This window comes from Galleria mellonella, unplaced genomic scaffold, assembly GCF_026898425.1.
Source record: "Galleria mellonella isolate WM207_F2 unplaced genomic scaffold, CSIRO_AGI_GalMel_v1 utg570, whole genome shotgun sequence".
Classification (NCBI taxonomy): domain Eukaryota; kingdom Metazoa; phylum Arthropoda; class Insecta; order Lepidoptera; family Pyralidae; genus Galleria; species Galleria mellonella.
The window spans coordinates 15,398-87,486 of NW_026442120.1; the positions used below are offsets into that span (position 1 = coordinate 15,398).

At 38.2% G+C, this 72,089-nt stretch overlaps 3 protein-coding genes across 3 annotated transcripts; 1 reads left to right on the forward strand and 2 right to left on the reverse strand.

The window, feature by feature from the left end:
- The first annotated feature begins 3,988 nt into the window (after positions 1 to 3,988).
- On the forward strand, positions 3,989 to 33,381 carry LOC113515897 (hemicentin-1-like). Its single transcript, XM_052899429.1, has 7 exons — positions 3,989 to 4,350; positions 11,636 to 11,772; positions 25,688 to 25,845; positions 28,599 to 28,815; positions 29,381 to 29,556; positions 31,500 to 31,662; positions 33,140 to 33,381. Exons 2-7 carry the CDS (start codon positions 11,721 to 11,723, stop codon positions 33,247 to 33,249), a joined length of 876 nt encoding a protein of 291 aa, XP_052755389.1. The 5' UTR covers positions 3,989 to 4,350; positions 11,636 to 11,720; the 3' UTR covers positions 33,250 to 33,381.
- LOC128201722 (uncharacterized) lies at positions 22,938 to 24,264 on the reverse strand. The gene has a single exon (XM_052899428.1). The coding sequence runs from the start codon at positions 24,247 to 24,249 to the stop codon at positions 22,984 to 22,986; it is 1,266 nt and encodes a 421-aa protein (XP_052755388.1). The 5' UTR covers positions 24,250 to 24,264; the 3' UTR covers positions 22,938 to 22,983.
- Positions 33,382 to 65,124: 31,743 nt separating the features above from the next.
- Positions 65,125 to 67,447, reverse strand: LOC113515896 (cytochrome P450 6B2-like). Its single transcript, XM_026900189.3, has 2 exons — positions 66,029 to 67,447; positions 65,125 to 65,716 (listed from the first exon to the last, which is right to left on the reverse strand). The coding sequence occupies exons 1-2, from the start codon at positions 67,389 to 67,391 to the stop codon at positions 65,541 to 65,543; spliced, it is 1,539 nt and encodes a 512-aa protein (XP_026755990.1). The 5' UTR covers positions 67,392 to 67,447; the 3' UTR covers positions 65,125 to 65,540.
- Between the last annotated feature and the right edge of the window lie 4,642 nt (positions 67,448 to 72,089).

Sequence of the window (72,089 nt, forward strand, 5' to 3'; positions counted from 1 at the left end):
CCAAATGGTGTGGTGATAGCAGTTTTCGGAATATCGGCTTTGTGAACGGGAATTTGATTGTAGGCCTTGATTAAATCAATTTTTGACAGTATTTTTGAACCTGATATCTGATAGCTGAAGTCCTGGAGGTGTCTGATGGGATATCTGTCTGGAATCGTTCTTGCGTTGAGTGCTCGGTAGTCTCCGCATGGACGCCAGCCATCATCCTTTTTACGGGCGAGATGAAGTGGTGAAGACCAGGAACTCTCCGATCGACGAGCGGTCCCATTCTGTAACATGTCCTCAAATTCCTTTTTAGCAATGAGTAATCGGTCAGGTGCTAGTCGGCGAGGCTGAGATGCGACTGGAGGTCCGGGTGTGGTTCGGATGTGATGACGCGTGTTATGCTTCGGTTCGACTGGTGCACCAGCTGGTCTGGTGATTTCTGGATACCTACGCAGCAAGTCGTGAAATGGCGAGTCTCCCACAACTGCTTTAATGGCGACTGTCTCTAGTGAGGTATCGTGACAGTGAGGAACTGACACAGAGAGAGTGGTGAGTCCGTCTATAAGTCGATGGTTACGGCAGTCGATTAATAAATTATAATGACTTATAAAATCAACCCCTATTATCGGCTTGGTAACGTCGGCCACGATGAATCTCCAGCTGAAGTTCCTTCTTAGGCCAAAATCGAGGTAAAGTTGGGTGTAGCCATATGTAGCTATAACGGAATTATTAGCTGCGTATAACTCGTACCTGGTTTTAGGTCGCTGTCCTCTGGTTGCTGATTTTGGGAATACACATAAATCAGATCCTGTGTCTACCAGGAACTGTATCTTCGTTTTTCTATCAGTGACAAAGAGGCGGCCATTACACACTAGGCAGTCATTTGCCGCCACTATTGGCTGCCTATGCAGTTTTCCGACTTGAACGTGCATGGAGTCGTACACCGTTTGGCTGAAGCCCCGAACTTCCGATGATACCAGCAGACACTGTTGTTACGTGTTGTAGATCGCAAGCGGGATCCTGAATTAGTACGTCGATAGTTCGGTCGGTCTCTCGATCTTGACCGAGACTCCTCCTGTTGTTTAAGAATCAGCGTCTCTACTTGGCTTGTTAACTCCTCTACTCTACGGCACATAGTATTGAAGGCAGATTCCGGCACTGTTGATGTTGCCTGAGCAATGGTGGGTGGTGCAATGTCGTGCACGTGATCCACGAGGTCTGCAATGGTTTCGAGCGGGCTGTCCTTTTGCATGGCGACAATAGCTTGAAGGTTGGCTGGCAGACGACTCGACCAAATAGTACGCATCAGATCTTCACTTACAGCTTGACCGGCGAGACTCTGCAGGTGACGCAAGAATTGTGAAGGCTTCCGATCACCGAGCTCTTCATGCATCAGCAACTGCTTAATTCTACGTTCCTTAGATGTGGTAAGGCGCTTAATAAGTTCCGATTTCAATTTATCATATTTGTCCGAAGATGGTGGCGATACGATAATGTCTTTCACCTCGGCTGCGTACTGATGATCGAGTTGACTTATCACGTAATAAAATTTTGTATTGTCGGCCGTAATGTTTGACAAAATAAATTGACCTTCAATTTGCGCAAACCATACCTCCGGTTCTTCAGGCCAGAATGGTGGAATCTTGACGCCTACTCGGTATGTGTCGGTTCCGTTAGTCTGTTGTTCCATTTTTTATGATCCGTGTTGCGGTCGGTAGGTCACCAATGTAGTTGTTTGGACGAAATAAGTAACAACCAACTTGATTATATTATTGATTTTTATATAATAAGAGAATGACAGCAGAAATGAATGTGAGAAGTAAACGTAGCTGTCATGTCTGTATGTCCAGTGCGAAAGATAGAAAGAGGTGAAACATCTATGTACAATTAAATTAACCTACTTGATGGAGAAGAAAGTAATGATGTTGATAAATGGCTATGAGATGAATATTTACAATATTAATTTACAGACGCCACAAGATGATGGCTAAATGTAAAAATTATTGAAGCGTTTTGAAGTCGTAAGTTTAAATTCTTAATGCTATTTTATTAATCCTTATCTACATTTTTATCTAGATAATATAGAGTTGTAACAATGTTCTTATGATGAGTAAGTATATGAAACCCTGTTTGGGTGCAGCAAAGTTATATTGATAGCTAGTTAATATACATGCATTAATTACAATTTAAATGTCAGATTATATTTAATTAATTTACATATAATTGTTTGTTTTTAAATAGATTTGTCACGCAATAATTTCGATTTACATTAAACAAAATAAACAACAATTGAAAATATCATAAAAATATTTGAAGTCAGTCTAGTTATTTAGGTATATAATATTTATGTCAATCTGATTAATTATTTACAAGTCATGTGCGATTTGAACCGTGGCATGGCGCATTTTTTTATTTCAACTAGCTAAAAAGTCGTCAAATGAATAAAAACAATTTGCTATTAAATATTTTTTAGTTTAGTATGAAATAATTTATGTCTTTTCATTCTTACTGTCTTCTTGAATTTTATTATGAATTTGTATCGATTTATACAGTGGGCTATTCTTAAAAAAAAAAATGTTATTTTTGGTTCTGGTAATTCTATTTAATTATTGCGACGGGGGTTTTTTATATGATTTAATATTTTGTCTAACGTACGTAATTATCTAAATCAATACTTATATCATTTAAAAAAAAAGAATGTTGAATTTTGGTCAAATCTGATATCGGATCCATATTTAAATTGTATACGGATCTTCAAATATTGATTCTGAAAGCAATCGACCAAGTTACAAAGAAAATAAAAATGGCGGTCGTTTTGAATAATTCTGACATTGGACTTATATTTGAAATGTATACATATCGTTGGACATTGATTTTAAACACAATCTGTCAAATAACAATTGATCCATTAGATAATGTATATATAGTTGAATTTAAAATCCTCATTTTGAAATTATTTGAGAATGGTGGCTGTTTAATTAATAGTTCAAGTAATTGTGTCATAATGTAATTTAATTTAATAAGAATAACATGAAATAGTCTACATAATACTCAATAATATCTATGTGTAAATATTATATATATGTCGGTAGTTATTGCAATACTATATTTACATTGTTCTGCATAAAATGAGTAGCAGGATTGCCTGTATAAAATGAGTGACCTAATTATAATAACGAAATTAACTAAAGAGCATTTTAGCGAGGTTACCTCTCTATATAGTCGCAGCTGGTCGCGAGCGTAGCACCAGACAATAGGGGCCACGCTAGTTTAAAGTAGATCTCAAATCAAACAAATAAATCAAATAATTTTATCCGCAGGGGGTGACTAACGTTTCATCGTTCAATTTATAACCATAACCAGATTAGCCCCTAACTTATTTTTTAAATTTGATATATAATTTAAAATTACAGTGTAAAAAATGAATTTTTATGATGTTTTTTGTTTTGCTTATTCAAATTCCATATTTGAAAGGCAATATCGGGTATTGTGTTTGTAAATGAAATTTTTTTATTATGAAAGGTCAACAAAACAGATGTACAATGTGAAAGTGGATGACCTAGGTGAGACCTAGGATACGATCAGGGCATTAAGGGCGTTATGTTATATAAAGCAATGGTCATTGCTATACTTGTAATGCGGTCTTTTTAATCCCCTTAATAGATTATGTATTGTCTAAGGGAACAGGCAATAGTCTTCGGAATCGGTAGCGTGAGACTAATTATGAAATTGCAGGAAGTAAGAGATGATGCAAGGACTTGATGTCAAAATAGATTAATTGCATTATCAGAAACTTTTATTGTTGCGTTTGATATGAGATCTACGTTCAGCAGTAGTCCATAAATGGCTAAAATGATGGTTAGGAAGATACCTACGCAGAAAAGCTTACATCGCTCTTTGAAATCCAATTTAAAAATAGTGAGTACCTATCTAGCTAGCTATTTTACGTTTGTTTATTTGCACGAACTTGAAATGCAGAGTAGGTAGCTATTTAGATGTAGCCGTGATTGCATACCATGCGTGCTGCATCCCGCCGCGCGCCAGCGGCACAGCGATCGGCGCACGTGCACGCGCCGCGTACGTTCTATATTGGCATGTAATCCACGCGCTTGTGAGGTGTATCCCGGCCTCCGGGCGGGATCGCCCGCGCAACACATTTTGGATTTTGAACTCAATTCACTCAGTTGTGGCAACTCGAGCTGCTCGTACGCATGCGATAGTGTCGTGCGGTGCGTGTGTACTGCTTACGAACGTGAGATCGAAACTTTTGACGTTCAACGTTAAACAATTTATCGTTGTTGAAGAATTTTGTGAGTGAAATTGCTCGGGATAGGAGACACCTTTCTGAAAATAAATGTGTAGCAGGTGAGTTATATTCTGAAATATAATTTTAAGCGCCTAGTTATTTAAATTGCACAATTTTCTTTCTGCCTGTCAGCGTCAGTTTATTTGGAGCGTGTGGGTGCTTTGATGATCTGAATGTCCCAATTCCATTAGTGGCACGTCTTTCTAAGTAATTAAAAATCAATTGGCATAAAACACGTGACACGCAGGTCGCGGCTGCATTGTCGTATATTTTGGAAAATAAATTAATAAAAATAGCATTTAAATATATGTCAAAAATAGTTTTGTATTAATTTAGGCAAAATAAATCATTAGGGTCGTACACATTAACAGTTATACACAGTTATACCTTTTACGCACAGTAACGAGCTACACTACACTATATTAAGTTGATCGACGAGATAAATTGATCATGGCCAGGCCGTCCCAAGGGAAATAATCAGAGACGTTAATCGTTAAGCAAGTACTCACTCGTGATTACTTCAACTTATTCACTGTTCACTGGCTGCTGAGCACAGGTCGCCTTTCATATGGTAGCGACATCAGTCTGAGTTCGCTATCAGAGTACAAACATGTTACAAGTGTAGAAACAAAGGAGTGGGAAATGATGACAATATAGCTCCCAAAATTTATTACAATTCATATAATATAATAATTATTATTTTATTTCGATGGCGGTTAGGGGCACTATGCACAAAGTATTTTAATAATGAAGATTGGAGACGTCTAACATCGACTAAGAGCTCACTCTTAGTATTACGAGGACTTGAAGACACGACATGTCGCGGAGAGCTATGGTAAGGATTATGCACGTACTGTCGTTGCGGGATAGAATTTAAAACGAAAATGTTCATATAAGAACCAAGGGTAGTCTGAAGGATCAGCAAGCTGAAGTTGCAATGTCCTGTTGGACATGTAGTTCAAACAACAAATTTAATCGATTGCGATAAAAAGTTTTAGATAGGCCGGCAAGAGCAATATGGAGTGTACCCCATAAGACAGAGTGATATATGTTTTTGAGATAGAGTGATAGACGGGCTGTTCAGGACCACACTCTTTATGAAAATATGAGGGAAACTCACGACACGCATAGGTTGTAATGGAAATGATGGTGAGTGCGTGCGTCCGTGTCTGCGTGCGCGTTGTACGAGTGTGACACGAGTTCGTCAATACACCGATGCGGAAAGCGGGAGTTTATTGGGCGCGCGCAGCTGCGTTAAGATGTCGTTGTGACAACATGCGACGATATTTAGCTAACCTTTGGGCGGTATTCTGAGCGTGCTATTTGCGTGCTATACGATAGCGCAGAAATAGCCACTTGCAAATCTTGAACGACAAATCGGCATCCCCATCTAAAGCGAAGATAAGCGTTTAATTATTGCCTCGTTTTAAAACTCCAAAAGTAGTAGAATATATAAAACAATCGGTAGTTGTTATTTATGCAATCGCTAAAACGGTAATTGGTAGTGAATTTTAACTTCAAAGTTCGATATTGATAATGTGGAAAAGCTATAAATTTGATGTGGACAGCGCAGCATCAACACGACGTATCCAAAATAGAGTTATGTTCGCGTAGCAGCGGTGCGGGGCAACGACACTTGTTTAGAAGGGTACACCTGGCGCCGCCGTCGAGGCGCTGACTGTGTATGTGCTGTATTATAAATCATTAGAACAAAAGCGATCGGTGGCGCTACCACACTACAAGCGTGGAACCTGATTATGTTCCGAGATCACAGGCTTTCAGGAAACCTCTTTTGAAACATGTTCGTGAAATAAAAGTATTAGAATATCAAATCATCAAAACTAAGATTCGAAATAATCGTTAACCAAGAGTGGTTGGATTTCATTTTCTTATGGCTGTAATTTATATTTCTTTGCAAGTGTTAATCTCAAATATACAGAAACATTTTGTTGTTTATATTTATTAAACGCGTGTTTTGCGCAGGAATCATTATATCCTTAATTACTTACATTGTAATATATACCACATAAATGGCGGTGAACGGTTACTGAGTAAGCTACATGGATTGACGACGGAGTAAAGTAACATCTGGGGCACATTGGTATAATGTAATGACTATTGCAATTATAGTAGGCATTTGTAGTGCCTAAGAGCAAGATTGAGACATAGACACGATGTTCGCTTAATGCGAATAGTTTGCGACTATAAATAACTTGCAGATGGAAATTATAATGTGTCAGCTCATTTTCATTTCCGAGGAAATCGTAAGTGATGACTGAGGGATCCATTTCCTCAGATCACATCGAACTTGTGTAAGAGAAAGAAAATTTAAAAATTGTACCAAGCCACTTAGCAAGTATCGAAGTAGAAGGACGGAGCAATGGCTAGCAGTAACACTTTAATGAATTGCTTTTCGCATTGCCCACGCACACATGTCTAGGTACATATATTTATAAGCTATGTTTTATGTCCCAAAATTATTTGTTCTATTTATTGTTGACTGTCTTTAAATTGTAATTTGATGTTTGTATTTCAGATGCAAATAATTTTTTATCTATCTAACAGATTGTAATACACTGTGGGTCATCATTATCATATCAGCCTTTAATTGTCCACTGCTGAACATAGCCTTCTTCTTGGGGAGTTTTGCCAGTAGTTGCCACGCTTGGCAGGCGTCTTGGCAACCGCAGGTAGGCTATGGAGATGTTTTAAGAGGAACGCTGCTGTCCATCCCTCACCCTTCCTTAGTCGCCTCTTACGACACCCACGGGAATGGATGGGTTGGTCTATCCTATGCCGGGATCAAACGGCGAATCGTATGTGTTTAGAAATGTAATATGAATTGTATTTGTTGTTTACCAGAGTTAGTTCGTATGTACTTTCAATGTTCATTGTCGTTTTTACGTTGCACTCGCAAATGAACCATGATAATAATGTAGTTAATTTTAACCGTTTGTAATAAGACACGGGTTGTTTGTAAGGAGTGGGAGGTTTCGAGGAAAGCGATTCAATGTTAATGTGTTCCATCCAAACGTACCTATATTATTGATAAAATAAAATTAACACAAGTATTAGCAGGATGGATTTACGATTTATTTAATCGTAACCAGTCGTTTGCAGCCGCACCTGCAAGGGACCAGTTAAATGACGTTTTAGTATGAAATACTCTAAATATTTTTATAGACATCTCAACAGTGTCCTGTCGTCTTCGTTGGTAGACAAATTGTGATTGAATGATCAGTCGGCGATGTGTTGTGGTGTTGTGTGTACTTCAACATGTTATTGGCCGCAGCCTCCTGTATTTACGTGAACCAATTAATTTCAACGATAAAATATGAAAAACAGTGCACATGGGCGACATTAGAGTATAATAAGAGGGTGCGACATAAGTGGGATGTGTATGACGCGTGTGCCAGTTTCCCACGCCTGCTGATCACCCACCGCCGGCCGCCGGCGCTCACTCGACAGCTAAGATTTTTTTATAACAATAGTTTATGGTTCTTTACTATAAAAGTTGGTCAGTGCATAGTGCGTGAAATTGATATAGTACTTCTTTACTTCTACGTATACATTATTTTAATAGTATTGCTAATTTTATATTATCCTTATTAATAGGCGGGCAAAAATTATTTATTGGTCAGTAGTGGTAGTGGTGTCAGATGTGTGTTTAGCTCGTATTTTGCTTTGTATAATTATCAACCATAAGCCGCTTATTATCTATATTTTTCATTATACAAAATCTTTTCATATATAATCAACTTCAAAAAAGGAGATTCTCACTTCAGTTGTATTTTTTTAATGTTTATTACCTCACAACTTCATTATTTCTAAACCGATTTGGAAAACTCTTTTTTTATCGAACAAGAATAAATTGCAGATTAGTCCTAAAGAAATTTTATAAAAATCAGTTCAGTAATTTAGTTTTAGATAAAAACAATTGATTTTGTTACCATTGAAGTCGATTAAAAGTAACTGAGATCGAATAAAAGTGGAATGTGTGAACTCTATGTCTCAACACGTTTCAAAGGTGGTGAGGGATCGTTAGTAATGCGGACTACCAGTCTCATTGCTAGCGATATACGCTGTCAGGTCGACCTCCAAGTGGTCCCCCTGGAAACCATCGCCAGGGATATTCATAATAGATGACTATTTTCGGCATAACTAGTTTTAATTTTATTAAATTGAAGTTTTTTTTTTTTGTGGAAGAATAATCCTACATCAGTTTCGTGCATTTGAATGCTGTCAGACCTTAACGACGATCGTTAAAGGACGAACACACGCGGTCGAGATGTGAATCTTAAGACTTATAACGGCTGGTAAAGGCCAGTGGAAGAGAAAATGTTTTACTACGTAGTAATAGGAAGGCGAATCAATGATGAGGATGCAGCTAAAGTTTGTTACAGATTATGGACACATACGCATACATATATACATATGTGTGCTGCGCGCTGCGCCGGCCGGTGCGGGGCCGGGGTCGTGGTCGCGTGATACGCGCGCGCTGCACGCGGTCACCACAAACGATATTATCTCATAATCTCCGAACTCGGCGAGTCAACTTAATTAATTTACGCCCTCCGCCGTTATACTTGCGTTCTGCATTAATTGATATACGGATATGAGTTTTCAATTTACAAATAACTTTAATGCAGTAACTGACAGATGTTACATTTTTAATTAGTTCTTTTGATTGGATCTTGTCGGTAATTATAATTGTATATAATTAACAGTAATTTAATAAAATTAAGTATATCGTTGTTAAAAAAATACTACTGGATGTATTCCAATGATTATTATTATGATATTATTAAGTATAAACTAGCCAGGCTAATGTGTTAAGTGAATAGTGGTTGGTGTTTGTTATTACAAACACCAACATCGCTCGGCTCGACCACAGTTTGTAAGGAATTTGCTGATTAAAACGAGGTGTTATATTGACGAGTGTATTGCGACGACTAAATAAAAACTACAAAATATAGATAATAAATAAAAACTATAAAATATACGGGTGGTTGAGATAGGTACAGGCAAGAGTTGCCATTCATAATGTGAAGTAAGTAACAAACGATTTATGGATTCAACAGCGGTATTCTTATTCTTCTTCTTGCAGTGCCTCTCTAACTAGTGAAGGTAGGCTATCAGTTTACGGAATCTGTCCATGTCTCTTGTGAGGTGGGATAATCCGGCTGCACGTACAATCCCCGTCCACTCCAGGATGTTGTGGATCCAAGACTTTTCCCGTGATCTTGCCAGCAGTAACTTTGCCCATCATAATCACGTGTAAAAGGTGATATCTGTCGTGTCTGAGTACATGTCCAAGATACAAAGTTTTCTGAATTTTTTATGATGGGCAATAACTTGTGCTGTTGCTTAGTTTGTCATAGAAGCTCTGTATTGATCATTTTGTGTATCCAACTTATCCTCAATATCCATCTGTACGAGTATATCCTCCCATCTTATACGTCGGTCTCCTCCTTTCAAAACTAAAGCGATCCAAAACAGTATTGGAACGTTAATGGATTTGGTTTAGACATTGAATGAAGAATTGGAGTTTACTTGGTGTATTTCATCATATTTGTTAGTACATCATCCGCATTATTATCATTATTGTGTAATAAATACTTACATACGTTATCATATTAATAATTGAATAGTAGGTACTGGTTAAAAATATTAGTAGACTGTACGCAAACGTTGATGTCTTTTGCATGAAATACTTGTCGATAATACCCGCAAGGTCGATATGGCGTTGCGCGTTTACTATACCGCATTTTATATAACGTTTTAAATTCGGAGATTAGTTTCAAAACTCAATAGGAGCCGTTGATTCATATGCGCTGTTCGCGGTTGTGTCGCGAGCGGCACTTTAATTGAAAACTTGAGTAAGAGCCATATAAATAATTACAATATACTCGTATGTATGTATGTATGTATGAGTCACGATAGTTATTATTGAAAAATTTGATTTTATTATTTTTTACCTACTGGAAGTACAACAAATGTGGCCGAGCTGCAATGAACAAATTGTAAAATAAGTTTATGACAGTTCACGACCGTTTTATTTATTGTGTACTATAGCCTATGATACCTGCACAATGAAGACATAAAAAAGACATTTTGTTTATAAAAGTTCATTAAGCCGATTGATGATTCGTCAAAAAAAAAACTAACAAGAAATACATAGAAATAAAAATATTACCTTCTCTCACCTTTGGCAGATGGGTTAAAGAATAAAAAAGGTCAAATCTGTGATAGGATTCATTAATTGGAAGTTGACTGGGTTATGTTCTACCCCGTCAGTTCTACTGCCCGCTGTTCCACTGGAATTTATCGAAGTATTTTTCATTCCGTTGGAATGATTAATTTCTTAGAAATCCACATACAATAGCTACGAACAATATTTTGAACTATCATAAATTATAAATGAAAGAGTGCAGTCCATTTTTATTTTGAATAATTTATTTAATAATTAATTGGTTGTTTGTGCGGTTTGCGTCGCCTGCGAGAGCCGCGGCGATGGCGACGGGGCGCGCGCCGCGGGCGGCGACGGCCGCTCTCGGACTCTCTTTGAAACTCACTAATATTATTTGAATCAAGACAAGGGCAAGTAAAACACAATGCGTTTAAAATATATTTTCATTTAAAAGCTTTTCTAGTAGGAAGAGGAGAAATAAAAAGAGAGTTAATAAAATCATATATGATATTGGTAATATATGTATACTTATTGGTAGACTCATTAAAAATATCACAATATAAATATTATTTAAAATAATTGAATCACGATACAGGTTGCCACTGTTGCTGTGTGTTGACAGTAGCATTTAGAACAATGATTGCTTATTAGACTGCTTTGTATGCGAGAAGTAGGAAAACTAATGAAATAGGTAATTTTTAGGTGACATGACGATGAAACGTATACTAGATTTTAAGTTAGACCTTAAATACAACTGTGAAAATTGCATTTAATTTAGTGTAGTAGTGTTTGTGTGATGTCGGAACAAACACAAAGACGGTAAGATTTAATTAAAAAAAAAAAATCATGTGCGATCAGCGCGCGCTCCGGCAACGGCGGGGGTAGTGGTGGTGGGGCCGATTGTATAGTGGTATACAGTCATGTCGCCGGATGACGGGTTTTCTTCCCGAGTCGATATATCGGGAAAAGTTATCGCATACTATGATGATTGATATATAATAAATAATCACAATACAGTATGATTCACGATGGTTAGGTACCGTTCAATAAGTAGAGTATGCCTCCATATCCTGTAATATGTTAGCCATATCTCACTGTTTAAGTCGGTGTATTTGAAAATAGTATGAATATGAACGAGCCAGTGATTGTTGCAGGGCCCGCTCGGTCCTCGCGGCCGCTGCAGCTGGTTGACTGACTGGCTCCGAGCCCGCGCACCAGCCCGCCGCACCAGCTCTCGTCATGGGCGTATACGACGCCCTGCTGCTCATAGCGGCTCTACCCGCACTCGCTGGTAAATAGAAAACATATTCCCATTTTATCTGAGCGACGAACAAAGAAATCTATAATGTTATTTTATTTCTATAAAATATTAGTTTTTACCCATGGCCTCGTCCACCATATTGAGATAAGTTGATTGATTAGCTGAAAAAGTAGTTTATGTCCTTCCGTATCATAAATAGTAACGCCAAGGAAACTATTAATTTCTTGTTTATTATTTAAGGACTTCACAGTTGCGTATTGTATTCGTATGAATCATCTGTCAATTGTAATAGAACTCATTAAAATATATTTAATCAGCACCCGCCGACAACATATTGCCACTTGACAAATAGTTGCGGAATGAGACTGGGATGGGCGTTGATTGGTAATGAGAAAAAAACAGTGACATTGTATTGCGCCAGATGTGCATGGCGGCCTGTGAGCGGCGAGCGGGCCGCCGCGGTCGCCGCTCACAGGCCGCCGCTCACGCTGCACAGAATTCCTGTAAAAGCTTTTATTAGAAACAGGCGTGCTTTCGTAAAAGTTACTAATACGGTTCACACGAATCAATTACATTTCAGTCCTGCAGTTTACAAAGTTTATATATTAACCTACATCAATGTTTAGTAAATTACGAGCTGTTTCCAATTGTGAAAGTATAAGAAAAGATTGATGATAAAAGTGTAGTGCGATAGACTCGTATCTAAATTAAAACTAAGCTGCGTGCTCTATTGAATAAGTATGAAGTTATTTTTGTACGGCGATCATGTTCCGTGACATTTTTTAAGCGAATTGAAAAAGAGGACGTTTTTTTTCGCCTGTATTTCTTCATTTGTCTATATCCACCGATTCTGAACCGATTAGTTTTGCGTTTTGAAGTAAATAAGAAATATTTTCGTGTTACATTAACTTTGATAACATTGAAGTAGATGTTTTTGTAGGGAAAAGTGTTCAACTATCAGTTTCATGAGTAGGTGTTGTATATACCTACATATAGGAAGTTTAAACAAGTATTACAAAAAAATACTCGTTATGGTATGGTATGGTATGGTATGGTGTGGTATGATATGGCAGGCGACGGGCAGGCGTGCTGGGCGGCGTGTTCAGAAGGATAATAAATTCGTGCGTTAGGAGCGCTGCCTGCCCGCTGCTGATTCACGCGCCAGTTTTAACGTTATTGATAAAGACTGACATCTGACAAACATTCGGTTTGAAAAACCAAAGTTATTTCTGGACGTGACGACGTCTTCGAACCCAAGATTTCAATACTCATTTATTATTCAGCTCTATTAATTGCGCGGTAATGTATTCCTAATTGATCTCTGTGTGTAAAATATTTAGTCAGGGTGCGCAACTGCGCGCGCGGATTATCTATGTGGCGCGTGGGCCGAGGTCGTGCGTTACAGGAATGCCCGCACTTCCTACAACTTGTCCCGTGTCAGCGCGGCCGCCTGGCCGCTTACAAACTGTGCCACAGTGCCACTACGAACGGAACAAATAGGACGTAGTGTAAACAAATTTAATTGCGCCCTTTCATCTTTGCTGTGTCGTTATCCTATATTGCTCAGTAATTATCTTATATACAATGAGCCTATAATTTCTGAGTGACGTTTGGGAGAATCTGTTGACCTACTTAAGAAACTAAGGCCGGAAATCTTTTATTGAATCTATTTGTTACTAGCTTTTATCCGCGACTTCTTTCGCGTGGCCGGGACATATTTAAAAAGTAGCCTCCATCCCATACAGTACCGATTGTGGTCACCCATCCTAGTAGGGACCACGGGGGGGAAAGGATTGCTAGCAATGGAGTTTGACAGACCCATTGCTAGCAATATGCTATTAGGTCGACCTCCACGTGATTCCTCCTGGAAACCATCGTGAACAATTCTTGTTGGATTCGTCATGATGGGCCAACTGTCCTGTTTCATCCTCACCCATGATCCTTCATTGGTGTCCCACCGGTGTACGAGTATACCGATAGCGCCGGTGGGGTTATCATTCCATTATTATCCATTAAAAAAAGTAGGAACCACGGTCGAGGTTGCTTTACTTGCAGTAGCGCTACGACCTCTAAGCAATTACTCACTCCTCACTGTATTATATACTTAAATAATAATTACGTACCTAATATCTTTTTAAATTTTGAACCAAATCAATTGATCCGTTATTTTATAACATTTTATACGTAATTCTTTAGATTGATATTACTTTTTTTGTTTATAAACTGATTGAAATAAAACAAACACTAAATGTTAAATGAACGTGCCCGATATCCAATTACACGGAGCAAATATAAAAAGAGTGCATAAATTTAAATACCTAGGGCACTATGTTACTGATGACCTTAAAGATCAAACTGATGTCGAAAGGGAGCGTAGGGCATTGGCTGTTAGATGTAACATGTTGGCTCGCAGGTTTGCCCGTTGTAGTGAAGAAGTAAAAATCACTCTCTTCAAAGCATACTGTCAAACATTCTACACGAGCAGTCTGTGGGTTAACTGCACACAGGCCTCACTCAGTGCCCTACGAATCCAGTACAATAATAGTTTTAGAGTGCTGTTGGGGCTACCTCGCTTTTGTAGCGCTTCTAGCATGTTTGCTCAATCTCGTGTAGATGAGTACTACGCTGTAAGGAGAAAGAGAACCGCATCATTGCTAAACAGGGTTAGGACAAGCACCAACAGCATTCTAAAAGTAATAGGCGAGAAATATAACTCGCCTATAATTGGGCATTTCATTCAGATGCTGATCTAGTCGGCTGGGTCACATCTGGGTGAACTGCTTAATTAAATTAATTTGTTTTTCTTTTTTTTTACTAACATAGTTTGTAAGAAAATTGTTACTAACAAAATTGGACCGCATTGTAGTCTGGATAATAAAGTATTATTATTATTATTATTAAATGGAGTAAATGTTAGTGAAAATCGCATTGAAATCGGTTAAGTCGTTTCTGAGATTACAAACAGACAAAAATTCTAAAAAATCATTGTTTTACGATCTATTGCGTTCATAAAGTTAATAGTTTTTTTATATATCTTCCATGTAAAGACAGCGACCAGATACGATTTTATTATATGTATTGATTGTGGTAGTTTAGTAGACAGACAGTGCTTGATAAATGAATTGAACAAAACTGTATAATTTTAATTCGACACGGGTTTGATATTTTTTTTTTTTTACAACACAGGGGGCAAACGAGCATGCGGCTCACCTGATGGTAAGTGACTACCGCCGCCCATGGTCACCCACAACACCTACGGCATTGCAGGTGTGCTGCCGGCCTTTTAAAAAGGAATATGCTCTTTTCTTGAAGGTTATGTTGTCGTATCGGTTCGGAAATACTGCTGCTGGAAGTTGATTCCAAAGAGTGGTTGTGCGTGGAAGAAAGTGTCTTGAAAAACGCACGGTGGAAGACCGCCACTCGTCCAGATGGTTGGGATGAAATTTTAGTTTATGGCGGGTTGTACGATGGTGAAAATCTGCAGCAGGTATCAATCCGAACAATTCTTCAGAGCACTCCCCATGATAAATTCGGTAGAAGATGCACAGAGATGCAACATCTCTACGCAGTTTCAGTGGGTCGAGCCGGACAGTAAGACGCCGATCGTCAACAATTCGAGCTGCCCGACTTTGAATGCGGTCTAACGGAAGGAGTTGGTACTGTGGCGCTCCTGCCCACAGGTGAGAACGGTATTCCATGTGTGGCCTCACTTGAGCTTTATACAGTTTCAGGCGGTTTTCTGGCGTGAAATACCGTCTCACCCTATTGAGCACCCCCAACTTTTTGGAAGCTATCTTAGCTTTTTCCTCCAGATGACCGCAAAACTGGACGTCGCTAGATATATCGACGCCAAGAATCCCCAGACTCGACTTATTATCAAGGGAAGTGCCCTGAAAGTGAGGTGATACGACAAACGGTGTCTTTTTTGCGGTGAACGCGCAGACTTGTGTCTTCTTAGGGTTAAAGTGAACAAGATTGCGTTCACCCCAGATCGAAACTTTATCGAGTGAAGTTTCGATTTCAGACACAAGTCTGTTCCGGAGCTCATCGGTATGTGCCCGCGAGATCTTTGCATGACCGGTGTATAATGCATCTCCTGTACTGTCGTCCGCATAACAATGAATATCACTGATCTGTAACATATCATTGATATGCAGAAGAAACAGTGTCGGAGATTGTACACAGCCTTGCGGGACACCAGCATTCACAGGTTTTAAGTCAGAGCATGCTCCGTCGACTACGACCTTAATGCTACGTTCCTTAAGAAAGCTGGCGACCCAACTGCACAATCTCGCAGGCAACCCAAACGAAGGTAGTTTTGAGATTAGTGCCCTATGCCACATGATATGGCAGAGAGTACTCTTGTTCTTATGATAAAAAAGCTGACTATTGACGCAATCGATCGACTACTATTGAATCGATATTACAAGTTTGTTAATATATTTAAAGTCATTGTGAGTTAATTATATGTTATGAAATATATCGTGCGATGTTATCGGATGGTGTGATGATAATTTTAAACGACTTTTTTTTTAAACGATTTTAAAAAGTAAGTTCTTAATTTTATGTGCCTTATCTTATTTATCTGATTAGAATTTGTCAGTTTATTTTGCAATCGATAGCGATTACCTCCCTAGTCGGTTTCATGTTAATTTATTAATGATATAAGAAGCAACTTTTAAACCATAATGTCCAATCTTTATTGAGCATTCCATATTGCCCCCAACGGGCGTGTCGTATGGTGGCAGCGCACGGTCGCCGCGTGGTATGTGTGTCATACAGCACGCTGATGACACGTGCTATTTCTGGCGCCCCCTACGCTGACCGGCAGCCATTCACAAGGCGGCAAATTACTTTCTAATAATAACAAAATGCCATATTGTTTCTGATTATGTTTGAGTCTTGACTTATACTATACACCATATGCTAACATTTAAAGTAAAGTAGTTTATCGTTTCGGCTCATTGTATCTATTGCTTACTCGTTGCTCAACACAGACGTCTCCCGTAATGATTTCACCATATGTACTTGAATACCTGTTTGTTATTCTTGGAATCTTGATGTCATCTATTTATTAACATCATTTAAGTAATTTTGTAGTCTACTAGCGACCCGCCCCGGCTTCGCACAGGTGCAATACTAATACATACTAAATATACGTACCTACTACAGGATGTCCTTACAAACAACGTTTACAGCTTTTTTGTAATATAAACGCAAAAAAATGTGTTTATTTACGACATCACATAAGAAACCTCTAAATTTGTCAGTGTTCCTCTATTATGCATGTATTATACATATAAACCTTCCTCTTGAATCATTCTATCTATTAAAAAAAAACCGCTTCAAAATCCGTTGCGTAGTTTTAAAGATTTAAGCATACATAGGCACGGACAGACAGCGACAGCGACTTTGTTTTATACTATGTAGTGGTGATAAGTTGGTTGCATTTTGCATGTAAGGATGTTATTGTTATAGCAATACTCGGTGGCCGCTGGCGCAGGCTTTCAGTTCATTGAGTCTAGCATCAAATTGATGACAACGATGGATTTCAAAGCCTCGTGTCTTGAATTATACAAGAGCTCTCCAGTCCGGGCAATTGGCTACCAAATCCTTCTACTGTGAGGGTTTAATATTGCAGCTTATCATATGGCGTTTAAGTGCATTATAGGGATATGTATACACAATACATAATTGGACAAAAACTTGAAATAAAATCATCTAACAAGCATGCTTAGCTATCGTGGTAACAGACCACACGGCAGCAGTGTCCTGTTCTTAAGAGAATAGATCATTGCCATTAGTGGCACGTTAATGGGATATGGACGAATGGGTTATGTTTCAATCAATTCAACTGATCGGTTATTTTATAGCATTATATATGTGATTTTTTAGATTGATATAACTTTTTTCTTTATAAACCGATTGAAATACAACAAACGCTAAATGTTAAGTGGAGTAAACCGCAATGCACTAGTGAAAACCGCATTCAAATCAGTTAAGCTGTTTCTGAGATTAGTGCGCACAAAACGTACAAATAAATCAAATTTGGGACGCAGAGTTTTGTCTTCGTTTGTCGTTTTAAACTGGCGAATTAAATTGCATGCTTTCTATTGTAAGAGCATTATTTCAGTAATCGATTGCAATCTGAAATAATCTTGTACGTCGTTTTCTTTGTTGTATATTTATCTAAATAGTTCCAAGTTCTAACTCTTGTTTCGTGCTCTTTGTTCTTTTAGTGTATGTTATGGGTATTATTATATGAACTTAATGACAGTTTTGTATATAAATTGCCTCATGTATGTGTGTGTGTGTGTGTGTGTGGTGAGCGCATGTGCTGGCCGCACGTGCGCGTTGCTCGATTCGCTCGCAACCGGCGCCCGCATCCTGCATCCGCTTGATTCATCTTCTTTATGTTAAACACGCACCTACCGTGCACCATGCACCATGCACCACGCACCACGCACCACGCACCGGCTCGACCGAACAATACATTTGGTGTGGCATTCTTGTTAGTAAGTCAAAATACATACAGAATATCCTCGTAAAGTTTCTAGAACGGAAGTGATGCCTAAGTTTGTGTGATTTAATTAATCAGGGTTAATGGGTGAAGATGAAATGGCGACCCCGTCTGCGCTATTGGTATACGCTGGCGGGGCACCAGTGAGTGATGATAGGTGAAGATAAAGGTTAGGTCAGTTTTTTTTCAAGTGAAAATGGAATGGTAACCCCGCCCAGCGCGGGTGAGGTTACCATTCCATCAGTATACACCGACGAGGCACTAGTGGAAGATGATAGATGAGAATGAATGCAGGTCAGTTGGCCCATTATGATGAATTCGACAAGAAATAAACATGATGGTTTCCAGGGGGAACCGAGTGGAGGTCGACCTGAGAGGGTATATTGCTAGCAATGGGGCTATTAGACCCCATTACTAACAATCCCTTCCCTCCAAGTTAGGTCAGTTAGCCCATCATGACGAATTCCACAAGAATTAACCAAGATGGTTTCCAGGGGGAATTACGTTCGACCTGGCAGGGTATATTGTTAGCAATGAAACTGTTACATTCCCATTACTAACAGTCCCTTCCCCCCAATTAACTAATTATGGTCACAAAACAGTAGACGTAAACAACATGGCGCAAGTCTCCTCCGTTAGAGAAGAATTATCAGCCTTCTATAACCAGACTGGCCTAGCACGTCGGTTTAAAGATTTTTTTCTCTTGCACTGGTGCTTCATGATTTGTCTTTTAGTCGCGTCTTATGACCTCTTGGGGAGGAAAAGTAGTTTGTCGTTAGTCTGTTGAAAGTTTTTAGAAAAAAAAAATATAGTCTCGATAGTGCACGAGTATGAGCCCGCTAGTTGATAATAAAAACATTAACACATTTAGATTCAGGTAGTGGTTAATATAAAGTGGCTGTTTCCTAGAGAACTTTCTGAAAAGTTCGACGAGGTACCTTGGGTAATATGAACAATAAAAAAAAGTAAACATTTTATTGCGTAACATACAATAGGTCAGTGCAGAAGTAAACAAATTTAGAAGTACATAGGTACGTACCGACAATGCTTGTGAGACGAGTTGACACTAGTGAGCTGAGGGTTTGAAACTGCGCGAGTACAGGGTGTTGTTCACATTTTCAATTGTATCCAAGTCGGTGTTCCACTCTTTACACACTCGGAGAGAATGCACGTAAACTTTGTGTTGACATTTTAATGGCTTTATTCACACAATCGAGAAGTGTTCGAGCGTAATATTATTATGAGAGCTAGGGTTGACAAAAGTCGACACCTGCATTTTTACTATTTTCTGTTGGTTGTTATGTCAGCATGTAGCTGTATAATTTATATATAATGACCGTTAGTGACATATATACATATACACCACGATTTTAGGTGTTTATTTCAATAAAAAACAAGAAAAAAAAAGCTTTTGATCGCGTTTCTTGGAGTAAATATTACTACAGATTCACTGATTAGGCTCCCCTTGTCAGAATTTGTTATAAATAACACTATACTAAATTATAGAATTTAAATATGTCCCGCTTCAATCATTTACATTTACAGGACATTGATTTTTTATTTTAAAAAATCAACGTTGTAAATTATTTATTATTATTTTTAGATCAATCAGTCAGTATATTCTACTTCGAGTTATTTTTCGGTTAAGTAGAATTGTCAATATAATATACAGAATTATGATACGTCTATTTAAAAATGCTCATCTCTAAATATTTTTTTCGGTTTTTCCGATCTCGCCCGTCCCTAGTAAATGCGGTGACGTGGAGAGCGAGTAGAGAGTGCATCGGACATAAATACCCCGCGTGCAGTATCCTCGGTGCGCTAATAATAATAATAAATAATAATATTTATTTAATTAGACAACATAAGGCCCATTTTGTTAGTTACAAATTGACTTAACCTATGTTAGTAAATGAGCGGTCATAACGCTCTTACATTGATAACCTGTCCCACCCAATATTTTAGGATGGGACAGTCCATTTTATCAGCAATTGTCTTCAGGACACTGTTTGAGCTAACACGCACCCTACCCAACAGCGAAACAATTCGTTTGCGTCGTATTGCGTAAAAATCATCTGTACGCTCCCGTGCAAACATGTGTGACGCACTACAGTGACTAGGTAGCCCCAACAGTGCCCTGAAGGCATTATTGTATTGGACTCGAAGAGCATTGTAAGTTTTTTGACTATAGTTGACCCACAAGCTACTTGTGTAGAACACCTGACAAAAAGCTTTAAACAGGGTTATTTTTACTTGTTTTGTACATCTAGTAAACCTGCGGGCCAACATGTTACTTCTAACTGCCAATGCTCTTCTTTCTCGTTCTATATCCAGGTCATCTTTTTAAGTATTTGCAATAATGTGACCGAGATATTTAAAATCAGTTACCACGTCAAGTACATTTCCATTAAGTGATATAGGAGGCACATACTTCGGTTTTTTATGTCTAGATACAAATGTCATAATTACACTTTTGCTAGAATTATATACCAGACCATGGTTTTTCGCGTATGCTTCACACACAGCTAGCATTTTTCTTAAAGCTCCAATTGAGGGGCTCAGCAGTACCATGTCGTCGGCATAGCTTATGTTATTGACGCTTACTCCATCAATATAACACCCAGCATGCATTTCGCTGAGCTCCTCAATTAGGCCATTTACATACATATTAAACAAGTTGGGTGAAGTCAGCCCACCCTGCCTTACTCCGCATTTTAATCGGTATGAGTCTGATAGAGTATCATTCCACCTCACCTGATTACTTTGATTATTATACCAATACTCAAGAACTCTAACTAACTCTGTAGGAAGCGTAGTCTTATCAAGTTTACTCCATAAAAGATCATAAGATACCATATCAAAGGCTTTACTTAAATCCAAGAAACATGCATAGACTGGAGTGGATCTGTCTGTGTAATATCTGACCGTATGCTTGAGACACAGAATGGCCGATTCAGTCGACACCCCCTGCCTGAAGCCAAATTGAAGGTCATGCAAGTTTAGATGTCGTCTAAGTTGCGTATCAAGTAAACCGTCAAACACCTTGGCTGTTATTGTAGCCAGTGATATAGGTCTGTAATTACCGCTGTCCGATACATCTCCCGTCCTGTTCTTAAGTATTGGTACAACAATCGTTTTCAACATATCCTCTGGTAGGTATGTATGCCCAATACAAAACGTGTATAACATTGAGAGCACCCTGGGCAAATGGTCCCCAGCTGCCTGAAAATGCTCTATACTAAGGCCATCATGCCCAGGGGACTTTCCTCTTTTCATGTTCTTTATAATAAATTCAATATCTTTACATGTAAAATTATGCATTTGACCTACTATCTTTTTACTACAAGCATTTGTAGTCGACTGTAAGTTTTGTTGACCTAAAGGAGATGTTACTCTAAAATAATTTTTAAACATATTAGCTATTTGTTTAGGACAATTAATACCATTAATATTTACAGGAAAATTAGTTTTACCGTTAAGACTATTTGTCGCTCTCCAAAATCCACTAAAGTCACTTCTGGAGCGGCAAAGAGCAATTATATCCATTTTTATTTGGTCTTGGTTATTTTGACACCATTTTAGTTTACTTTTAAATCTCTTACGACTCTCATACATTTCTTTATACATAATACCCTCAGTTGGTTTACCATATAATTCCCATATCGAAAACTTTATTCTAGCCTCATTATGTGCCTCCCTTACATATTTATTCCAACCAGTTACACATCTTCGCCGCCCAACAGGCCTGTCGTGACTTCGAGCTGCAGCTTCTGCTAATGTATTTACTATATTACTGTATAATTGGTTTATTATGGTCTTATGAATAGGATCACTGCACTCTCTATCACAACAATTAGCAAGCTCAGATGGGAACTCAATTTCACTTAACTTTTTATTACAATAATTATTATATAATTGTATCTGTTCATAGTCTCTAATTCCCCACAATATTTTATTACAATGTCTTCCATTTATTGCTATTTTTGATTGCAATATATTTATGTTACATTTTATTTGAATAGGGAAATGATCAGACCAATATATATCATAAAGTATATTTATCTCTGTAATAGACTTCCAAGAAGCTTGTGTTACTAAAATATGATCTAACCAACTTTTTGTCCCATGTGCATCGCTAATAAAAGTATAACTATCCGAATTCAAACCTAATTTCTCTATATCCGCACAAATCAGCTGTTGTTCTGTACAGAAATGTAAAAGCTCCTTACCGAATTGTCCATCTGGGTGCGCATTGTAATCACCAAGAATAAATACAGTCTGCGAGTCATTATTCTCAACAATTGCACAGATCTCGCCTAAGCAGTGAGTGAATTCTGTTAAATTTTCACTATCGTCTGTGGGCATGTAAACACTCATAATAACCATTTGTTTATCACTAGTCTCTGCATTAATTGCTATTATTCGCGAACTTTCACATTTAATCACCGACACTGACCTGAAAACACTTTTCCGCCACAATATTGCGACACCACCAAACGGTCTACCGTGAAGAATGCCTACTGATGTGTCCACAGCAGACTTTCCAGAATATCCAAAATCATCATGAATGCTACCTAAAATATATATATCATGAGGTAGAAGCCAAGTTTCCTGCAATGCGACTATATCCGCCCGTTCACATAAAGATTTTATACATTTTACTGATCTTTTCATTGATTTACAATTGAAGGATATCAAAGTTAGTGTTCTATTATGCATTGTTATTTTGTATTTAAAAACTTGTCATCATTACCAGATGTCTTTTTAAAAGTAACAAACCGACGAAACGAAATTCCATCAGGCCATAGACCTGCATCCATAAATATAGATAATTTACTTTGCGGTACAAATATTTTATACGCATCATATTCCTTCTGAAATTTCATGCAAATTTTTTCTAGCGCTACAGACACCTTAGTTTTTTGCAAAATATATGAAGATATGTCCTCTATGGAAGTATTTTTATCAACTTTATTTATAAAAAGCGGTATCTTTACATCTGCTGCTCGAAATTTTTCCTCCGGTTCTGTACTTGCTTGTCCTCTTTTCCCCATAAATCTATTTCTGAGTTTCTTTCTTTGTACAACTATCCAATCTTCTGACTTTTTTCCATTTTTCCATTTTCCGCCAGAAGCAATATCAGCAAATGATTTTTCCACTACTAATGGATGGGAGACTGTGTTGTGACTATTGGCTATGTTCACACCGGTCGCACTCACTTGCGTGTCCGCTGCTATGTTTTGTTTGCATTGATGTACTGTATCTTCTACCCTCGCACTTACGTTTTCTAATGTACTATTTATCAAACAATTAGATTGCGTTTTCGATGGAATATTTATGTTGCACTCGCTATTTATATTTCCATTTTTCTCTTCCTGAGAAATATGAAGCAATCCAATGGGTCCACTGTCGTAATGAAAATTATCAATAACATTTGCACACCCTCTCTTCGTGTTTATATATTGTGAGGGTTCAAAGTTATTCACAATTGAGGCTGATTTTAAATTTGCCAACTCATTCTTTATCAACTGTAATTCTTCCGTTGTAGCGCAGGTTTCCTTTACAGTTCGAACCTCCTGTTGCAACACGAGTATATCTTTTAATAATTTGGTTACATCTACGTGATCAAAACTTATGGGGGGTAGTTTCTGTAAGTTTCTTGCGACAAAAATCGGAATTTTTTCGGGATCTATTCCTTTCAATAGTGATAAAATATCTTCTATATCCCGCTTCTCTTTACCGTCCTTTTTCCGCATAATCTTTCGTATCTTCGTATTGACTGAGTCAAATAACAAAGTCTTCGCTTCCCTGATTTCTTCACTCGAAAATGAAGTCGTAACAATACGAATGAGACTTTCCTCGTCCATAACATCACATTTATTTTGAACAAAAGATAATAGTTCACTAATTACAATATTACAATTATTGCATTTCAATATATTTGTTGCCATTATGCTAAGCGATCTATAGACAGCGCCTTTGCACATCCGTACTCAATGAAACGAACGCAACGACTGATGATGTCATGTTTCATTCATCCGGTGAAATGCCGGCCTTGCCCTGTCCCTGGTGCCCGGGGCCGCCCGGCCGGGGCGGGCGCCCGTGTCCCGTGTCCCGTGTCCCGTGTCGTGTCCCGCGCGCTCCACTCCGTGCAGCCATTATCTTGATTTACTCGCAGCGTTGACAAGTTAAACATTAATTATACGTTATCAACGGATTTTTGTATATAGGCAGTCGTAGTTTTTGTTTCGTTAGAGTGAATTTAAATTCTAATTAACTTTTATAATCTACCAATAGAACTTAGATTTACAGAAAAAAAAAAAAATTCGAGTATATAAATTATCTGGCCGAAGAGTAAAATCCTGTTATTTATTTTTTTATGCAATTTAAAATGGCAAACAAGCTGACGGCTCACGTGAGAGAAAGTAGTAACCGTCGCCTATAGACATTAGCAGTACCATAGACATAACAGAGTATACTGTTTTGTCCATAATATCTTCCGTGCGTTGCCATTCTTGAGGACTAAGGTAATATTCCTTTGTATCCTGCGAATTCGTTGCCATATTTCACACTTCAAACCGAAACAGCCATGCAATTATAACTTCTTTACGGTAGAAATACGAATGCGACAGAGGTACCCAAGCAAACGATTTTTGTATCCCTCTGCCACTATGGCGTTTGTGGACTATGCGAAAGCCTTTGATTCGATAGAGACACGGGCTGTACTACAGTTCTTCCAGCGATGCCAAATTGACTATAAGTATATCTAAGTGTTAAAGTGTATGTACAGCAAGGTTACAATGTACTCGTATATCCGAATACAGAACTAGAGTATGAAACCTATGGAACCGAAACATGGTCCTATCATGTAGAGCCCGTGTGTAAAAGCTTACGAGCTATGGAAAAAACATTACTCAGCGAGCTAAGGAGAGGGCTATGCTCGGTGTTGTAGGATAATCCCCGATTACTTGGAATGACGATTTCAAATGTATTGTAAGTGGATCAGGTGACTCAGGACTGTTCTTTGTGGTAGTCTTTTGGGGAGCAGTGGACAGATAATGGCTGACATGATGATAATGATAAATTGTCTAATATCTGACGAACCAAGTTCTGATGAGGTCTGGACTAGATAATACATCCTGTGATATTGATAGCCCTTTTTTAAATATTTGAAAATGTGAAAATGAGTTTGTTTATTATCTCTTGACGTCTAACGGTTCAACCAATCGACATGATATTTGGCATATATTGTAGCATTTGGTACTGAGAAGATGTAGGCTGTTTTATATCCCAGACAATTAACATGTATATATCTATCAATCGGACGAAGTAGCACCAATGCTAGAATATAAATTTGAAGTGGATCATGTAGGTGGCGATAATTACAGCTTCCTGATCGACTGTCTGTTTATTACTACGGCGCAGGTCCCGGATGGTGCTCGGTGGAGGTGGTGACGGTGGCGGAGCGCGCTGGCGGGCGAGAGTTTCGCCCGCAGTTCACGGGGCAGAGCGCGGCGGTGGTGGCGGCCGTGGGCCAGAACGCCTCTCTCGTCTGCGAAATATACCACCTGGGCAATAAATCGGTGCGTATTTGCAAATCATTCCAGTATATATTGATTTATACTTTAGTACTTATTCGAGTATGACGTGTATCATCATATTAGCATTTAATCGTCCATTGCTGAACATAATTTCCTCCTTGGGGGGTTTTGTCAGTAGTTGCCGAGCTTGGCAAGTAGATTGGCAACCGCAGTTAGGCTTTAGAAATATTTTAAGAGGGACGCTGCTGCTCATTCCTTGCCCTCTCTTAGTGGCCTCTTACGACACCCACGGAAAAGAAAGGGGTGGCCTGTTCGATGCCGGGACCACATGAACGGAACGTGTATAAGACGGACTTAATGCTAAGTCTTGTCTTCAAACGAACCTTTATTTTATATTTTGTTATACAAAAATGCGTTGTAGACAATATACTTATATGATCAGCCTAATGCTATGTAATACCTGCAGTTTATGGACATTTGAAACGATATTTTTTTTATTTATGAATCTTAAAATCTCCTACAAACCTTTTTTTATACTTTAAAAGTGGCAAACAAGCATACAGCCCGTCAGATGGTAAACGATCACTGTATCCTATGGAAGCCTGCGACACTAGAGGTGTCACGTATGCGTTGCTGATTCTAAAGAAATCTTAATATACCCTTTTTGAAGAACCCCATACTGTAGTCTCAAGGGAAAACTTCGGCAGGTAAACTATTCCATAGCTTAAGCGTTCGTGGAAGAAAATTTCTCTGGAACCGCATTGTACGTAACTATTTAGGTTCAAGCATATGAGGATGAATATCTTGTCGATGGCAAGCAGTGCGATGTTAAAAGGTGACCGTAGGCGTTATTTCAAACAATTCCTTAGAACACAATCCGTATACAAGCGGTAGAAGACATAAAGGGATGTAAAGTTGCGTCGCCTAAGACTCAAATCTTTAGAATCGAATCAAATGGACCAAGATGGTAAGAGTCTCAGGGTGAAGTACCGTTTCGATCTATTGAGCATTTCGAGCTTTTTCGACACCAGCTTGATCTCCGAACTCTATAGTGCTGAAGATGTCAACACCGCGAATACCAATACTGTTGGCGATTACAAGGGGCGTGTTTTCGAATTGCGGGACTACAGTAAATGTTTTTTTAGTGGTAAACAATTTTAACTATTAAAGAGTCTTCATCCTTCTAAACTGTAAAAATAGTTGAACAAAAATATGCACAAAAAACTTGAATAACTGTATAGGGTTTAAACGTTTGATTTTTTGATTAATAATGGTATAAAGTAAAACGATTAATAAAATTTTATGATTTTACTGGCATAACTCACCTATCCAACCGAGACATAATCATTATCACATCAGTGGTCAACTGCTTCCCCCATAGACTGCATATAAGGAACAGTCCCGAGCCACCTGCATCCATTGACTTTCCGCAATGCATTTAAGGTCATCGAGACTCGATATGTACTAGTTAATATGCATAATATTCATACCAGTTCTCTACAAAATCTCGAAGAATTCGATGGTATAGTGGTCATAAACTGTAATATGTGGTGATCTGGATATCAGTTTATAATCGTGGAGAGTTGGTAATTTTGCAACTAACTTGAAACATTTCCTTGACAAGGCTGACTCGGATCTAATACACAGAATGTAATGTTTGGTTATATTTAGGCTACGTTACGACGACTCGCTGAAATGTGTATTATGCGATCAGAAACACAAACATTTTGATGTGTACCAGAAATATCTGATGAATCGGCTATCGTGCGGGAGATCCACTTTGTAACGCCTTAGATGAGAACGCGTTGGCGAGTTAGCGCGGCGGTATGCGCGCTATGCGGTGACGAGGAGGCCCAAAATATTTCCGCGAAGTTCGTCCTCCACGTCATCCCACGGGACACGCAAACGTCCAGCTGACAGTGATCGTGAGCGATCCCGAAAATGCCGGTCAACGACTCGGTGCGCGGGCGGCGCGGGCGCACCGCGCTATCAAAATAAGACGGCACGCGCTCCTACAATACGAGCACTTCCCGGAAACGCCACGTGCCAAATACTATAATTTTCGGGATTTGCATCGTATATAACTTTGATCTAGCTACGTAGTAAACACGCGATTTAAATATTAGCAATTTCTCGTATGTAGTCGTGACTCATGCGACCTACCAAGGACGCTCGGCCAGCGGTAACAGCCCAAGTATAAACTTCGCTAATTGACAAGTTCTATAAACAAATATATTTGTAGTAAAATATTTTCATAAGAGTGATGATCCCTACAATAAAATTGAAATGAGACCGAAACATCTATATATAATGCTGACGTGAGGATATATGATTATCTATGTTCATGTCAAATCCCTTTATGACCTCGCAGAGATCTATTGCACTATTTCGAAGACATTACATTGTAATGAAGTAATACTATTTATTTATACTGTGATGAGATTAAATCGCACAATAAATTATAGAATACAATTTACATAATTTAACAATATTTCTATACTTTATTAGATTTTTTTCCCAGAAAATCGTAAATTACAGTCGTCTTTTGTGTGAATTTCTTGTCACTGAATTTGTTAACAATTTTAAATGTTGTAGCGTAACTATTTATCATGATGATCTTATTGTGATGAGCGGAATCAAGAGCGGGGCTATTATTAGATTATTTTCTAATAATAGCTGCATCTCAGTCTTGTATCCAAGTGCAGTAGATTCTGCGCCGCTGCCTCTCGCTAGATATTGTAGTCCTCTGATTATCGGAGGTCGAGAGGATCACAAACTTTCTATTTTGGCGGCAGGTATCGTGGGTGCGATCCCGCGACTTGCAGATCCTGAGTCACGCGGGCGTGGTATTTACGGCGGACAGCCGCGTGTCGGCGTCGGTGGCTGGCGACCGGGCCACCAGCCGCCACCTGCTGCACGTCGCGCGCTTGCGCACCGGCGACTCCGGCCGCTACGAGTGCCAGATCAACACGGACCCCAAGATGAGCATGTTCTTTAACCTCACCGTGTTGGGTATGTTGTGCACATAAACATTATGATATGTTCATGCATGTAGTAACTATGTGGGGCGCGGTCAGTTGCTGGTTGTCTACTATTGCCATCGGAACATTCGAAACGTAACGTGACTAATTCTGCATTAGATTTATCTATACTGCTTCATACTTTAATGAGTCTATTTGTTTTCAATGGGGCAGAGATTGACTTTACTCTTGTTTCTCGGATTAGTTAAATTACTGCATCGGACAAATGAAAATTTTAACGCATTGATTTCAACTCTCTTTGAGTTGAGAATCTAAACATCATTACTAGACCTTGATACTATCTCTTTTCTTCTGTCAGTATATTATATAAAATGCCACTATCGTATAGAATAATTTCAATTATTTATCATTTGAAATATTCTTACTTTTTGATGCGGTGATGTTTTATTTATTAACATTTAGCAAATCGTATCTGCCTAATTTACTAATGAACTGATTTGTTATGACATATACATATGCGGGAATTCGGCGAAGAGAATATTATTCTAAGAAAAAGGAGGAGAGCACAATTGAGGATAGTTGTTCGTGCATTGCAGACGAGCCAGTGCCGCAGACGGTGGTGGAGCTGCAGGGCCCGGCCGAGGTGACGGCGGCGCTCGGCAGCACCGTGACGCTGCGCTGCGAAGCGCGCTACGAGCCGCCGCCGCGCCGCCTGCCGTTGCCCGCCCTCGACATACACTGGTTCAAAGATGACCAGCCCATTAATTTACAGGTGAGCGTGAGGTGTTACATAACAAGTTCACTACATAAAAAGGCATTTCGTAGATTAATTTCTGTAGGTCCTAGAATATTGTTCAAAGATTCATTGTATTTCTCTACAGCAAAATGTCACATAGAATAATTTTGTGAAAATAATTACCGTACATGAGAGGTATTATATACGCAGATGGGACTGTATAAGGCGACGGTTATCATTTTTCATTCAGTGGACTATTAGCTTATTTGCCTTTCTAAGTTGCATAAAAAGCAATAGTCATGTTCGTTACTCGTCGAATATTTCAAAGACGACTGAGCTAAGTCTGCCATCTAGGTTTGAAGTGTGGCGTCCTTATCGCAACTTTGGATCAATTTGTAATACAGAGGAAAACGGTATCATTAGGGACTACTCACACTTATTAGGCTTCATTCGCGTTTCGCTGAACGATTTTGGTCACACTTATATAGCTCTGTTTCTATCAGTCGCATACGGTGTCGTAAGAATGAGAAAAGCCGTCATAGCATGCTATCTTCGCTGAAACGCTTGTCTACTGCATACGGCGTTGAATATACTGCATTTCCGTCTGCACTCTTTAATCCTTGCGTACATCATGATTACGCAATAATCAATCAAATCAATGGAGAAACAATACAGGTCGCAACTTGTCGGCAAGGAGTCGCGAAACATCCCTGTAAAGAGCTGTTTCGCCGCGTTCGAAGGTGAATGCGGTGGAACAGTGCCGATCGCGGCAGAACAGTGCTGAACGCTCTCTGTATCATTCGCATGATAAATACACATTTATCTTCATTTTATACTGAGTTACCGCGAAAGCAGAATAGACGTGGAAAGCTAAATGGATGCGTACACGTCTTCATACAAAATCGTAGTTTTCTATGGACAAAAGCTGAATAGAGCTGAATAAGTGTGAGTAGTCTCTTAAAGAAACGTAAGTTATGCTAGTTTATTAAGGCTTAGAATAAACAATAGATAATATTTTTTTAATCATGTAAGTGAGGTCTTTTATATAAATTAAGAATAGTAATGGATCTCGAAATTCGTTTTGTGGAACATTTATTTTTATGTTAGTTCCTTTTGACTTTGCGCGATCAATTTCTACAAAATGTACTTTATGATTTAATTTGTAGTAAGGCGCTATTTTTAAAATCATAATGTTGAAATTACACAAAAAATATATTTAATGAAATGCACTTTAAAGGTTACAGTACATTTCAATAACATTTTGTGATTTTTGTTGGTTCTATTTGACTTTAGAAATTAAATACTCATGCTTTTATAATTCTGTTAGATCGAGAGCGATCGCTGATGACGATTGTACGAGAATTGTAATAATTGACATGTTTATTTAGTGCAATATAACATATTTGCTGCAATGAGGGAGGTTGGCAGAGAGTAAAACACATTCGTTGATGATAGTAAACTAGTGTACTTCAGAGTTACAAGATGAATATTCTGGCCTTAACTAGTTACAATATTTGTTTTATATAAACTGCTCCGTGCTAATATGGAATACGATATTAGGAAGTTATTTCAAACTTTTTGTTACGTTCATGGAATGTGTCATTAATTACGTTACCATATTACATTACTTTTGAAAAATAGGTATTCACATGCACTGTTTAATTGTCGCAGAATCTCTATTCTAATCTATATTATTTTTTAAGTTCCTTCCTTGCAAAATCATTATTCGTGTGGTTTCTGCGGAGAACGGAACTACTTCTTTTTTCGGGGTGTCGAAGGAGACCGACTAGGGGAACTTAACGGGTAAGGAACGAGTTGAAGCATCTGATCTAAAACATTACTGAGGCCTAAGTGCGGTCACCGAGTCGGCTGTCGACGCCGATGATGATGAAATTATTCATCTAATTACTGTTTTCCTGTAAATTATTGATGAAAGGGTATAACATATAAAGGTGTGCGTGTGTGTGGTGCGTGCGCAGAGCGCGGGCGGCGGCGGCGGGGTGCTGGTGGACACGCGGCGCGGCTCGGCGCGCGCGGAGTCGCGCCTGCAGCTGCGCGCGGCGGACGGCGCCGCCGGCCGCTACACCTGCCGCGCCGCCGGCCGGCGCGCCGCCGTCACGCTGCGCCACGCGCCGCACGCAGGTACGCTCGCTGCACCTCTATTGCTCTACCACCGACACAGCTCCGCCGCCGGCCGCTACACCTGCCGCGCCGCCGGCCGGCGCGCCGCCGTCACGCTGCGCCACGCGCCGCACGCAGGTACGCTCGCTGCACCTCTATTGCTCTACCACCGACACAGCTCCGCCGCCGGCCGCTACACCTGCCGCGCCGCCGGCCGGCGCGCCGCCGTCACGCTGCGCCACGCGCCGCACGCAGGTACGCTCGCTGCACCTCTATTGCTCTACCACCGACACAGCTCCGCCGCCGGCCGCTACACCTGCCGCGCCGCCGGCCGGCGCGCCGCCGTCACGCTGCGCCACGCGCCGCACGCAGGTACGCTCGCTGCACCTCTATTGCTCTACCACCGACACAGCTCCGCCGCCGGCCGCTACACCTGCCGCGCCGCCGGCCGGCGCGCCGCCGTCACGCTGCGCCACGCGCCGCACGCAGGTACGCTCGCTGCACCTCTATTGCTCTACCACCGACACAGCTCCGCCGCCGGCCGCTACACCTGCCGCGCCGCCGGCCGGCGCGCCGCCGTCACGCTGCGCCACGCGCCGCACGCAGGTACGCTCGCTGCACCTCTATTGCTCTACCACCGACACAGCTCCGCCGCCGGCCGCTACACATGCCGCGCCGCCGGCCGGCGCGCCAATCCCAAAACAGTGTTGCAATGCATTATGTCACTATGTCTCTAGTGTCGTTCGTGCCTGTAGGCAAAGGTTATTATTCTTCATTTAATGAAATAGAATCCGGCTTACAATATTAAATACTATTCTATGTTGACAGTAATGAAAAATGATAATAAAAAATGAAGTTGAGCTATCTCTCTAATAATTTCGATTAAGAGCAAACCACGACGTGAATATTGTAGAGACTGTACGATTCCCTTGTAAAACTCAATTTTAAACTATATATTATAAACATTGAACTGGGCAATTCCTATTATTGCCATTCCTCTCTTCCTCCTTGTGTTTTGGTCACTCGAATAATAACAGTGACATTTCTGATATTACTGTAGTACTAGGACTTGCGATCGTGTTTTAGAAACGAACAACGAGCAAATTATGTTTTTAATACTCGTCAACTGCGGCGCTTGATTATTATCAGGTGAACATGTATTTATGTATTCTTATTTCGGATTAAAAAAATATATGGATAAACAAAAAAGATTAATAGGCCGTGTCATTGATACGAGTAAGTAATATCTGACGAGGTTTCATACAGTCAATTAATATCCCAAAAATGAGGAGTCGAACATTTACTGTATCATTATGTCAGCCTTTAACTGTCCACTGCTGAACATAAGCCTCCGCCTTGGGGGGTTTTGTCAATAGTTGCCTTGTTTGGCATGCTTATTGGCAACCACAGTTAGGCTTTATAGACGTTTCAAGAGGGACGCTGCCGGCCATCCCTCGGCTTCCTTTAGTTGTTTAGTGTACGCAAGGTGTTGTTGCAGAGGGCGAGGTGGAGGCGATGCAGCGCGACCAGGCGGCGGCGGCTACGCGCCTCGCGCTGCACGCCGCGCCACTGCTGCTCGCGATTGCGCTGCGTCTCCTGCACACCTAGCAAGGACCGCGCACCACTACATGTCTCTGTATATTTTGTATTTTTGTACATATTGTAAATAGCAGCTATTTATAGTACACTCGGTGTGCCTGAAAATATAGCACGACAGTGATGGTTTAATGTTGTTTCTGTTCTCTAAATGATATGTGGCGTGACGCCGGCCGTGCGAGTGAGGCTCGGCTGGCACGCGCCGCGCGCGGCGCCGGCTGTGTGCGGCTCGAGTGAGAGCGCTATTAGAGGCGCTGGCTATTAGCGGACTGTTTGTTTAGAGAAGTAGAGCGGCGCACACACACACACACACATACGGCTACACCGCCTCGCTACACGTAAACGCGTGCACACACGCGCCGCCGCCGCGGGAGTAGTCGTTTTTAGTGTATCGTTACCCGACGCAGTAGTAAATAACATGAAATTGGACAGTTCCGTCAATCGTGGCACGCGATCACCGGCGTCTCTATAACGCAACCTTTATTTAGAACTCGCGGTTCCGATTCGTACGCTTCTTAGATTATTTAAATATTGGACCATTGACAAAAAGAATAGTTCACTGCTGTACACGGAGCGAAAAAAATATCACGTCAGAATCTAAATATATCGCGATGTATGATCAATTAAATCTCAGAGTTAATGAAGACTCTAGACAAGAAGAAATACGGGACTTGACGATCACCAATTTCCGACAGAAGTAACATCGACGACCACCTACATTAAAAGAACATCAGCTTGGTCGTCTTGACTTTGTTTAGAAGCATGTCATAGGAATTATCAATGACCTCAAACTCAAACGCGATACTCACTGTAGAGGAATTTCATTCCGTCAATGCTCATGTGGTGGAATAAATCCTCTGCCGAGGTTTTTCCTAGAGTCTACAGACAGTATGTACTGTAGGACTGTAGAATCTCAGTCATTACTCCCTGCCTCTACAGTAGCAATGAGTTTCTTTTTACAATGTACACACTTTTTTTGATTACGTTTTAGCAAATGTCATGTACCTATGTATCAAAACAGATTTAGCAATAGCTACTAATTATTCATACAAAATATATTATAAAAAATATTTGCAATCGGGAGGAATTTTAAAACTTGGCTCTTTGATCAAAATAAGGCTGCCAAGTTATATTCGAGGCACCATGCCCGTTGCCAAATGCTGTGTAGTTGCTAGGTGTCCACGTACTGGGGCAGATGACAGCTGACCATAATATTACGACTGCGTAACGTTTGGCTGCGCGTGGTTAGATGGACGTGGAATACTTATGGTTACTCCGCACTCGGGTGCGACTCATATAACGCATAATTTACCCGGGCTTTACCCGGGTTTTTAAGCAACTTGCAACAATAAACAAATTGATGCCTCTCTGATGGAAATTAGTAGCCATTATCTATAGACATGCACAGCACGTCACGGAGGGAAGGGATTATTTTAATTACAATCTCTTCTCTCCGTGACGTGTGAAGGAGAGTCTAGCAGCCCTATTGGTAGCATATACATACTGTCAGGTCGACCTTCTTTCAGTCCTCCTGGAAATCACCGACATTAGTTTCTACTGAATTTATACCATCGTGCGTATTTTTAGGTGAATTTGTCACTATGGGCTAATTGACTCTTCTAATTCTTATCCATTACAGTGTATACCGCTAACATAAGCAGGGTTACCATTCCATTATTACCATTAAAAAAAAAACAACACGTATAAGAGATCACAAAACAGTGCGATGACGCTTAAACAAGGTTACACAACGAGAGCACTAAGTGACGTCAAGTGTCAGTCCAGGCTTTCGGTAGTTTAGACACGAAAGTCAAAGGGATTTAAAACTTATATTGGGGTTTTTTTCAGGTCGATTACATGTTAAGTAGCTGTATGCTCCGGCGAGTGACGTCACGCTCGATTCGGAATTCAACAGGAAAATATCGGAAAGCCATGCAATGAAATTTTACGTTCACGGGGTGTAATCATTCGGTTCAATAGAAATAAGTTCTTATCATGACTGGGGAACGCGATCGGCTCGGTTTATCTCCTTTTTATGGAGGCTTGTAACTTGTATCTTTTTATCGTCGATAGTAATCAACATGGTTTATATCACTCGTCGTCCACAGCTGAACATACGCCTCCTCCATAAACTGCTGCAAGAAACGGCTCTAAGACACCTGCATCCGTTGATTCTCTGCAACACATTTAAAGTTGTAAAAATACCATGTCGTATTAGTATTTGCAGTAAAGTAGGGTTTGAATTCCAAATATGAGAAGGGAAGTAGTTTGTGGCACTGGTATATCAGGTGAGCTTCTGAAAAGTGTCGTTCTAAACCTCGACGTCACAGTATGAGGCGGGCGCGGCAGGACGACGTGCTGGCGCGAGCACGCGGAGACAATGGCGCGGCGCGGACCGCAATAACTCAACGCGAACGACTTTACGTTGTATCTTAAACAATACATCTGGGGGCACAGTCTTGCAGACGGCGCGCCGCCTCCACCTCGAATGTAAAATTATCATTTGATTTCGCGCTGCCATTGTTCGTACGGGGGAGATGCGAAAAATAAGCGAGCAAAGATACGGCCCGGAAGACAAATGTGAAGTGGCTTTGTTTGTGGCGAAATATCATAAAAATATAAGACGATAAAGTGATGTGATTTATGTACGACACGGTTCGCCGCCGCCCCCGCCGCCGCTCCCCGCCCCGCTGCCGCCCCGCCGTGCAGTACAGGTGAGGCGCTGCGAACTTCAGTACTTGTTTATGTGGGTACCTCGGTAATACTCGACCACTCTACATGAGTTTATATAGCTGTAAACAATAGCCGAGTAAACTACCGGGAAAATAGACACAGTGACTATCCACTGTCTGGCTCACGAAATAAGATTTTCAATCATTTACAGCAAATAATCATCTGATGTGTATATACTACTCAAATTATACAAATGCATATACTACTCATCTGATGAGAAGTGGTAACCTTCACTTGGTAACTGCAAGAATGTTGCACACATCACAGAGTACACGGTGATCCTCGTGCCCGCCGTCAGGCGTTGCTATTCTAGAGGACTAAGTTGTTATGCCTCCCTACCATGTAATTTCACTGCCGTATCCCTTTTGACTCTTTAAGCTTTTAAACATACATCATGTTAATTAATTTATCCCATTCATGTAGTGAAGTTACGGGTAAAAACTAGTTATTAATATTTTTATCACAATTAAAATGGCAAATAAGCTGAGGCGTAATAATTAATTTAATTAAAATACGAGTAAGTAAACATTTCTTATAAATATAAATAACATAGAATATACTGTGATGCTCATGACCCCTCATGTGTTGCCATTGTCTAAAATCTGTTCAATGCGTAGTGTTTTTTATTTTTTTATTTTCAATGGTGTATAAGTACAAGTATATTTTTTTAATGGGTGGTAATGGAATGGCAACCCCGCCAGCGCTAACGATATACGTTGGTAGGGCACCAGTGAGGAATGATTAATGAAAATGAAAAAGAAGGTCAGTTAGTTCATCGTGGTAAATATATTTGGAATTCAGCACGATAGTTTCTAGGGAAACCACGTGGAGGTCGACCTGACAGGGTATATTGCTAGAAATAGGACTGGTAGTCCGCAATTCTTACGATCCCTTCTTCCAAGTGTACTTATATTAATGAAGAGCGCTGGTCGTCCGATGGACAGCGCTCCGCGTCACGAGGCGCAGCGCGAGGTGAGCGCAGACATCGCGTTAATTATTCAGCGGCGGAAGTCGTCCCAGCCTCGCCCTCTTATTTATGTTTTCCGAAACAACAATCGGCCTCCTTAAATGTATTTATTTTTGGTTTGCCTATTTTAGGCCCTCCAGGCTGTTTCAGTACCATAATTTATTTATATTACTCGTAATAGGAGATATAAGTAACAATGTATTAATTATAGAAATATTTTTTCAAGTAAACTTAAATTTAGGTATTTTTTAATAGTAATTTATTGATGATTCTACCGTCCATTCGGAACGTAATCTCAGCCAAGAAGAACGGGCAAGAAACTCAGCTGTTGCGTTTTTCAAAACGTTTTATTATATTAATTACGAAATTCGTGTGAATACAAACTACTAAGCAGTACCAGGTCATAAAATTTAAGATACTAAAAAATAATTAGGTCAAATTGGTAAAATAAATCAGTTGCAGTGACTACAGTAGATCAGTCCGTACTGGCAGCACCCGTTCACGAGTATGATGGACGAGCCAGCCATTATTGCGTTCGACTATATTTCAGGGAAATCACTAGTCTAGTCCACCACGCCACTACCTGTCTGGACATTTTAGTGAGCACGACTGACAATGCATGACATTCAAACTTACAGTGAATATATGCATCAGAACGTAATTAACAAATGGTAATTAAATTATTGTATTTACGTATGTATGTGTAATGTTGCCTAACTTTTAATTGTCTATGCATTGTCTATGATGTACTCGTACAACTAACAGCTCACTATGTTTTTTTAATGGGTGATAATGGAATGGTAATTCCGCCTGCGCTATCCGTATACGCTGGCGAGGCATCAGTGAGGGATGATAGGTGAGAATGAAAAGGCAGGTTAGTTAGCCCATCATGGCGAATTCCACTATAATTAACCACCATGGTTTCCAGGAGGGACCGCGTGGAGGTCGACCTGATAGGGTGTATTGCTAACAATGAGTCAGACCCCATAACTAACCATCCCTTTACCTCCAGCTCATTATGTTATGTTTTAGACTTGATAAAAAAGTAGACATATTTAAAAGGAATTGATAGTTGATAGGGCATTTACATACATATTTTAAATGTAATACTATATTTTAATAGATTAATTAATAAATAGAAGGCATGTTAATAACCGTGACTCTCTGCACTTGGTGGAGCTTTGTATACGTATAGATATTATTAGAGTTACACTTGTTCTCTGCCACAAAAAAAAGTGAAGGATAGTTGGAAAGTAATGACGCCATGGGGCTGCTAGTCCCCGTTACTATTAATTGCTTTCTCCGTGACTTTTTTTAGTGCTACTTAGAATGGCAAACAAGCTGACGGCCTACTGATGGAAAGTGGTAATCGTGTCGTCTATAGACATGAGCAGTACTATGGACATAACAGAGTATATATACTCTGAGTATATGTACTGTTTCGCCCATGATACCCCCCATGCGTTGTTATTCTTGAGGATTAAGGTATTATGCCTCTGTACCTTGTAAATTCACTGCCATATCCCATCATTCAAATCGAAACACAGCAATGCAAACACAACTGCTTCCCGGTAGAAACACCATTCGCGTTTCTACCGACAGAGGTGCCCAAGCTAACGCCATTTTTTTTACAAAATTTCCGTCTGGTTAATAATTGCGATAGCACTGTATCTCAATGTACTTAGATCAAATATAAATAATACACAGCGGGCCAGCGGCGCGGCGGCGCGGTGGCGCTGCGGCGACGGTTAACTCGAGGACGAGACGTTCTACGAATCGCTTATCACTTCAATTAACCATTACAGTTATTTCAAAGTCGAATATTGATATTCTATTTCAGGAGATTAACACTTTGATTTGTTATTTAGTGAAATATCTTCCTATTTTCTCATTATCATTATTATTGTAATAAATATTATTTTAACGCATCGAATAACAAAATGGACGTGTGGTCCCGGCATAGAATAGGCGACACCATTCCATTCCCGTGAGTGTCGTAAGAGGCGACTAAGCGAGGCCGAGAGATGGGCACCAGCGTTCCTTTTAAAACATATCCAAAGTCTAACTGCGGTTACCAATCCGCCTGCCAAGCGTGGCAACTACTGGCAAACGCCCTAAGAGGGAGGCCTATAATCAGGATTGGAGAGTTAAAGGCTGATATGATGATGATGATGAATAGCAAAGTACCAAACATGGAAACTGCTGACCCACGTATTGAAAAGTGGTCATTAACGGATGTGACGTGTCTCGAAAGGATAGACGTCTATGGTACGTTTCATGTGTTCCTGTTCTAGAAGCGTTGGATGAAGAAAGCTGGATTACGTTTTGCATTTGTATAAATGTCGTGTCAAAAATTTACAGTAAAAGTGAATTCACTAAAAAAATCTTTTTTAGTTTAGGACGAGTTTGCACTCGAGCTCCGGTTACGATTAAAAATACTACGCTCGAAGTTGTCGGTGAGTATGTATACCTGGGACAAGTTGTCTGAATAGGTAAGTCCAATATTGGCCGAGAGGTCAACCGACGAGTCCAACTCGGCTGGGCAGCGTTCGGGAAACTACACCACATCTTTTTATCCAAAATACCTCAGAGTTTGAAGACAAAGGTCTTTAACTAGTGCGTGATTCCAGTGATGGATGATTGAGTGATGGCGTGACGGACTTATGGGTCCGAAAGTTGGTGCTACACGATTGCTCGTATGCAAAATCTTCAAATTACTCAGCGGGCTATGCAGAGGGCTATGCTCGGAGTCTCTTTATGTGATAGAATCCGAAATGAGGATATCCGCAAAAGAACCAAAGTAACCGACATAGCCCGAAACAAGCAAGCTAAAGTGGCAATAAGCTGGTCACATAACTCGAAGAACCGATAATCGATGGGGAAGAAAGGTTCTTGAGTGGCGACCTCGTACAGGTAAAAGTAGTGTAGGATGACCCCCTCCCCCCAACCCTAGAGGGAGTGACGACCTCAAAGCATTGTAGGAAGTGAGTGGATGCAGGTGGCTCAGGACCTTTACTTATGTCAGTCTATGGGGCAGGCCTATGTCCAGCAATGATCGGATAATAGCAGAAATTATGATGATTGCATTTGAAGATGTCTTTGCTTTTTATTTCGTTTAATAATAAATATGCTATTTCATGCAATAAGATAAACATATAAAACAAGTATATTCCAAGGAGTTACCGTCGGTGTCATGTGACGTGAGGGGTGAGGCGGGGCACAGCGGGGCGGGGTGTAAGTGTCGCTTAATTTCCTGTAAAGTTCCGTCGTGCACCCGCTGCCTTGCTGTACGCTGCACGCTGCACGCTGCAGCATGCTAGTCACTGTACAGTACTGTTATATTGCTGAGAGGTATATAAATTAATATGGAAAGAATATTTTGCGGGATGAATTGTAAAAAGATCGTCAACGAAGCGAAGTATATAGAGTATTCAAACAATAATACTATTGTAGCGTGTTCTTCTCTAGTGAAATAAATAAATTGCATTATGTTTAATCTCAATCTCTGTGCATCTTCTATTGAATTTATCATGGGGAGTGCTTTGAGAAATTGTTCGGATTGATACCTGCTGCTGATTTTCACCACCGTACAATGCCATAAACTATAGTTTCATCCCAACCATTTGGACGAATGGCGGTCTTCCACCGTGCGTTTTTCAAGGCACTTTCTTTTACGCACACCACTCTTTGGAATCACTTCCAGCAGCAGTATTTACGAACCAAAATGAGATCGTAACCTTCAAGAAAAGAGCATATTCCTTTTTAAAAGGCCGGCAGCACACCTGCAATGCCGCTGGTGTTGCGGGTGATCATGAGCGGCAGTAGTCACTTGCCATCAGGGGAGCCGCATGCTCGTTTGCTCCGTGTTATAAAAAAATCTTTTTTAACACATATTTGTACACATATTTTGTACTAAAGAATAAATAAATGAAATAAACTTACAGAGTACAGAATTCTGTTTGTGTCTACAGGAGACGGTCACTATTTACTATAAAGAGTAGAAGATCAACTTATCGGCTATTCTAAATTGTATAAAAACGATAAAAAGAATTGCTATTTATCGAAGTGAAAACAATTGGGCATTGGGTTATGAAATTGTGCCACAGGTGTAATATTAAATTGTCTGTGGTTATATCAGGTGATCATTCTAAGAGTTCCGGCCCAGCTTCTAATACAATCGGCCGTAACTCTTCACTATACGTGTGTAGCTGCGTACCTGCCCGCGTTCGTTTGTTTATTTCATTCTATCTACAAATTAAAGCAAAGGCACGTAGGTAATAAGAGGCAGTGAAACTCGACACGTCCGCATCTCGTGTTACGGGGGCGGGAGAGGAGCCCCATCGAACGTTATTAATCCAAAACATAATTATCCATCTGGTAACTTGACCGCGGACTGAAAATATCACGTTACTCGTGTCTTTGTAAATATCAACTATAGGCGTTTTAATGTATTGTTTTTATTGCAAATTCTTAGGAAACGGATTTTGTTATTTCAATTCAATATTTTTCAAGTTTTGCGAGAAAGGTATCGTTTTAATAATCAAAATGATAGGATTCGCTCTGTGAGTTGCCTTGTAAATGGAGTTCGATTTTTGAAGAGAAAACTTCTTTTGGCCCATTGGACATTTTTGGGAGTAGGTGGAAAAAGTTCAGATATATGAATACGAGTATATATGAACCAGTTCATACTAGTTTGTGGTTCAGTGTTTATCATTCTGAATCATAGACTTAGTACACCGTACTACGTTTATAATCTAAGAACTGAACACTGAACTTGCGTGATTTAATCAGGCGAAGTCAGTGTTCAGTTTTATATACTGTTTATGTCTTAATTTTATGGTACTATGATTTGTATTTGCATGGTTATGAAGCAGCGTGACCTTCTGATACAGGTGATAACACGTACTAGAAGGTCACATAAACTGTCTTAGTATTGTATCAATTTTGTTTCGAAATAAATATTTTTTTCACATTTAATTTTTTTCAGTGCTGGAACGTAAAAGAACCCTATAAATATTTTTTTTACTGTATTAATACGTGGATAAAAAATAATTTTTAATAAAAAATCCTTCCTAAAAATATTTCTAAAAAAATCCAAAAATAACGTTTACTAGTTTGTAAAGCTAAGAAGTTAACACTTCTGTCGTGAAGGATTATAGTACTAAAACTGATTGATTTTATTTTAATCCATACTAATATTATAAATATGAAAGTGTGTTTGTAGTTATTTATTAACACCATAGTGGATTAATTTATTACTACAAAATTTGGGTACACATATACTACATGGGATCGAAGAGGATATAAGTTACTTTTATTCCGGTCAAAAAACATACCCCGATCGCGCGGACGAAGGTGCGGTTAAAAGCTAGTAATTATATCAATTAGTCCTTTATTGTCATTGCATAATAAGGACTACCTTATTACATACTTCTATAAAACATAAGCTTCTATAAAATATAATGGGGCCACCGACGACTGGCTCTCACCTTTTGATTGAAAAAAAATCTTTTTCTTTCAACAAGCTTAACATAGCTAACATAATATAGATGGCGCCGTGTTATATAAAAACATGTTTGTTATTTTGTTAAACTTGAACGTCATTAAGTGTATCACAGTTAATGACGTTCAAGTTTACCAAAAACCACATGTATTATTAAAAGGTTCGTAAGTAAACATTATATTTTATGTAATTTGGTCGAGAAAGCTCGTCTAGTTTTGGGACCATTCAGGACTCTTAGTGTGCTAACCCTTATTTCGAAGTGCCTGGGCGTTGCTTCTCCGATGCTGAAGATGTCGAATTGAAAAGAGGCACTGTGAACAACTGTGCTCACAGTTTCACCGTCCGTGCCGTCAGTGTCTGTCGTGTAAATACAGATGTACACGACGGACTACCAACACAGTCAGTGACAATATCACGGCAAGCGAAGAGGAAAACAACGGAGACCAGTCGTTCATAACCGAGATCGACGAACGCGATTTTTCTTACTTGTGACTGTGCCGCGAATAGTGGCGCGAACTCGGGCTCAGCGGGCTGAAGCGCGTAATCAGGCTCGAGGTTGTGTTACAGGCGCTCAAGACTAAGGGCCCCGAATGGTCCCGAAACTAGTCGAGCTTTCTCGACCAAATTACATGTAAGTTATTACATTAAAATAAAAGTATATTAAATTATTACTTTTTAAAATATACGACACTAGAGATAAATAAATGACTTAAACTAATCACCTTTGGCTGTGTCTGCGCGTCTGCGGCCTTAAAAATACAAGTACATTACTGCGTCGTGTGGTGGTGGCGGTGGTGGTGGTGTGGCGGCCGGGTGCTGCTCACGTAGCGCGCGGGCGCCGGCGGAGCGCCGCAGCCGTCGACGGTGTACCCAGTGTGTAAATAATGGACATTACGTGCTTCTGCACTGTATTCACATAATACATTTACTATTAGAATTAATCGTGCCGGAATAGTGGAGTGCGGTTGAAGCAATGAACATTTATATAAAGTAATACTATTGGTAACGGCCAAGCTTCATAAACAAGATGATTTTCTATGCAATTTGAAGTAGATAGAAAGAAGGACGATTGAAAGTGGTAACCGTTGTCTATAGGCATGAGCAGCGCTCTGATATTACTACACAATGTATTTATTTTTAAGTATTTACGCATAAGGTGTAGCTAAAGGTAATATGTATTATATTACCTGCAGTTATATCTTACGCTTTGCCATTCCTAAGGACTTAAAGATGTTATGACTCTGTAGAGATGCAGTACATTTTGTACACAGTTTCTAATTATTGTTGCAGCACTTATAATTTAGAGCTGAATGAATGAAACGTACTTTGTATAGGTAATATGTGAACGAAAAAAGTCGTTCAATAGTAATTCAGAAGTCTATAGGTCTGAGTTGCCGCTCTATTGTCTCCAAATACCTTTCGCATCGAACTGCCTCTTCAGCTGTTATCCTAATGGGATCAGGCAGACTTGACCAAAACTATACACGGTACATTTGCTCGAACGTACACCGTACACGAAAATTGTAAAGATCTACAACAGGCGATTTTAATCTTTAAAATGTAGCCGATAAGGTTCTCGCGATAGCGGGCGTCGGCGAGTGACTGTCGTTTTTGTCATTTTCATGCGGTATTATCAGCCATATCGTATGTCGGCAGTGCCGTCATTAGAATCCTTTCTGACGTGAAGGAAAATGATATTTTTCCCACATAACATCCACTTTTCTCGCTCGAGTTTGCCGGTTTATCCTTTAGATTACACGTAGGTACATTAAATTGTTTGTATACCAACGGGAGCGATCCCCTACACTTATAAGCCAACTTTCGACAGGGTTCGACAGCTGAAAGAATGGCTTCTCATTTTTAACGCAAAGTTTAAGAAAATCTGCAATGCGAATATTCGTTGCAATTCAGTCAGGAATAGCAATACTCTCTCACCATCTACACCTGTACTTGTTTGAAAAGTTTTGGGCAACAGAAAACAAAGAATGGGAAATTTGTTATCCTGGAGATTATAGTAGTGAAGTAATGGTAGGATATTATAATATCCGGGACAGTGCTAGATCTGGTGAGCGACTTATCATATTAGTGATAATTACTTTTCTTGCCATGTGGTCCCGACATAGAAATAGGTTACCCCTTCCCTTCCCGTGGGTAACATAAGAGGCAATTAAGGGGATTTATTAGCCAATGGATGGGTAGCAGCATCGCTCTTAAAATATCGCCAAAAGCCAACCTGCAGTTGCCAATACAATCAATTTCAAGCATTACTTGGCAAAATTCCCCAATGACAAACTGCCATAAGGAACGCTCCCGTTCCTTATGGCAGTTTATGGGAGAGGCCCATATTAAGCAGTGAACAGACAACGACTGAAATGATGACTGGTGATAACTATTTTAAGAAAATTGTAATATTAACATGGATTTGTTTTTATCAAATTTAAGTTTGTTGGTGTGTGATAGTATTATATTATCTATGGTGTCCAGGAGCCCCATCCTCGTTGTTTGATATCAATGTTTAGCAGAATTGTAGTGCTTATCGTAACACAGGACGTATGATTGTCAGGGCTTTGCATATTCTAATTTCAATCTTCTCTTTCTGTTTCTGGGAGTGTGCTCTGGAAGGGGAATGATTTTCGAAATACCGATGGGATTTTTATTAATTATAAAAAGGTGTATAAAGTAATACATGTAACTACGAAAACAATTTCAAAAAGATTGAAGAAGACGGGAATTTATTTGTTAGTGTCGCGATGTGTGATGTGAGCGTTTTTCAATTGGTCGCGACGATTTCGTCAGGGGTGCTCAGTGAGGGGATGTGATTCGATGAGTGGGATTAGATTAAGTATATGTATATAGGTACAGAGCAAATAATATACACTCTGATACAGGCAGTTTCTGTAATAAAAAGATTTTAGTGATTACATGCTTCAAAAGTTATGAAATTTAAATTAAAATAAATATTGACATTATAAATGGTAATGGAGAAATAAAAATCGGCTAATTCTAAAATTAAAGGTGCTAAACTAACAGACGATAGAAGGAGAGTTAGGTTTAGAGCAAAGCATTAATGTAAGAAAGTGCAAATTTTTTAATGAAGTTTATATATATATATATATATAGTTGTAAATGTAGATGTTGTATTGCTCAACTGCACTGTCTTCAATTTTCGTTAGCAATATTTACTTTATGATAACATTAAAAAATAATTTAAGGAGTATCCTCTCTGTTGGTAACTAACTAGGCATTTGTCAATTCAAGGGATGGGATTTTTCATTATATTCGTTATTAAAAATCGTTTGTATTAATTTGTATACCTTCCTATTAATAACATTATTAGTTTCAATGTACTGTTATCAGAGCATTAATCTCTAGGTGTTATCAAAATTCAAGTAAAGCAATACAAACGAACGTCCGCACTCGTCGCGTTCGTTTCCATAAATTCCTCTATCTGGTAATGAGATCTGAGCCAAATTAGCTACGTTTAATTTCGCTTTTCGATTTAACAATGTTTATGCGTAAAGGTAAATTAAATTTATTAAAAAAGAGATTAATATACCCATTAAACATTTTGGAAATTTTGTAATAAAATTTGTTACTCTTTCTAAGTATATTTACGTTGTACTTGTATGACTAAAGTGGTCAAAAGTGACACCGGTCAAAATGTGACATTTATGACGCCCTCTGCTGCTATATATAATACCACCATTATATAACTGGTGTGACCGTGTTGCCCTTTGCTGCCAAGAGTTTTAGGTCGCACTTGTTGTACATCAAGATCTCTGGTGTAGTTTACCTTGGCCTCATAGTGCTCTTCAAAGTACAAGTGGTCCGAAGTACCAGAGGGAGACTTTGTACAAAAGTCGTTTGCTTGGGTACCTCTGTCCCATTCGTGTTTCAACCGTAAAGCAGTTGTGTTTGCATGGTTATGTTTCGGTTTGAAGGGTGGGATATGGCGTGAATTTACAGGGTACAGTGGAATAACACCTGAGTCTTCAGGAATGGCAACGTATGGGAGGTATCATGGGCGAAACAGTCTATATACTCTGTTATGACTATGGTACTGCTCATGTCTATAGGCGACGGTTACCACTTTCCATCAGGTGGGCCGTCAGCTTGTTTGCCATTGAAAAAGTGACAATATTTTTTTAATTATCTGATCCTTAATTTGACGTTTATACAATTTTGATTGTCAAAACTACTTCAGATCAGTGGAAATTTTTGACGTAACAGTCATATATAAACAGTACAGTATTGAAGTTCTATAACTAGATAGAACTTAAATAAACAACCTGAAAATTGTTAATTATGTTGAAGTCAATTGTAGAGGTTATCCCACACTTGCGTACACAAGCGAACCCCTTAGAGTAACATGGTCGCGTTCGAAGTGAGCCCGACAAAACATTAATTCACCGGCCGAGTCAACACCGCGCCGCCAGGTGTCGGCGCAGTAATCGAATGGGATTGGTTTTCGCGCGACTAGTGCGACCTTCTCTGATTTACAGCCTGTGGAGCTCCACACCTTGCGCCCTCGCCTCGCGCGCGCCCCCTAGTCACTCCCCGCTCCGCTCCGCTCCAGGGCGGCGGAATGTGTACGGGAATGTCCACATTGACAACGGTCTATATTTATACCCCAATAAAAGTATATTGCAGTGGCGATGATATATTTTATACGATCTGAATATTACGTAACACGAAGAATAATAGTGAGTACAAATGGTGCGATCTGACGCTCCTTGTGGTGAAGTGGCACGTTGCGTCGCTTTGCCTAAATGAGGTTCGTTTGATTTTCAGTTACAACAATTTAGGAAACATATTATTCCGAATTGTGAATTGCCCCTCGATATTTGTTGCCTGGTGTTCAGTTGTAAGATTCCAATCAATAAGTGAACATATTTTTTTTTATATTTATCAAAGTTGACGTTATTAAAAGGTTATTTTGAATATTCAAGATGGAATTTTATTTTCACACATAAAATCCACCACTTTAGCAGGTATAAATATTAGTCCTTCAAGCCGGATAATTTGATGATTAGTACATTGCTATTATGGCCGTGTGTTCCCGATATAGAATAGGTCATACCTTTTTTTCCCGTAAGTGTCGTAAGAGACGACTAAGGGAGGGCGAAGGATGGGTAGCATCGTCTCTATTAAAACATTTCTAAAGCCTAATCGCGGTTACAAACCAGCCTGCCAAGCGTGGCAATTACTAGCAAAAATACGTGTGTCGTCGTGTGTAAATATTAACGTACAATATATTTATAAGACTTGGAATTTGCAAACATTGTCCCAACAATATCCAAAATAAATAACTTATTGAAATATACTTGCAAGAATAGTAGGCAGTAGGTGGATGGATGACCTACACCAAATTTTTTCCACTGTTGTAATAGTGTTGTGTACTTACGTGTATCATCATATACAGATTTTGGTATACTCTGTATCTACAAAACTTGGAATCTGTATATACATATATCATTAGCAGCGTTTGATTATATGATATTGAAGTTTTATATAATTGTTCAGTATGGATGCATATAATAAAATTTAGGAAGATATCTAATTAAAAATGAACAAAGCTAGTTATAATTTCAAGAAATCGCTAAAGGAAATATTAACATTGTCCTACATTCAAAAACGTTTAGAATCTTAAGAAAGTCAATGGAAACAATTTGTTTATACACGTCAGAAGATTATATTCGTGATTAATATAGAAGAGATTAAGAAATCGAGTTATAGTAAAGATGATATGTGTGAACAAGTCGAAGAAGCATATATTGTATATGCATCTCCGACTTGCATAAGTCTAAGTTAAAAGATACATTATCTAAATTTCTATTCCATTATTTAGTGGGAATTACACATATTGAACTAGCTTCCGTAATCCACTTTTTCATTATTACATAAAAATAAGAGCTTGGACAATGTGTAAAAGCTTCATTAACTCAAAGGCTATCCAACGAGTGAAGCAGAACAATTGTTACGACATATACCCATAACGGCAGCTAGCTATAAGGTACGTTAGGATCAGTTGGAAAACAGATATAATAATAAACTTAATCTTGCTAATTGTATTCTCCAAAAATGGACAAATCAGAAGGCAGTAACTCCTGAATCCTCCAGTGCTATTAAATAGACTTTAGCTACAACTACTGAATGTTAATATGCTTTAAAAAATGTAGACATTGATATAAGCACATGGGATACTAAAATAGTTTATTTAATTAGTCTGAAGTTAGATAGTGGATCTAGGAAACTATGGGAAGTTGCAGCTAACACTGATTGTAATGTTACAATGCCTACCTTTGCTGAATTTTGTGAATTTTGGAGACCCGATTAAGGACAATTGAATTTTAAGATTCTAAACCTGCTAAGATCACACTGAAAAGATAGCATCTAACACAACGCTTGGTTCAAGAGTTCTGGCGCAGATTATTGCTCTTATTAAGACCATTTATATCAATTTTCTTAAATATCTTCTATATACCTACAGACATCTTCTAATTATAATTTTATTATATTAGTAAGATTTTTTTTACTTGTAATCCAATCAACCTTGAGATCGATTGGATTGAAAGAAATCTTCTTAAAGGATAAGTCCGCCTACTTTTTTTTATAACTTATAGGTAAGAACAATAAAGCTTTTATAATTGCGTGAAATAAACAAATATTTGAGCGGAGCGCAGATTATAAATTTATAAAAATAAATACAAGTAAAATGTAAAAAAATGTCAAATTGGACAAATGTAAATCCGCCCTAATTCTCCCTTTAGCCGACGACAAACGAAATGAGTTATTTGTGACGTTTTAGGGTTAAGGCTTTTTGCTCGCGCGCGCTATCTCCGAGCGGGGGATTTATGTCCCCGGAAAGGTCGAATTATACGCGCGGCTCGGTGCGCCAATAATTACAGGGCTGATCGGTCGGCTAATACCGTTACATGTCTATTTCGTGGGACAATTAGGGGTGCGCTCATGCGTGATGTTTTTCTGATTGCGAATTTATTTTAATCACAAATAAATAACTCGATGTGCCTGCATCTTATTTTGAAAGTAAGTCGTATGCGTTCTAATCATGTGTTTCAGTATTCTAAGGATCAAGTAGTTGGCGCGATAACTACTTGGCGTGAACGTGATTATTACTTGTTGGCGTGAACTAGGAGTTACGAAATAATGTATACAGATTGGCGATACGTTTTCATTACTAGCTACATAAATAAGAAGTATTTATAGAAGTAAGTAAGATTGTTATTATAATTGCTAGCAAGAGAAAATAATAGTAAAAGTGTATCGCTCAGAATAGCTGATTTATTTTATACGACTTAGAATGGCAAACAAGCTAACGGCCCACCTGATGGAAAGTGGTAACTGTCGCCTATAGACATGAGCAGTACCATGGACATAACAGAGTATACTGTTTCGCCCATGATACCCCCATGCGTTGCCATTCTTGAAGAAAGAAGACAGAGGTTATGATGAAAAGGCGAACACCAATATACTCGTAGTCTTCAAGTATAAGTGGCAGCCGGCAGGCTGAAGGTCTCGTAGGGTGTTACACACAAGCAGATACAAAACATGGTGACCTTTAGAGTATTCATAAGTAAATACCCTCAAAGGCGATAAAGGGAAGTAATTATAATATACTAGCGAGAGAGAAGGATAACTTGAAATAAAACTTTATCGTGGCGTTTAGGTTTTTTAATGTGCGAAAAGCAATGGTAATTCTATCTAAGCTATCGATATACACTGGCGGGGTACCTGTGATAAATGATAAGTGAGGAAGAAAGTACGTCAGTTGGCCCATTGTGATGAATACAACAAGAATTAACCACGATGGTTTATAGGGAAACCGCATAGAGGTCGACCTGGTTTTATTGGTATTATTGTCAGCAGTATACCCTATATTGCTAGCAATGGGGCTGTTAGACTCCATTATTAATAATTCCTTACCTCCCCGTGCCTTTTAGTTGCCGAGGTATTAGTAGACTACTAGACATCTTATGAGGACGGACCACTTGCATTTACAAATTCATAAATTTGTTGTAATTTATAGAAAAAAAAATTAGATTAATTCTACAAGTTCATTAAAAACTGGAGTTGTAAACAAATCGCATTTCATGAATAACTAATTCCTACCAATTTGATCACTGATATCTCAGATAGAAAAGGTATTAAATACTTTTTTATGCTGATACGTATTCAGTGCGGATTTAAGTACAGTTTCCAGTGGCGACATCTGGAGCATCTTAGATCTTTATCGTAATACACAATGACCTGATCTGGATGTACTTAAGGTCCGCCGGCTGTGCTTTATTCGGGAAATATGTTTTGTTATCTTAACTTCAGCGCCGTAACATTAAACGTAGAGCGGTCGACTTGGAGAAAAAGGCTCTCGAGACGCGCTGCTCTGGAGCATTATCTAAGTTTACTTAATAATTTATATACACTTACAATGCAGGAGAAGGTAATGTAGCTGTCATGCATTATAGATTGTAATCATGCTGCCTGTGCACAGTTACGTATTACTGTGTCAATGTTTGATTGGGTAATTATGTTGATCATGTGGTAAGCAGTGAGTGGGAAATGCGATTGTTTTATATGTTAGATAACAAGCTAACTAAGGGGGGCAGGGAATGTTAGTAATGCGGACTACCAGTCTCATTGCTAGCAATATACCCTGTCAGGTCGACCCCCACGTGTACCTCCTGGAAACGATTGCGCTCAATTCCAGGTATATTCGTCACGACGGGCTAACTGATCTGCCGGGGAGGAAAGGGATTGTTAGTAATGGGGTCTAACTGCCCCATTGCAAGCAATATACCCTATCAGGTCGACCTCCACGTGGTTTCCCCTGGAAACCATCGTGAACAATTCTTGTTGAATTCATCACGATGGGCTAACTAACTTGCTTCATCCTCACCTATTATCCTTCACTGGTGTCCTGCCGGTGTATACCGATAGCGCAGGTAGGGTTACCATTCCATTATCACCCATTAAAAAAAACTAACCTACTTATTCATTCTCATCTATTATCTCTTACTGGTGTCCCGCCAGCGTATACTGTTACCACAAGCAAGGTTTTCATTGCAGTATCATATATTAAAAGAAAAAACAAACCAACTAATGTTTTTGTACAAACTGTACTATAAGAATATATAATATAAACAAATTAGATAAAACCTTTAGCAGTTTATTATTTCGTTATTATTATATTAAACAAAAACAACAATTATAACGATATATAAGTAAAAACAAGGACGCACCTGAATATAATGAATAAGGTTAATGTAGATATTGGAAAAATCTACTGTACAAATAATGGCAGAAACGAAGCGGACTCACTGTGAGTAACCATTTTAGCAGGTTCAGTTCGGAGGCCGCGCGTCCATTGAATCCATTTAACGTCCCTGAATTTACCTGAAGCTGCATTGGCTATTCACCCGACGTCGTCAGCTTTTGTTTTTATTGGCCCCATCGCGCGCTGACAATAAATGCTCATTTACCTTTCCATTCGGAACCGTTTCACTTTTTATTTTTTCCCCGATTGGCCTAAATCTGTTCGTTCTTCTTGATTTACATTTTTATACTTAGACAATGTTTTTTATTGGATTCTAGATATTTTGGATATTAGGAGATTATACTAAGACGCAATAGGTGGGTGCTATTGTGTATTAAGACTATTGCTTTGTGTTGAATTTGTAAATAGCTGTCCGTAGCTTATGCTATTAAAATTTTTAACTTTTGATTTCTTAAGGTGATATTAGGTGTTTTGTTTTCTGTGTAGCATTACTACTGCGCACTTGTTACTTCCTACGCCACTGTGTTAGGTTGACTGGAAGAAATCTCTTTTACAGATAAGTACGTCTTTGCTAATTTTGTTACTAATTTGTTATTATTATTTTTTTTGTATGTTTTAGTGCTTTTTGCACTAAATATAATTTTTATTTATTCTAAGATTTTAGAATTGATTTTCTAAAGTAAGTGGGGTCACAAAGTTCATGAAGTCTTATAAAATTAATATTCCATTTCATCAATAGTTATTATAAATGAAATACGTTAGTTTATATATAATTTTTATAGCGGCTCGTGAATTGTTGGAATTGCTGTGATTCGGCATTTAGCAGACAGCGCGTCATCGAGCCCGGTGAATGGACGCAAATTGGTGCGTCCCTCCGCGCGGTAATGACTAGCCGCAGACCTCGTATCCGGATGGAATAGTCTGAACATGTTGATCACAAAATATTTTAGAAAATTGCTAAATTATTGTGAATGCTATGTTGTGCTCATATCAGGGCAGTTGTGTGATTTTAAGTAAGTACCCACTTGCGTGGATAGCTCTGTTTTCACTAATATTTCCGATTATGTTCTGTCGCAGAATATTATCTGTGGTTCGTGTTTGCATCATGAGATATGGTAGTGAAATTACGCGACACTGTACTCAACATCTTTCTTCGTGCCACTAGAGTTGCTCGTACATAGAGCTGCCATCCGTCAAGAATCCCCCGGATTTGTCCTAGTTTGAAGGGCGTCCGGGGGCCGTCCGGCAGGGATTTTGAAAAGTGAAAAGGACACTTTTGTTGTCAGGGGAAATTCAATTTTTTTTATAGGTAGGCGAACAATTGAAATAAATCTTAGTTACAAATTCATCCACAATAATCCTGTTTTTATATAACAATGTTTTTATTTTTATTACAAAAAATATTTTTTCAAAAGTGTCCGGGGAAAACCCATATTTCCGAGCAGCGATCTATTAATGTACCAGAAGACACCTTGTTTAGAGATGATAAACATATTGCAAAACGTGCTTGAATGAAATAGCAGTTGGAGTTTGATGACTAATATGGAGGGCTGTAGGATTTGGGTAATAATATTCGAGTGTTGGCAGTCGCACGCATACTAATGGTAGCGAAAATAAATTTAAATATTTATTTTTTTAAACTTTAATGCACAGTGAAACTATGTACATATGACGGACTTAACACCGGACGGTGTTCTCTACTAGTCAACCATTGGGCGAACCGGGACATAAGTAGGCGGTGCACTATTGAATTGAAGGAATATAAAAAATAATATATATTCATATATTTTAAACGTATAATTAAATTAATATAGTGTTTAAAATTTACGATTTTATCCCACAAATTGTTCAGTCAGAGACATTACGATTTTGCTAAATGTATTCGAAGGGCGGATGCTCTTTTTACATACACTTTTTGAATTGACACACAAACAGTTTTTATATTATATAATATCATTATTATATTAGCCGCACTGTTCATTGCTGACCATAGGCCTCCGCCTTTTGGGGGGTTTTGCCAGTAGTTGCCATGCTTGGCAGATGGATTTGCAACCGTAGGCTTTAATGATGTTTAAAGAAGGACGCTGCTGCCAATGTTTCGACTATTTAATTCTTTTAGTCGCCTCTTACGACAACCACGAGTAAGAAAAGGGTGGCCTATTCTATGGCGGGACTATACCGCGATATATTGAATATACTAGATTTATTTTTTATTAATAATCACATCAATATATTTATTTCCGTGTACCGTCACGCCGCGCCACTAGCAATCCGAGCCTTTTAATGCATTGCAATCGAATGTGACAACATTCATCATTTCCGAGTAAAGGCAATGTATGCTAACTAGATATACGACTATATTGATATGACAGAAATGAATGATTTCAATAAGTACTACTGCGAATATTAGGAAACATTTAGCAAATTATTGATTAGAGATTAGTCGTGTACAGAGCTGTCAATTTAATATATAAAAATTGAATATTCAATATTTGATAGTTTATAATAGTAAAACCCTAATTGGTACCTCGTCAGCGTATAACTTTCATTCCATTCCAACCTTTCATTACAACTAGGTACCTATATACAAACTGTGACAAAATAAATAATGACGTTTGTAACAGTATGCAAACAGAACGACTTGACGTATATGTCTCCAATAGCGTCAGACCACATAGCAGTACACTTTATCTACACTACTACAGTTCTAAAGAGGAGTAACTTCATAAGGGTTAGAAGGGATCGGAAATTATAGGTGAAACTTATGCAATGCGGGAGGCCAGGGGAATCGGCCATATCTCGGTTTACGACGAGCCGGGGGGTGGGCGACGGGGGCGGGGAGGGGCGGGGCGGGGAGCTCCGGTGTCACGTGACGATCAATTTAGAGTTACGACTTGAAACGGGTAAGTGCAGCCATCTAGTAGATAACTTATATATATCTATTCTAAGTTTTTCTCGCCACAAAGTTATGTGGCGCATATCGACTTGGGACTTGAAGTTATGTGAAAAGAAAATAACTCTCAGCACATGCACATGCTGCAGAGAAATAAAAAAGATTTGTGCGTCCACCGAGGTATTGTCTTCACGGTACTCACTCACCTACTTCGCAAGTATCCGTTACAAAAACAATACAAATAAATAGCTAGAATGAAATACAGTATCACTTCTTGATTACATAATTTAGAAGTTCTAAAAAAAGAAGTAATTTTATCATTGGTGTATTTAAGGTTATTTTCGGGATGAGGGAGAGCTGGCTTCTTAAGGAAGGTACTGGTACATGGTACTGCTCAAGTCTATAGGCGACGGTTACCACTTTCCATTAGGTGGTCCGTCAGCTTGTTTGCCATTCTAAGTTGTATAAAAAAAAGGCGCGTATATACATTAAGACATGTTTTTGCTCATAGCTGGAAGCTCCGCTTCGGATCATGGGGTGGGCATCAGACAATTCTGGAGTGAGCACGGCCCACTCGGCTCCCCTTAATCATGCCTATGATTTCTATGTGAATACTTATTTTTGTGAGTGGTATTTATTTTTAAGCAACTCTATCACACACTACTTCTAAAAGGAAGAGATTCTTAATTTGTCGATGTTTTTTTGTTTGTTACGATCATCATGAGCATCATCTCTGCCATTCTGTCCACTGCTGGGTATAGGCCTCCCCCATAGACTGCCTTAAGAGACGGTCCTGAGTTACCTACATTCACTGACTCCCTGCAATGCATTTGAGGTCGCCACTCCATCTAGTGGGGGATTCTCCTACACTGTGTTTGCATGTACGGGGTCCTCACTCAAAGACTTTTATTCCCTATCGGTAGTCGGTTCTTCAAACTATGTGACTGGCCCACTGCTACTTCAGCTTGCTTATTCTTCGGGTTATGTTGATTACCAAAATAGTCACGCAATTTTCGTAAAAAGGGGTACAAAGTTTTTGCTTCACGTATTAATATATAGATTATATTGTATGCTGTGAGAATCAGGAATACATAGGTTTGTTATGTAACCTAGAACATACAAACCGGAGCTAATTTAGAGAGGATCGAATCATAAATTAGCTCATGGGAGAATTGAACTTGGGCGCAGCGCAGATAATAGATAAGGTTGGGTCCCTACTCTGTGCCGAGCAGTGCTGAATAATCAGGCCGTTTCAAAAAGAAGGAAGAACTCAAAGCCATTCTAATGTTAGTTGATATTTTTAGTTATTATAAACGTTTTTTTTATACAACTTAGAATGGCAAACAAGCTGACGGCCCACCCGATGGAAAATGGTAACCGTCATCTATAGATATGAGCATTACCATGGACATAACAGAGTATACTGTTTCGCCCATTATACCCCCATACGTTGCCATTCCTGAGGACTCAGGTGTTATTCCTCTGTACCCTGTAAATTCACGCCATATCCCACTTTTCAAATCGAAACACAGCTATCCAAACACAACTGCTTTACGGTTGAAAGACGAATGGGACAGAGGTACCCAAGCAAACGGCTTTTGTACAGAGTCTCCCTCACCTATTACTTATGTATTTTTCTTTTTTTTTTTAATGGAGGATAATGGAATGGTAACATCGCTTGCGCTATCAGTATAAGCTGGCGAGGCGCCAGTGAGCGATAATAGTTAAGTATGAAGCAGGTCAAATGATTTGTATAATGAATTTACCAAAAAATAGCCACGATGGTTTCCAGAGCTAACCACGTGGAGGTCACCTGTTTTTTTTGATGGGTGAAAATGGTATGGTAACCTCACCTGTGCTAACGGGATACGCTGACGGAGCACCAGTGAAGGGTGATAGATGAAAATGAAAACAGGTCAGTTAGTCCATCATGATGAATTCATCAGGCATGATAATTTCAAGGGGGAACCGCGAGGAGGTCGACCTGATTGGGTATATTGCTAGCAATGGGGCTCATTACTACTCGTAACAATCCCTTTCTCCTCATTATTAATTCTGCAATTGGTAGGATCTGTCTCATATAATATTGTCACAAGTGCAAGGGTGACTTAGAGTTCTTCAGGACAAACTATGAAGTCTGTTATAATATTCGTGCAGTGCCACTTGATGTACAAACATTATAATAGTTGCATCATATTATTACAAAATCATATCAAGCAGCGATATTAATAATCCTAATACTAGATACAAATTCAAATTTGCTGTTCCGAAGTATCGTTTAGAAAAAGTAAAAAAATTATAGATCAGTTATGGGAATGGGCATTAAACGTTATAATTATATCGAAAGATATTTTGGATCCGCCTTTTAATCAAGTTTAAAATTGTTATTAAAAACACTTATTGAACAAAGCCTATTTTAACACTCTAAACGATTACTTGAATGACAAGTGTGTATGGTGTTAGTCGATTATGCACGGGCTTTTAACGACCATGTAATTTTAAACATAGTCATCATCATCATCATATCAGCCCTTAATAGTCCACTGCTGAGCGTAAGCCTCCCCCTTGAGGGGGTTTTTCTAGTAGTTGCCACGCTCAGCAGACGACATGGCAACCGCAGTCAGGCTTTAGAGATGTTTGAAGAAGGACGCTGCTGCCCATTCCTCGCCGTCCCTTAGTCGACTATTACGACACCCACGGGGAAGGAAGAGGTGGTCTGTTCTATGCCGGGACCACATTACCAATTAAAATAAATACATTTACATACATTTACAATACATTTAAATAAATACACAACAGAGATTTAAAAGAGTAACTGTTGAGTTTCTTGCGGGCTCTTCTCAACAGATAACAATCTTCTAAACCCTGTAGTAGATTGAAAAAATTGATGATTTAAAAGTGTTTGTAAACAAGTTTAATTGACTAAAGATGATTTGAATTTGAATTTTTAATTTGAAATTATTGTTATTGTAGCATTACAAAATATGGTTTTGTTTGCTCAGCTTGTGCCTATGTATTACGCTGTGGATAACTGTAGTAACATAAGGTAGCATTTAGTAAGTGTGTAATATATATTTAATTATGTCAAACAATATTATTATCTGAAATAAACTAAATTAAAAAATTACAAAGCAAAATAAAGGTCTTTTTTTTTTAATAAAATATATTCCATGTTACCGCTAATAATATAGTTTTTCAAAGACGAATAGAATTTTTAAAAGCGGTTAAGTATTTTATTCATTACAAACAAAAAAATCAGATGGTTTCTCTTTACACTATTAAGTTAAGAGTTAAGACGTAAAAAACATTTCTTTTATATTAATAGTTTTTTTTCTTGTTGTGTTATGAATTTCCTTCTCAGTTACGAGGGATATTTAAAAAAAAAATGTCTACTTGGGTACCTCTATCCTATTGGTGTTTCTGCCGCTGTGTTTGCATTAATATTTATTACTCTGAATGGATACGGGAGTTAAATTACCGCTGCTTTATCTTACTCCTGGAAAACTGCGACACATGAGGGGTCACAGTATATTATGTAACTCTCATAGTGCTGTTAATATCTATAGGCAATAGTCTTTGCTTTCCGTCGTATATAAGGTAAGCTTTATAAGGTATTCCAAATCGTATAAAATAAATTACAATCCAATCGTGATGTGTTACATTGCTACAGCGTTAGCGGGTATGCTGAGTAATTAAGAATCATGGCGGCTAATCGAGTACATAAATCCTTACGAGCTAAGTGTTGCCGCTGGCGTCGCTCTCCGCAGCCATTATGCCAGATTTCATTTTTTCTCCGCCCCAGACAACCCTTCCCTCATTCGGATGCAAATTGGCCTTTTTCTAAATTGCTTTATTAAATCGAAACGTGTTCTCCAATAATTGGGGAGAGCGCAGGTACTTCGACCCGCACCTACATTTAAGCGAAAAAAGACGATACTGCGAAAATTTACCGTAATAATTAATTTGCCTAAAAATATCTAGTTTCCAACGGCATAACTTTTTAAGAACGCTTGCACATTGGCCAACTAATATCGCAGATTTTTTATTTGACAATATTTTAAATAATATTACAGATAGTGTAACATTACATACGTAGTAGTGGGTTCCAGCGACATATTAACTAGTAGGGGTTTCTCTCGTGTCAAGTTTGCCATGACTAAAGTAACTGATCCTATATAATCATAGTTAAACACAAATGCACACACACACACACACACTCTCTCTCTCTCTCTCTCTCACACACACACACACACACAAGCATACATCCACCCACACACACACACACACACACACACAAGCAGACACCCACCCACACACACATGCGCACACGCATGTACGTGCACACATAATCTTATAATATTACTTTATTACCTTTTTTGTAACGTATCTGTCGATCTGTAATTATTTCTTTTGTATTTAATGATATAAAATTCCGGCGATACAAGCCTTAGTGCAGGAGCCGCTGTTCAAGTATGTAATGTTATATTATCCAAGTATGTGTAATGAATAAATAAATAAGTAAAATGCTATTTTTTGTGGAACAAACTCCAAAAGATTACTATTTAGGTACACTGAATAACTACTCGGAATAAATTACAAATTAATTTTATATTAGTGATGTGCAGGATACAACTAGGGCAAAACATAGGGCAGACATATGAAGTCTGTAACACATTCTAGAAATGCGTTTAGTTGTACGTAAAGATAATAAGATTAGAAATTAAATTACTCCGAGTACCGTAATTAGCAGTACACAATAGTACATTTTATTTCTTTTTAATGAAGAGCTTTAGTTTATGTGGAAGCGGCCGAGCGAGCAGCTACGCCGCGTTTTGTCGGTCAGCAGGTGGCGCGTGAAGCTGATCGGACAAAACATGGTCCACTAGCTCGTGTCTAATTTATTGGCACTCCTTAATTCGCCGAGAAAAGTGCGAGCCGTAGCTTCCTCGTGGAAAATTAATGAGTGGTGTCGCAGGAGGCCGGTAACACTGACTCGCTATATTGATCGCTGTCAGTGGACAGGGTTGCCATTCTTAATAATGTAATCCGTCAATATCGGGTAACTGATGCCGGTATCATGCGAGTATATACATATACATTTGTCATTACAGCATGATGATCTTTATTAGTTACTTTACCAAAATTCAATTTCCAAGGAAAAGATCATAGGGTTACTTTAATAACTGTGTTTCAAAAGCAGCGATCTAAATAAACTTAATTAATGATTAATGTTGACATAAAATCGGCGATACATAATTTATGTAAATTAATAGGCGAGTAATGAAGGGAAATAAGTTTATAAATAGAATTTCGAAGAATTTTCGTAGGTATATTTATTTATTTTGGTTTAGATATAACAAATTGCAACGACGTACTTGTATTAAATGTAACAGTTAAAATATATTATATTGATTTTATTTGAAAACTCAGTGAATTTATAATACGCATATACACTTTAAAACAACAGTTAAAAACCTAGTCTGATATTCCCGAATGTAAAATATGAGTAAAGCCGATACAAGTACTTTTTTTTGTGGATGATAATAGAATGGTAACTCTGCCTGTGCTATCGGTATACGCTGGCAGTGTTCTAGTGAGGGATGACTGGTGAGAATGAAAGCAGGCTCGTCGTGAAAAATTCTACAAGAATTAATCACTATGTTTCCAGGGGGAACCACGTGGAGGTCGACCTGATATAATATATTACTAGCAATAGGCCTATTAGACCCTTACTAACAATACCTTCCCCCCGATATAAGTAATTACAGTACAGTATGACTCACAATAGTTATTTTTCAATAACATTTGAAAAGTTATCTAATGAGTTTTTTACTCCGTTTCCTCGGCGGACCATATCCGATTTTTAAGGTCGCACCATGTCTGTCGTTGGTCGTTAGTTACAATATTTTTCTTATCTATTTTTCAGACCCATGAAACAGATCATAACGATGTAAACCTTAAGCAGTAGTTACATTTGTGATACAGTTAGGTTATAATCCAATTACATTATTTGCACAGCTTGAGTAATTCATGTAAAGTCAATTTGTAAACGAGTCTGCAATTCACGCAAATTAATTAATAAGAAAATACAGAAAATGTTATATAAATTTATTTAAAGGTAAGACTATGGAAAATAAATTCATGTGTAGAATCGTATTATTATTAGATTTATTTAGATAATTAGGAAATTTTTAACGTTATACTGTGGTCTGCCAATCTTGTACCTCTATCTCTGTAACTTGGTGGAAAAGTAGATGAGATACAAGTTTGACTTTGACTCTAAAAGTTGGGTAAAATAATTTAGTTATGGTCACTACGCGTAGTACTAATAGTATTAGTAACTACACTATACCTTACTGTCCGACGCGACCCACTGAAACTGCGTAGAAATGTATCTCTGTGCATCTTCTACCAAATTTATCATGAGGAGTGCTTTGATGAATTGTTCAGATTGATACCAGCTGCTGATTTTTACCTCCGTACAACTCGCCACAAACTAAAGTTCCATCCCAACCACCTGGATGAGTGGCGGTCCTTTACTGTGCGTTTTTCAAGGTACTTTCTTCCACGCACAACCACTCTTTGGAATCAACTTCCAGTAGCAGTATTTCCGAACCGATACGACATCATAACCTTTAAGAAAAGAGCATATTCCTTTTTAAAAGGTCGGCAGCACACCTATGATGCCTTCAGTGTCGTGGGTGATCATGGGCGGTGGCGGTCACTCACCATCGGGTGAGCCGCATGCTCTTTTGCCCCCTGTATTATAAAAAGAAAGTAGTATAAAATTATATTATGTGTGGTTATAGTGAGGTGTTAGTGAGTATATATATGTATGCGATACATAGACTAAATAAAGTTACAGAAAACAGTAACATCAAGGACATTATGTCGTCTTCTAATTTAAAAAAAAAAGTAGCAATCTTCCTTTTCCTCTTGCACTATGCTTAATGCGGGATCTATCTCTGGATACCTCCGGTGCATCCGGTGATCGTCCACGAATCTAGTACTGTCCAGTCCACCCTGCCCAGTATGACAGGCCATTCTCTGCTCACTTGTTTCTTAGTAAGTCATCACCGAAAAATGTAACTGATTGCCCGATTGTGTTGTTGCTAGACGCTGATGACACCGAGTTCTTCATGAATCGAGATCTGATAAACTTCACTTGGTTTAATTAATCTTTAAAGGATACATAACAATTACTTACACATTAATTCTCAAACAATGTAATCTATATGCACGTGTCTGATTCAACCATTCTGTTATCGTATTGTTATTATACTGTTTACTTTGATACTACCACCTATTTGAGGCTACCCACGATTAGCGAGCTCCGCAACTTGCAGTATTAGTGGTTTCTAATTATATGTCTGTCTATCATAACAGTAATATTTTATATTTTCCTGTAGTATGTCTGTCGTATTATAACAAATTAAAACTGTGTACAATTTTTACACTAATGTTATTGACGCATTTATTTAAAAATAGTAGATAGCAGTTGTGTTTGCATGGCTGTGTTTCAGTTTGAAGGGTGGGATATGATAGTGAATTTACAGGGTACAGTGGAATAACACCTGAGTCCTCAGGAATGGCAACGCATAGGGGTTTCGTGGGCGGAACAGTATACTCTGTTATGTCCATGGTAACTGCTCATGTCTATAGGCGAGGGTTAGCACTTTCTATGAGGTGGGCCTTGCTTGTTTGCTATTCTAAGTTGTATAAAAAAGTATTTAATTAAAAAAAAAGTATTAGTAATATTAACACACGTGGAAACGAAAGCAGAAATATGACACCTGGTCTGAGCCCGGGTTCTAAGCCCCATTGAAGAAGTATGTAAGTCATAAAATGGTACGGACTCTACTGGAAATTTAGCGTAGGTGGTATACGTTCAGGATGCATCAGGTTTCAGGAGGAGACGCCGGTTATGAAAAGAGCATGAACCCTGTTTGGGTGTAGCAAAATTATATTGATAGGTAGCTAAATGTACATGCATTAATGTCCATTTAGATGTCAGATTATATTTAATTATTTTACATATAATTTCTCGGTTTTTTTGAATAGATTTGTCATGTAATAATTTCGATTTACATTAAACAAAATAAACAATTATAATATCATATTAATCATATAAAAGTGAATCGAAGTCAGCCTGGTTATTTAGGTATATAATATTTATGTCAGTCTGACTAATTATTTGCAAGTCATGTGTAATTAGAACCGTGGCATGGCGTATTTCTTAATTTCAACTGGCTAACAAATTGTCAACTGAATAAAAAGAATTTGCTATTAAATATTTTTTTAGTTTAGTATGAAAGAATTTATCTCTCTCTCTATCTCTCTCTCTCTCACTCTCTCTCTCTCTCTTTCTCTCTTTCTATCTCTCTCTCTCTCTGTGTGTTTCACGGTAGTCGTTACACTGAGCCGACTATTTTGTCTATTCGTCTCAAATCAGGGGACTCTTAAGAATATAACCAGATTGGAGGGTAGGTATTACAATATATATATATATATAGGGATGTGATTTTCTAAACAATTATGAAAACCATTTTTACAAAAGTTGTTATTAAAATTGATTCAGTATCGTTGAATATATTGAATAACATGCATACGAAAAAAACTCTTACTTTTTGGAAATAAATCATTATTAGAGTATATATCGTAGATTCACAGTGATAAGTTGTTAATTAATGAAATATTAAACGTTTATATGAAAAAAAAAAAATGTTTAGCGGCAACTTGGAACTGGATGCTAATAGATTTTTTGTGCTAATCACCAGCGATAAGAGGTCGCCCTATGTTTCAGTTTGTTTAATGCGTACCGATCGCTATGTCGGCCGACTAAGATGTAGTCATGAGGGAAAGAAACTGTAGGCAAGTAACATACCGTGTTTATACAACGACGCGTGACATTATCTCAGTACTCGTTGTTAGATACTATATAAATATCAATTTATTGTTTCTTTAAGTAAATACACATATTCTTATCGGTTACGATATTACTAATTGTTATGCAACTATTAAATACATAAAAGAACTAACCGCGTTATCTATATTTTTTCCTGAGGTAAAGGGAGTGTTAGTAATGGGATAGGGAATCCCCATTGTTAGCAATTTATCTTATCAAGTCAACTTCTACGCATTTTTTTGGAAATCGACGTAGTTAATTCTTGTTCAACTTGTCACAAGGGGTGAGTAATAGGTGATAATAAAATGGTAACACCATCCGCACTATCGGTATACACTCCGAGCATGGCCCTTTCCATAGCCCGCTGAGTAACTTGAAGATTTTGCATACGGGCAATTGTGTAGGACCATGTTTCGATTCCATAAGTCATCCCTGGCAACATGCACTGGTTAAAGATCTTCATCTTCAAACTTTGAAGTATTTATGTACGTAAAACATGTAGCGTAGTTTCTCGAACGCTGCCCAGCCGAATTGGATTCGTCGGTTGACCTCTTAAATTAAATTTAAATTGTTAATTTTTAACAATTATTTACAATTGAATGTGTTTTTTCCGGACAATACATGCCGTATATGTAATGTATCGTGAAGTAGTGTTGTTTCTACCCAACATTAGATGGCGCAAAAAATAAAAATGCAAAGTTTTTTTTTTTAAATATAACAAAGACGCCTTGAAGGCTCACACATACATTTTTAAATTGGCATTACATTAAATTACATGTATGCATGGGGCATGTAAACATATAGGCTGCTTTATGATCTTATTACTACTTACTACTTATTATAATTATAATAATCCGGTCACGTAGACGAAGTTATAGGATAAAACTAGAAGTAAATTAAAATGAACTTGAAATGTTAATAACCAATCGATAGGTGAATATTGAAAAAAAACTTTACTCATTTAAAAAAAGTATTTTCAAAAATGATTCACGTTAGACTACAAAATTGCAATATATACAAAACTGTATGTATTGTTTTTCTTTATAATACATGCATAAGAAAATACAGTAAGTATATATAATAGTGTACCTCCTTATATAAGTTGATTTGAAAATGATCTAGAATCTCCGATATCGATTCATGGATATTGGTGGAACTACTAAAATAATATAATAATATTATTGTACCATTTTATATATAATATTTACGTTACTCGCCGTCGATATTACGAGCCAGTGTAGTCCTGTTACGAAAAAATATTTGAATGCAACAAGCTAACGACCCTCTTGATGGAAAGTGGTAACCGTACTCTATAAACACGAACTGCAGCACTGATGGTACAGAAAGCCCATGGAACAACAGAACTTAGGTTTTTTTTTTTTATTTTCAACACAATACTTATAATAAAAGGGTTTCCCAAAGGTTAGTGGTAGATAATGTTTTTAGTGTTATATCGGCCTCATACTGTTATATTTTATACTGAATTTTGTTCTTCCGCTGGTAATAAAAGTGTTAATTGGTAGCGCACTATTACAGTAATAATTGTTAGATTTCTTGCCATTTTTATCTCTTATCATAAATAAAACGATTTCAATATATCTTAGGTCATATATTTAAAACAATTTTCACACAAACTTTTATGATAACAATAATTTCAACATAAAATCAAATGTTTTATGAATAATTACGATATTACATACATAGTATGGCGTCGTTATTGACATACAAATAATTGGTATTTTACTAAACATAGATTGTAAGCATTCTATGCGTGGAGTTGTTTATTGGTCCTGACGTGTACTGATTTCCCAGAGATCAGTAATTGACTTTTCTCTCTTCACTATTATAAACTTATGAACGTGTCAGGCACACTCTATCTTTCCCTATTTGGAAATATAGGTATGTAGTTATGTACGGAATATAAAACATATAATTTAACATCTTATCTGTATAACAATATACTTAAGATTAATAACGCGAAAGTCTCAGAAAATACTAATACCAACTACATCACGTCACTTTCCTTTCTTTGAAAAGAAGTGGCAATCCACCTTTTACGTTTTGAACGATGCCTGAAGCGGGTTCCACCTCTGGATACCGCTTGGTCTCCGGCGCGGGCTCCACCGTGAAGCGCGACAGGATCGCCGCCAGCCCCGCCAAGGACTGCATCAGGCCCAGCCGCTCGCCTGCAATACATTGCATATGTGTTACAAAAGAGTAGGTGACTTTTTCTTTAATCGTTCTAATACATTGATTTTTCATAGTTGTCTTTTTATTACATTATCATGATAGGTTACATAGAGGTAGACATAGAAATAAAGTCAAAGTTTTATATCTAGACAATTGTTATTTGTTCCGCAATCTTCAGTCATTTGGGTTGATGAGTTTCTTTGATGCTTTGATAAAAAAAAAGAAGAACAAAAACAAAGTTTTAAATATCTTAATTATCTTGGGATAGTTTAGTACTAATCATAAATTGATAAATATAAGATACTTACCGATGCAAGCGCGCGGTCCTGTTCCAAATGGTAGGTAGGCATATTTGTTGATTTTGCTAAATTCTTCTGGGCTGAATCTTTCTGGACGGAATTCGTTAGGTTTTTCAAAATACTGGGGATCGTTTTGCAATGCTTGAATTGGTATGAATATTCTAACACCTCTATCCAGTGTTGTGTTTAGTTCAGGAACTGGAGTCGTGCGAACACATTCCCTCATTAAAAATCCTAGTGACGGGAACATTCTCATGCCCTCTCGGAATGTCCAGTCTAAATATGTCATTTCTTTGACAGCATCGTAGCTGAGTTTGTTGTTGTATTTAGCAAGCACCCTATCAATTTCTTCTTGAACTTTTTTCTGTACTTCAGGATTGTGCGCCAGCTGGTGCAATGTGAAACTCGTTGCTGACGATGAGGTTTCGAAGCCCGCAGCAAAGAATACGAAAATTTGCGCAGCCATAATTATGTCATCCAACTCTAGCGTCGCTGTATCGGGGGTCCCGTCTGGTTTTCTGCGTTCTATCGATTCGCCAACAATTAACCCTTTTTTCCTACATTCGAGCAGTAAGTCAACGAAGTCATTTTTACCTGCTGGTTCGTAATTCCTTTGCTCTAAAATTTGTTTTGTTAAATGGAGCATATCGTATTCAATTCTTTGAAGAATATTAAAATGTCGTCCGATGCTGGGGAAAGCAGATTTCATGAGTAATACCAAAATATCTTTAAAATTGGGTTTGAATATTTTCGTTCCTAGTCTTCTAAATGCGGAATCTTCTTCGTTAAGCGAGTCTGCATCGAGTCCGAAACCACAGGCGCCTATGAAGTCGGTGGTGTAGCGCGCCATGAGGTCTCGTGCGTCGATGGTGCGATTGGCGGAGGCGGCGGAGAGCGCGCGCGCCTGTAGCTTCTCGGCGCGTTCCACTATGAGCGGGAACATTGCCTTCAGTTTGCCGCTCGTGAACGCTGGCGTCAAGCGCTGACGCAGCAGCCGCCACATGTCTCCATCGGCGAAGAATAGATTCCGCATCATAGGTTCGAACACTTTCCTCTGGGAATTGAGACCCCGTGGATAGTAATGTAGAAAGTCTGTGATAAGAATTCGTTTTATGATTTCGGGATCTCTAACCACCAGCTCTGGTCTTACCGCTCTGTAAAAGCCCACAGCTTTCTCATTAGGATATTTCCAGTAGGCTTCTGCTGCGAGTTCTGTCATACTTTTCTTTACCATAAAGTTTCTCAAGTTAGTCCCGAAGAGGGGTATCGGCTTGTCATGTTTGATTCCTTTCGACTCCCAGTATTTGAAGGACTTTATGCTGTAGTAGTAGAGCAGCGCGAGGGCTACCAGTGCGATTGCTAAACTGATCATTGTGGCGAGCGCGTCGGACGCGATTGCAGTGCGACTGTACACGAACTATCCTGCCGTGGCAGTTATATACTATGTCATCTCCTATTCTTATCTTAATACCCGTTTAAGTGTATGCGTAGATATTATTTTCACTTGTTTTATAGGTTTATATCAATCATAGCTACGATACAAAAAATATAGTAAAATGTTTATATACGTTATCTCGTATTATTATTGTTTTTTTTCTGGATATGAGGTTTTGTGTAATTAGGCAGTATCAGTATCGTATAATGATGCAAAAAATATACACAAGCTATTTACAAAATTACCACGCCTACTTTAGAGGTCAATTTCGTTTGAACTCATTTTATATCTTATAAAAAATTGGAATGGTGTTATTTATTATCGGGGTTGTAGGCTGTTCCAGAATAGTTGATATAAACAAAATATATTTCTATTAATGAAATTTAAAAAGAAATTTAAATAAATATTGTAAAATATAATAAATATGAAAATGATATCGCATTTTTTATATAAATCAGTAAAGTATAAAGAGTTCTTTTAGAATAGAGGCCTCCCCTTTTTGAGGGGATTTTGTCAGTAGTTGCCATGCTTGGCAGGCGAGTTGGCAACCGCAGTTCGGCTTTGGTGATGTATAAAGAGGGGCGCTACTGTCTGTCTTTTGTATTATAGTCCTAGTCCCTATTGTTTATAATATTATTTCATTTATAATTTACAAGTGATCTGACTGGTTTCCGTCGAATGGCAATAAATCGTATGCATTGATTAAAACAGGAAAACTGAATTCATGTATACAGTGTTTGTATGTAGTATGTGTGTGTATGTGTGTGTATGTAGTATATGATATCACAACAAGTACAATATGTTCAGTGATAGTTACACTACACGATATCCAGTTCCTGTGGGTAACAGAAATGGTTGTAGGCCAAATAATACATACATGTATATCTGTTGCGCCTGTTTCCCATTAGGGATTTAATGATTGAATTAATTGAGTAATTAATGCTCATTTCCACTTAAGGTTCGCTGGAAGAGAACTCTTACAGAGTTAAGCTTGCCTGTTGTACATTTTCATTTAATATAAATTAATGTAATTTTTTGTATACAATAAAGTATAAATAAATAAATTGAAAGTACCATATAAGTTAATCTTGTTAACACATTTACTGTCAGGCTGAAAGTTAGATGTTATAAAGTGGTCAAAAATTATGGCGACACACTGAATCACGCAATGTCGCGTGAGCGGGAAATGAACGTGTCAAGTAAAGAAGTATCGTATTATTGGAAGAACAGCCCTGCATAGAGAAACGGCATCTTCAATCAGAAAATCACGGGATTAATATAAAAAGAAGTCCTAGGGATTTTATTTAATGGATGATAATGGAACCTGCGCTAACGGTATATGCTGCCGGGGTACTAGTGAGAGTTGATAGGTGAGTATGAAAAGGCAGGTCAGTTAGTCCATCGTGATGAATACACCTGAAATTCAGCTCCCCGTTAGATTACCCTTACAGGATATAATGCTAGCAATGGAACTAGTAGTCCGCATTACTAACAATCCCTTCCACCTTAAATACTAGGGATTGTAAAATGAATTAACAAAATGAATTCAGAATTTTAGCGACAATCGAAAAGATGCTTATGCATGATAACGCTGCTTGCTTGGGTTTGTAATGATGCAATAATGTGACTTTATTACATTACAATACAAGTACGGATATGTACGAAAACATATTGTAGATATATATATGTACACACACTCATACATGGCTTGTAATACATTTTGCTATGGACTTTTTCTTGTTTGGGACTAACTTGACATAATACAATGACAAAGATATTTTGTGTTCCATAAAAAAAAAACCGACTTTAATTATGGAAAACATAGTTATTTTAATTTAAAAACTAAACTACTAAACCGATTTTGATATTTTTTTTATGGAACCAATTTGTAAGTACATCCTTTCAGACAAAAAAAGAATTTTGCAAATCGGTTTACAACTGACGGAGTTATGAGGTAACAAACATTAATGAAAATATAACTGAATTAATTTATTAACCTCCTTCTTTCTAAACGAATAAAAAATAATCATGATCATTTATAAAATATATCTAAATAGGTAATACTTTTATAAAAAAAAATATTTATTTATTATACTTTAAAACACCTATATATAGTGTAAATGGCGGATTGTAAAAATAAAAATGTGTATAAAAATAAAATAAAATGCCATATGTTCTATCCGTATATTAAATTTCATTTAATCCAGTCAGCTATTAAAGCGCGGTTAAGTAACGAATTCATAAATATAAATACGTATAATTGAGAAATAATTTTTATTCCAATAAAAACGGAATCAAAATAGGACTAAGCTATAATCAAATGCGAAAACAATTAAAAGTATTTGCAATTATAATACATAATATACACAAATAAATACAAGCTGCTTCTGTACATCACTCGCAACCTTGTGAAATCACTTAGTGTTTTCAGTTTGTTGACTCTAAGATATAATAATAGGAATAGGTATGTACTTATTTTATTTTGTTGCCATGGAATAGGTCTATAAGCTATAAGCCAATTGAGAATTACATTTCATTCAGTTACGTTTAGTATTTTATTTTTAGAAAATGTTAAAGCAATAAAAATATAATGTGTAGAAATATTAATAACGTCGGCAGCAGGGAGCTCACTTATCGAATTAGGGCACATCTCCGATTTCAATTAGGTAGTGTGGTTGCTTGTTATCATTTTCAGTCGCATAAATGTGTAATAAATCATCAATCATCATACTGGTAACATTATCAGGCACGTGGAGTTCTATGCACTACAGTTTAATGCAGTGATTCAATTTTGTTATTGATATAATGTAACATAATCTTAGAAAGGTCGCGACTGTACATCGATGCCGGTTATCCTTACTAGTTAATACTAATATTAAATATGAATGTTAATTTGTATGTTTGTATGTAATTTCTTAGCGCTTCAATACTTTTAATAGTTTCGAGATTTGGTTAACACGTAGTATTTGGAATGGAAAAGTAAACAAGCTATTTCGTTCAATCGACAACAAAACTAATTAATGCATATTCAAACGATGTTCTCGTACATATGGTCGAGTGTTATGAATTAATTTATTAAAGTAATTTTGCTGTGAGATTGTCGACATGTTATTTTACGGAAGACTATCACACTGGCGTGTGGTCTCACCATGGAATAGGCCACCTCTTCAATTCTTACGACACCCACGGGAATAGAAGAGGTGGCCTATTTTGGGTGGGGGTCGTAAGAGACTATTAAGGAAACTCAAAGTTTGAGGGGTGGGCAGCAGCGTCCCTCTTAAAACATCACCGAACACTAACTGCGGTTACCAGCCTGCCTGCTAACCGTGGCAACTGTTGGTAAAACTCTCCTTATGGGAGAGGCCTATGTTTAGCTGTAGACAGTTAATGTTGATATAATAAAATAAGAGAATAATAAAAAGAAACTCTGTCTGAATTTTTATTCCCGTTTCATTTTTACGGCTGAAATAACATTTTTAATGAATTTACACGTAATAATTGCACTGAAAGCTAGTTACATATCTATTTTTATTACGTGCGTTACTACGTTATTACGTTATACTTATAATAAATCTGTAGAGAGGTCAATTCTTTTCTTGAAATATATTTCCAAAATAACTACCAGGGGGTAATTAGTGATCGATACTGATGCCAAAAATGCAATCAGTAAAATTTTTATCTGTCTGTCTGTATGTATGTTCGTTATAGAAACAAAAACTACTCGACGGATTTTAACAAAACATGGTACAATTATTTTTCATACTCCTTTTCATCATGCTACGATCAATAGGTGCAAAGCAGTGAAGGGAAATGTTAAAAATGTCCACCCGTGCGACGCAGGGACGGGCCGCTAGTATTTAATATAAACAAGAAATCACAAAATACGAGTATATAATAGTACCTATTTGTTTAGGTACTTATTTATTTAGCTTTTGGCTACAAAATAATGTTAGTATTCTGATCTTTTGAAAGCAAAGCTATAAACTGAGTTGTGATCATTTTGTGTTACTATGCCACACGCACGAAACGAAAAATTATGTTACTTCTTTTATGTTAAGTATTTTCCTTTCTTTTTTGTATATATATTCTTTTATTTCTTTTTTTCCATATGTATCTATATTTGTTATTATTTGAGTGCTAAAAGTAATGCAAATAAACTATCTATCTATCTATCTAGTGTAGTTTCTATATTTGTAGTGGTCTTGTTGAATTTAGTAGAGTGACACTTATGTTAGTGCGTGTAGTGCAGTAAAGTAGATCGCCAAATGAGATCGATTGCATTGCACGTGCTATAGCTGAATACATCGCCACTGATGCGGGAACATGATTTTTTTTTATTTTATACGACTTAGAATGGCAAACAACTGATGGAAACACCTGATGGAAAGTGGTAACCGTCGCCTATAGACATGAGCAGTACTATGGACATAACAGTACACATACATACTGTTTCGCTCTCATGATACCCCCCATGCGTTGCCATTCCTGAGGACTCAGGTGCAATTCCTCTGTACCCTGTAAATTCACTGCTCACCCTTTAAACCGAAACACAGCCATGCAAACACAACTGTTTTATGGTTGAAACACGAATGGGACAGAGGTACCCAAGCAATCGACTTTTGTATAAAGTCTCCC

Coding starts and splice junctions, on each gene's coding strand:
- LOC113515897 (XM_052899429.1), top strand. CDS start 11,721: ATGGGCGTATACGACGCCCTGCTGCTCATAGCGGCTCTACCCGCACTC. Junction 11,773..25,687: donor GGCTCTACCCGCACTCGCTG/GTAAATAGAAAA, acceptor ACTACGGCGCAG/GTCCCGGATGGTGCTCGGTG. Junction 29,557..31,499: donor ACCAGCCCATTAATTTACAG/GTGAGCGTGAGG, acceptor GTGCGTGCGCAG/AGCGCGGGCGGCGGCGGCGG.
- LOC128201722 (XM_052899428.1), bottom strand. CDS start 24,249: ATGTGCAAAGGCGCTGTCTATAGATCGCTTAGCATAATGGCAACAAAT.
- LOC113515896 (XM_026900189.3), bottom strand. CDS start 67,391: ATGATCAGTTTAGCAATCGCACTGGTAGCCCTCGCGCTGCTCTACTAC. Junction 65,717..66,028: donor AGGACCGCGCGCTTGCATCG/GTAAGTATCTTA, acceptor AATGTATTGCAG/GCGAGCGGCTGGGCCTGATG.